Raw genomic sequence first — 72,089 nt, 5'->3', positions numbered from 1 at the left:
CAGCTCATTGCAACCTCCGCCTCCCAGGTTTAAGCGATTCTCCTGCCTCAGCCTCCCGAGTAGCTGGGATTACAGGTGCACACCACCACACTTAGCTAATTTTTGTAATTTTAGTAGAGACAGGGTTTCACCATGTTTCCTAGGCTAGTCTCAAACTCCTGACCTCAGAGTGATCCACACACCTCAGCCTCCCAAAGTGCTGAGATTACAGGCATGAGCTACCCTGCCCGACCGAGAATTGTTAACAAAAGGATTTGCTTCAAAGAGCCTTTATGTTAAAAGTAATTTAAAGTAAATTACACGCATCATTACATCTCAATAATAAATACTTCACTATAAATCTCTAAAGAATAAAAACTCTTTTTATAATCATTATCTATCATACTCGCAAAAGGGTCAATAATTCCCTAATTGTTTTTAATACCCAATCTATATTTATATTTCTCCATTTTCTCAGTATCATTTACAGCTGGTTGAATGGATAATCATCCTTTTGAAAGAAAGCATATACCTTGCTTTTGGCTGCCACAGCTCTTAAGCCTCTTTAAGCCTAGAAGAGTCTTCCCTTTGACAAGGCAATGCTTTGTTGAAAAGGGATGACATTTGTTCTGTGGATTTTTCCTACCCTCTGCACTGAACTATTTTCTCAAGGTGGCATTTGACTTTTCAATCATCTTTTGTTACCTGCAAAAATGGACTTTACAAAAAAGGCTCAATTAGATTCGTGCTAAAATAATTTTGTCAGGATTACTTCAGATATGATGCTGTATACTTAGATTACATCACATCAGGAGATTTGCCATGCTTTGTTGTACCACTATTAGTGATGCTGAGATTTATCTGTGACTTAAAGTAGCGACAGTCATAACTCCCAACACAAACAGGAAGTAAGCTGATGATGAGACTGTACTTAGACACTAAGAGTTTGACATCAACATTTGACCTAATGGTTTTAACATGTATTAAAGATCCTTCCCAAATCAATATTTTAGATGTTGAAAAATAGAAAATTTGAAATTTTTTTCTCTCACTCTATTTACATTTATTCACTGCTATTCTTTAGTAAAGAAGAGCTTTTTCTAATCAACTACATGATTTGTAACTTTGAAAATAATTCCTACAGGAAAGGCAGTATTAGTGTGTAATTCTTTCCCTTTACCAACTTTCAGAGAGGAAGACTCATTTCTAATGATGGCAAAAAGGTATTTCTTGTCATTGTTGGTTTGTTTTTATTTTCTCTTTTGGAATATTATTATAAACTCATGGATTTGTAAATATTTATTGTGTTTCAAGGAACTCCAGGATTTATCTCTTTGATGCTTAAGTAATTCTACAATTGGCCAATAAAGAGGGGTTCAAGCTGGCTTCTGTATTTTTAGCATCCTCACATTTATGCTTGCTGGCTTTTTGCTTTTCTCACAGTGAGGTATTCCATGCCTTTCTCATATATTCCCTATCTAGAACTAGAGTGTGCCAAATCTCCAAGAAATTCAGGTTCCTCTTAATAAAGAATGGGATTTAATGGTACTTAGAGATTATAGTGTTCATTGTCAATGGGTATTATTGCTTCAAGATGCTTTTGGCAGTCAGACTGAAAAATACAATAACTTACTTTCAGTTCAAATTTAACATTACATGGTTTGAATTATTTTAATGTGTAGCTATCTTATTTCACCTAGAGATTTAATTTCCAAAAACATCAATATAATTATTTGCTTTTCATACCACATAATTAAAATAGTTTCAAAATGACCATAAAATATTACCATTAACAGCAAGATTACGGAAAGGAACAGGATATTTTCACATTTCTTTTTGTCCTTAGGCACCATGTTGACTTATATTATCTTCTGTTCATTGAAAAAAGTTAGATCTCGACATGTATTTTCAAGCCTATATCATTCACAAGTGTGCTTATATAAAAGAGAAATTATACATAAAATAATTTAGTTAAGCTACTTTTAAATCCTTCTATATTCCTGGTCTTGTTATTCTGAATCATTTTTAAACTTAGTCATCAAAGGCTGTGTTGTTCCTGTTCTGTTCTATGTTGCCCTTTCTGCCATGTGGGGAAAGCAACGTTTCTTTCTTTTCTCTTCTCTTCCTTTCCTTTCCTTTCTCCTTTTCTTTTCTTTTCTTTTCTTTTGAAATGGAGTCTCACTCCATCGCCAGGCTGAAGTGCAGTGGTACAATCTCAGCTTACTGCAACCTTCACCTCCCAGGTTCAAGCAATTCTCCTGCCTCAGCCTCCTGAGTAGCTGGAATTACAGGCGTATACCACCACGACTGGCTAATTTTTGTATTTTTAGTAGAGATGGCCCACAGGGTTTCACCATCTGGGTCAGGCTGGTCTCAAACTCCTGACTTCACATGATCCACCTGCCTCAGCATCCCCAAACTACTGGGATTACAGGCATGAGCCACCGTGCCGGGCTGCAACTTTTCTTTAAATGATGTGAGTATCTCTGGGTTTTTATTCCAAGCTGTTGGCACCTGTTCAAGTGCATTATTGATTATTCTTAAAATTTCTACATCAGGAAGCTTTTGACAAATTGATGTGCACAGTTTTAAAGATAGTTCTCACGTACGTGTGAATAAATTAGTCAGCCACTGCAGCCAATCATTGCTTTAAAAGTCTTCAACTGTACTGATAAATTTGGCAAATGTTTTGGTTTCAGTAGCATTGGATGGTATGCAACACCAACATGTACAATACCAACTATGCAAGCAACTTCATTTAGGTGAAGAAAAACAAACCTATTAATAGATTGACATATATAGGCAGTGATAATTAGAACATGACCAACCCATTACCCAAGGAAAAGATGACATCATACGCAACATACAATCTGATTTTAGAGCTATGAAAAAACATGCTTGATCAGAAATAATAAAATAAGATTTTGCCAAATCCCCTCCATTTGGGATAAATAAAAGGATCTCTTTCATTTTAAGTTTGTTGTCAAATTTTCTGATCTTTATCAACTTGAGAGATGAGAAAACATATTCAGTATTGTTTTAATTTGATTTTCTATTATCCAGGGTAAATCTGAACATTGTTTTCACAGTTTTAAATGTTATTAATATTTCTTTGTGATTTTTTTTTCACGTCATTTGTCATCTTTGTATCTGGAGTTTGGGCTTTTAAAACACTGATTTCAAAGAGGCTGTAATGAGTCTGTGAAATTAGCCTTTGCGTATGATGTAAGTAGAAATTATTTTCCTGTATTCTTGTTTTTAACTTTGCTTATGATATTTCTTCTTTTCTATAAAAACTAGCTAATTTTATAATCAAAATAGTTTCCTGTATTTCTTCTGGAATTTGAATCATAATTAATGTTTTTCCACTCAAGTTTATAAAAAATTAAACAAATTTTTTTCCTAAAAATTGTATGGTTTACAATTATATTTAATCTGTGACCCATGTAGAAATGATCCTATTATGGATACAATGTGAGGTGACATTTTACAAATATTTATTGAGTTGCTTCAACATCATTTATTTAAAAGTCCACTATGCTCCCATTGATTTGAAATGCCACTTCCATTGCATAAAATTTTTTCCCACATACTGAGTTCTCTATATGGATTTAATATTCCATTCCATTCATCTGTCCCTATACCTGTGCCATATACAGTGATTGTATTATTGAGGCTTCACCTTTTGTTTCAATATCTAGTAGTTTTTTCAGAGGTGTTACCCAGTTATTCCAGCATTGCTAGAGCCTACTGTTTTTCTCAGGACCTACTTACCACATTCTTCATGTAAGTTTAACATGTTCCCTATTGTTGTATTTCATTTTTTTTTAATATAGAAAATCAGGTCTTCTTTTCCACTATGTCTTCTAATTGATAGTGTTTGTATACATAAAGACAGAATATAAAGAGATATTTAATAGATTTCTTTAAGTTAATTTTATATCTTTCTCCCTTACTAATTTTACTATTTTTTTTATGATTATAGTATATTTTCAATGGATTCTTTCAGTTTTACAGCTGTATACTTTTACCTCTTCCTTTATAGTATTTATGCATCTATTTGCTTTCTTTTTTCTAATTTCATTGAACAATATCTTCAGTACATGTTTAATTTTTTATATTTTAAGTATAACATGTGCTCAGAAATCCACATTAAGCAAGCAAACAGATCAATACATTATTATCAAGTGGCTACCTTTGTGGCTCCACCATGTAAAAGAATATTGTCAGACCTTGCCTTTAAAAAATTACCCTGACCTCTGCAACAATTATTGCTATTTCTTATTTTATGGAATCACTTCTTTTCTTGACAGTTTCATAAACTAAGGTGTACATTAAAACTAGAATTTAATTTTCTCTGTTTATAAGTTTCTCACAATTTGTTTTTCTCCCTACTATTTATTATTGAAGAAACTGAATTTTGCTGACTACATTCCTGTACTTGGCATGTTCTTCTGTACTCTGAATTTTGATATATGAATTTTTAATTGGATCTAAAGGCCTAATTGAATTCAGTTTAAATTTTTTTCAGGATGTATTTGTTTCTTAGGGCTTCCATAACAAATTATAATAAACTGGATGGCAAAAAATAGAAGAAATGATTATCTCACAGTTCAGGAGGCCAGAGATCAAAATCCAGTTGTTGGCAGTGTTGATTCCCCGTAAGCACTCTAGAGAAAACCTTTTCTTGCTTTTTTTTTTTTTTTTTTTTTTTTTTTGAGACAAAGTCTTGCACTGTTGCCTAGACTGTAGTGCAGTGGTGCGATCTCGGCTCACTGCAACCTCCACCTCCCAGGTTCAAGAGATACTCCTGCCTCAGCCTCCCAAGTAGCTGGGATTACAGGCACCTGCCACCATGCCCAGCTAATTTTTTGTATTTTTAGTAGAGATGGGTTTCACTATGTTGGCCAGGCTAGTCTCGAACACCTGACCTCATGATCCACCTGCCTCAGTCTCCCAAAGTGATGGGATTACAGGCATAAGCCATCGCACCCAGCCTTCTTGCTCTTTTTAACTTCTGGTGGTTGCTGGCAAGCATCATTGTTCCTTGGCTTATCACTCCAACCTCTGTCTCTATCATTCCATGGCCTTCTCTCATGCACATCACCTCTGATCTCTGTGTGTCTGTTTCCTTATATAAGAACAGTGATTGGATTCAGAGCCCATGAGGTCATATTGATGTTACGCTCAATAGCCCATCATAATCCTAATCCAATATAACCTCATGTGCCTCTGCAAAAACAACCTATTTCAAAAAAAAAAAAGTCACAGTCACAGATAGGAGGGGTTAGGACTTGAACACATCTTTTCCAGAGACAGAATTCAACTCATTACAAAAGACTACTTCATAGGTGCTCATATTCATCAGCACTAAGTACATTATATCTCATTGCCTCTCTTTGTAATAGTAGCAGTAATTGATGATCGATATCTGGATTCTTAATTTAATATAAGTTGCAAAATTGTGATATGCCAATTTTATCATTTTGTACATATATGTATGTGTGTGTTTCAAATATTTCTTCTAATAACGCTTTATAGTATTCATTGCCTGGTAGAAGATATTTGTGATGAAGTAAATGAATGCTTGAATCTTTCTATTTATTTACCAGTGTCATTTACATTGGAATCATGGATTTTTGTTGGTGCTTTATATGTGCTTGGAAAGGGTGTCTATTTTCCATCTTTGGCATAATATTCTATACATATCTATTAGATTAATTTGGCTTAATAGTATTTTTCAAATCTTGTATGCCCTAATGAAATTTTGTCTATTTGTTCTATAAGTTACTCAGATAGCATTGTGAAAATCTCCAACGTTGTGAATTTATTTCTTTGATTCTATCAGGTTTTGCTTAAATAAGTTAAAGATTTATAATTATTTGCAAAAACTTTAAGGATTGCATGCTTCGTTGATATACTCATGCTTTTTTTCACGTTAAATGCCTTCCTTTATTTTTGGTCATATAATTTGATTTAAAGACAAACGCTAGTTGATATCGATATAGCCACACACGCTTTCTGACTAATGTTTGCATGGTATTTCCCATCCTGATATTTTAACATCTGTTTATTTAAACACAGGGTTTTAAGTATACATCTTTGTCTTATCACAGTATGTCTCTAAATCAAACTTAAATATTATGTAAAAAATCATAACTATATTTTCATTTTCTCCTCATTCTATTATGTACATTTTATTTTTACATATGTCAAAAATTATACAAAAATATACAAAAACTGTGCAGTAAAATCACTTATACTCATTTTAAACAATCATTATTTAAATGGTTTTATAAATAAAAGAATATATATGTTGAATAATAGAAATATTGAATAATTCCAGGTATGGCAAATATTTGGGAGCTCCCACATCTCCCCGATTAGACCCTCAGGGACTTGTACAATAATAACTAGCTCTCTAGCATGTATGTCAGTGGAGACTCAAAATGGAGAGTGAAAACAGGGGAAAGAATATCTGAAGGAATACTGGTTGAATGTTTTCCATATTTGATGAAAAATATAAACCCAGAGATTAAAGACAAACTCACCCCAAAGTGTCTCCAACATTCCATGGCCTTCTTTCATGCGCGCCACCTCTGTATCTCTGTGTGTCTGTCTCCTTATATAAGAACAATGATTGGATTCAGAGTCCATGTAGATGTAAGTCCTCTAAGGAATAATTTTGTTTCTACTTAAAAGAACATTCTTTAAACTGCTTTTCAATTTCAGGTCTGTTGACAATAAATTCTCTTTACTTTGATCTGTTGAAAATATTTTTTATTGACATTGAAAGACATTTTTGCTGGAATAAAATATGGTTTGGTAGTTGCTCTTTCCACTTTAAACATGTAATTTCATTTTCTTCTTGCTTTTACAATTTGAGATGGATAGTCTATTAATTCTTATCTGTGTTCCTCTGTTTAATGTGGTTTGTTTTTCCCCTCTATGGATGTGGTAAATATTTTTTCTTGTCATTCATATTAAAATATTTTACTAATATTAGGCTTGGTGTATTTATGTCGTCTTATTTGGAATTTTTTGATTGTCTTTAATTTCTAGTTTATATTTTTCATCAAATATGGAAAACATCCAGCCAGTATTTCTTCAGATATTCTTTTCCCTGTTCTCACTCTCCATTTTGAGTCTCCAATGACATACATGGTAGAGAGCTAGTTATTATTGTACAGGTCCCCAAGGGTCTAATCGTTTTTTTTGTTGTTGTTGTTGTTGTTGTTATGTTTTTAAAGTCTGCTTTTCCTCTGTGTTTTAGTTTGCATAGTTTCTATACTTATATCCTTAAATTCACTGACATTCTCTTCTACCACACTTACCTGCTGTTATTGTCATCTACTAAAATATTCATTTTGAATGTTGGATATTTCCTGTCTAGAGTTTGTATTTGATTATTTTATTTATATTTCCTACTTCTTACCTCATTATATTCATGTCTTTCTTTTGATATTTGTGCATTTGAAACATACATAAAATTACTATATTAGTTCATGTGTGCAAATTCTAACATCTCTGTCATTGCTACTTGTTTTTGATTGACTTGACTTTTATGGGTCAAATTTCCTTATGTCTTCATAGTCTAGTAACTTTTTATTGACTGCTGGACTCAGTAATATTCCATTGTTTGGTGCCTGGATTTTCTAACTTTAAATGTCGGATTTTGTGTGGCAGAAGTTACTTACAAATTAGCTTGATACTTCCAAGATTCATTTTCAGGCTTTTTTGAAGGAAGAATCCAGAACAGCCTTACTCAGTATTTTAGTTTGCCCTCATTACTAAGTTGTGATCCTTCTGGGGTCACAACTGAATGCGCTGTGTTCAACAAGGTCACCCAGACAGGTGGAAACTCAAAAAATTGCAATCCTTGTGAGAACTCTGGTAATTATTTGACTTTAAGTTCACCCAATTTTTTCATTTATCTGGAAGTTATTCTTTGCCTGGACTTCCGGAGTTTTACCATATGATTTTGCATATTGGTATTCAGACAGAGACTGAAGTTAACTTTTATACAGATTTCTGGAACTCTTTTTCTGCATAACTCTTCTCACTCAAACCTGACCTACAATTTCGAGCCACCTTAGGCTCATCAAACTCAAATCTGTTGGTCTTTGTTTTGGTTCGCTCTCCTGTCTACAGCTCAGAAACTGCTCTAAGCAAAAAACAACTGTAGTGCTGACCTCACCTTTTCCCACTTCCACAGGATAACAGTTTTGTGCTGTCTCATGTCCAATACTTCAAAAAGATTATTTTATATATTTTTGTGCACTTTTAATTCATTTATGGTTGAATGGTAATTCTAGATGTGTTTTCATTTCTTAGCAGCACCTATCTTTTTATTGTCTATTGCGCTGTACTGTTTAAAATCCAGTAAGTAATACAACCTAGGATGAAAACCTGATTGATAGAAAAGCTAATTGACTGCTCCAAGATTTTGTTTTCCTCTGAATCTTGCTCCCTTTTTGGGTCTGTGTCTGTATCTATATATATAAAATATGAACTATATTTATAATATATATTATAGATTATTTAATATTTAAAAAGCATAATACAGTATATTATATTATATAACATTTAGTATTATATAACATTTATATATTATAAATATTAATGAAATATAGAATATATATATATTTCATTTGCATTGTTAATATTGAAATATATTTTTTCCAAACAACCCATTAGGAAGAGTGTTGTAGAGGATGGGGCATTTTACATGGCTCTCCATGTTTCTTTAAATAACTGCCATGTATCTTCCTTTCATTTCATCCATATTGCAACATTTCTAAGCTCTGCTTTCCCAGAGACAGGCTCAGTAGTTTCCTTTCTGAATGAGGACTTCTTCTGGGAATGAACATTTGCTGTACCTATCTGGGTTCTTCCATAACTAACGTGTCATGCACTCAATGTCTGTGTCACCCCACAATTTATATGTTGAAATCCTAATCCCCCAGGAGCTGATATTAGACTGTTGTCGATGAAGCCAGAAGCAGTTCTCACCAAAGGCCGAATCTGTTGGCATCTTGATTTTGAACTTCTCTGTCTCCAGAACTGTTAGAAATAAATTTATGTGGCTGAGCGTGGTGACTGACGCCTGTAATCCCAGCACTTTGGGAGGCCAAGGCTGGTGGATCACAAGGTCAAGAGATCGAGACCATCCTGGCTAACATGGCGAAACCCTGTCTCTACTAAAAATACAAAAATTAGCTGGGTGTGGTGGTGCGCACCTGTAGTCCTCGCTACTCGGGAGGCTGAGGCAAGAGAATCGCTTGAACCTGGGAAGTAGTGGTTGCAGTGAACTGAGATTGTGCCACTGTGCTCCAGTCCAGTGACACAGCAAAATTCTGTCTCAAAATAATTAGTTAATTAATTAATGTTATTTATCAGATATCCATTCTATGATATTTTTTCTATCACAGCCTCACAGGACTGACATAAAGCTTTGCTGCACTCTCTATTTTTCTGTGCATATATGATCAGACTCACAGCTCTTCCATGTAAATTGACCCTGATTCTGATGGTCCCTAAACCATGTTAAGCTTTATAGCTTTCTCTGTCATCTAGTTTCTCTTTAGAAGTAGGTTATGTTTATCTTTGCTTCATAGTATACATTTTGGAAGAGGTATGGGGATAATTGGATCTTAGACAAATGTCATTATTCCAGAGCAAACCATACGACCCATCTTGTAAAATCTAATGTGGTCACAGAGACCACCTATTGTAATGCAATAATGTAGAATATTTTATATAGCTCCATTATATGCTTGAGCCACATGTGTCTTTAAAATCGGTATCTAAACGGTGCTTACAAATTTGAGAAGCTAACATAGCCCTTTGGAAAGGGAACTGACAGTGGACAGGTTGAGTGTCAATACTTATTCACTGGGATCTGGTATTAGGTATAAGACAGAAGTCTTAGAAGGAAATTGCACTGAGTTCCTTGGAAGAACAGGGCGTAATTATCAATGAAGAAGCTAATTCTGTGCAATAAATCATTGCAGAAAATTAAATAAATGGAATATACAAGAAATAAATACTTATTAAATATTTTCTGCATGTTTGGTAATATACCAAAAAAAAAAAAAAAAAAGAAAAATGTGATCGAACATACTTCTAAACTGTTTCACGATACTCTGGATCGTAGTTTTGCTTAACAAAGCATCTTAATTCTGACAACATTAGGCAATGGTGCTGAAGATCCATACATTTCCTGCCGATACCTCTAAAAGTTGGGCATTCCTAATCTGCAGAAAAGAAATACTACTATTGCTATTAATGTGGAGCTATTAATCATTAGGTGTTTACATCTTTGTGATGTTCTAGTCGTACTATTATATACTCATTTATATATGAAAACATATTAGAAACGTAAAGTAATTTACTCAATATTAAACCACTGGTAAATGCCCAAGTCTGCGACACTCCAAATCTAATGCACTTAATTTCTACATTTGACTGCCTTCAGGCAGACCACAGCAATTGGAATATAGTTCCAATAATCAGAATTATCAGTATAGAATTATCAAGATAAAATAACTTCTCTAATAGTGGCAAGGCATCTTCTTTTCAAAGAGGTTTTTCTTAAATTTAATGGCAGCATTGTACATTTCTTTCTGCCAGTATAGAAATAATTATGGAGAATGGTTAGTAAAAGTCTAAAGAAAGATATGCTGACCCAGTTAAAAACAGAGTTCGGGGAGATAAGATGATAAAGATAGAGAAAAAAGAAAGAAATCTAAATTGGATAGTTAATCTGTAAGTGTGTCCTTCCTTTAAAATATGGATAAATGCAATAGCAATATATCCTAGTGTTGTAAATCGGTATGTCCTTACAACCTCCATCTTTATAACCAAATAGTTTATATCTTTCAAGGTGCTAAAAAATTAAACACAGCCTTTCTGCTTCCAACTATTTTTGAAGTTCACTATGTGGTTTCATAGATAATAGTCTCATTGCAGTGCACATAACCTTTTCATAAGGTGTATTATTTGCTACCAAAAATTAAATGATCTCATTTTAGTCTAAAGATAGGTATTGATAGCTGATATAGAATTTTAAAATATTCACATCTTCCCTTCAATTCTAATTCAGCTAAGCTAAGGGAAGTTAGAACAGTGACCACATTAAATTTAAGCATGAAAACTGAATAAATTATAGATACAACTGTATATACTGCTATCAATAAAGAGCTACTAATTTCTGAATGTTTACAGGTGCTTTTCTTTATAGAAACTTTGTAGTACTCTATAACAAAATTTAGTACTTGTGATTAATATGCTTTATAAAAACTAAGGAAAGATAGTTATGGATAATATGACAAAAATAAATACATGTAAATAAGGCAATTTTATCTTTTCTGAACTGATAATTTCAAACATCTATTGTATGACATAATAGGGTCTCTTAGTTAATAGCAGTATAATGCAGGTTTAATGGATGCCATTTTTCAGACATTTGGATTTTTAATTGCTTCCTTTTCAGCTTCATTAACACAATGGCAACTCTTCAGTCATTCCAATTTTAAGCCAAAAAAAAAAGAAAAACACTCCCATAATTTTGTTGTTGTTTTAAGAAAATGTGCTATTAATAGAAGGCATCACAAAAATCTAAAGCTTTATACTTAGTACATTTCGGAGTGGCTAAAATAGGCACCTATTGCCATGCACTCCCAGTGATTCCCTGTAATATAATAAAACATACTTCCCACCCACCCCACCGGAAATCACCTTTTCATAGATCCATCTCTTTTAGATGGAATGTCTATCATGGTACTTTGCCCAGCCCCCTACCTCTACTACCGGTATGGTTCAGAAGAATCCTGAGATCCAGAAAAAAATAAAATAAAATAAAAAATTTAAAAAAAAAATCAAAGAAGCCCACTTTGTTGGCCATGAGCTATAAGAATCATGTATGTATAAACTGGTTGATAACCTTTTTCTCCAGCCATATATAAGAAGCTGTCTCTACACAGAAGAATGCAGAGGCAAGAGGAATTTTTTTAAATAGACAAATCACTATATTGTTTGGTTCATTAACTCTTTCACTCATTAAGCCAGGTTAACCTCTGGCCTTCCCAGTTACGTGAGTCATTATATTCCTGATTTCAATTAAATTAGCCCAAATTAGTTTTCAGACATAGTGATACAAAAGCATCTTCACTAAAACAATAATTTCAGCAAAGTGTCTCGGCTTCAAAAGTCATAGTGAACAGCAATAGCATCACCAGCTAATAGCCTCAAAATGCCAAGGTTGGATAGAATGGCTCCTGCAACTGAGTACACACCACAAATTCTTCGGAAAGTGACAAAATGATAGCAATTTGGTGAACCATATGTTTTAATTTCTCTGCAATTCCCTGGTTATAAGGCATTGACAGATTGATACTACTAAATCAAATTTATTAATTCACTGACCAATACTTCATTTAAAAGATTATATTCAACAAAAATACAAAACAATTATTTAACTATATTTTCTATTGCACTTGTCTCTAATCAGTAAATAATTTTAGGGTCCCAGAGGCCATGACAAATGTTTAAAAAAAAAACTCTATGGGGGCCATAAAAAAATTGCCTTATAAGTTGCTGCTATACTTTTCAATTTAGAAAAATGTAGTCCTAAAAAGGAGAAAATGACATTTCAGAATAACTGTTTCATTACACAGGGTAGGAATGAACAAAATTGGCATAAGTCTATGGAAGAAAACCAGAGAGAAAAGGAAGAACGAATCCTAAAAACAGAAGTTATAACTTTACTTGAGTGTTATACAAAATAGAAAATAAGTCAATACAAGAGCCACTAAAAATATTTGAGACAATGTGGCTATGGTAAATATGACATAAATAAAAATAAAGCTATTTTATCTTTACCAATCTGATATTCCTACATCTATTTTACTAAATAAAAGAATGTTATTTATAGTAGATAGAAAGGAAATGTTAAGAAATGTTTAACATTTACGTGTATGAATTAACTCAAGTTAACTTATTGTAATGATTATTAACAATTAAACTCTTTTGAAGTGGTCTAAATAGAAGTATAGGCCGGGCACGATGGCTCACGCTTGTAATCCCAGCACTTTGGGAGGCCGAGGCGGGCGGATCACAAGGTCAGGAGATCGAAACCATCCTGGCTAACATGGTGAAACCCCATCTCTAATAAAAATACAAAAAAATAGCCGGGTGTAGTGGTGGGCACCTATAGTCCCAGCTACTCAGGAGGCTGAGGCAGGAGAATGGCATGAATCCGGGGGGCAGAGCTTGCAGTGAGCCAAGATCATGGCACTGCACTCCAGCCTGGGCAGCAGAGGAGACTCTGTCTCAAAAAAATATTAATAATAATAATAAATATAAATAAATAAATAAAGGTATAATAAATGTAGCAAATTTTTAGAAAGTGAACTATTATATAGGTATGTTGTCCTGTATTTATTCTGTCCTTTACAATTGTTTTCTAACTTTTTAATTTTTCCATATGACAGTTTATTTTTACAATAATGAATTTAATTGTGTAATTAAAATATAAATAGAAACATGGAAAAGTTCTAATAATGTATGGCAGCATATCTACAGTTTTCCTTACATTTTCCAAGTATAATAGAGCCTACATCTTTTGTTCTACTGGGGGTCCCTTTTGAGGCTCTGTGTTAGTCTGCTTGAGCTCTTGTAACAAATACCAGAGAATGGATGTCTTAAACACAGATTTTTTTTTTTTCTTTTTTTCACAGCTCTGGAAGCTGGAAAGTCCAAGATGAATGTGCCAGTTAATTCAGCTTCTGGTAAAGGCTCTCTTCCTAGCTTGCAGATGGTGGCCTTCTTGCTGTGTTCTTACATGGCAGGGAAAGAGAAAGAACATGAGCTCTCTTGTCATCTGTTTTTATAAGGTCACTATACTATTATATCAGGAGACCACATGTGCGACCTCATTTAACATTCATTGCTTTCTTGTAGAACCTATCTATAAATACAGTCACATTGGGAATTAGGATTCCAACATATTAATTTCAGAGGGATAAAAATCTGTACATTGCAGCCAAGTATTTAGGCAGCAATCAACAGGAAATAAAAAGCTTTTTCAAGAGCCTCAATATATTTTACTTTTCTCTTTGTTAGTCTCTATACAGCTTTCTCTCAGTCTCACTCCCTGCCCTTCTGTTTCTCTCTTTCTTAGTCTTTCTCCTGTCTGTTGTCCTTTCCTCCCTTCCTCCTCTTGTGTAATCTCAGGTACATTAGCTACCTGTCATAGGAGGTGATAAAGTGTCGCATAAGCAGGAGGAGCTAAGAGAGGAATTTTGAGGGCCTTGCTCAAGATTATAAAACCTACAAATGGCAAGGACCAGAGCAACTTCAGGTGCCTTTCAAACCAAATTAAATGCAAATTTAGGATGAAAAGTGCTCTAAAACTTGAACAAAATATATAGAGAACTCTTCAGAGGCTATAATGCCATTAAGTTGCCATCTTATAAATGACTTAGACTCCTTTGAAAACAGGTTTTCTAACAGCACTTCATTTCCTGAGACACAGTCTTATAGTCTTATAACACATTCAAAGAGAATTACTAACACTAATAAAACTTAAATAAGCAACAGTTTTTCACCAGCAATGAGCTTCTCTTCTTCAGTAATATTTTTGATAACTCCATTTCTACCAAAGTGTCTCATGAAGTGGAATGAAATGGAATGATACTGTCTAAATTCTATAAGAAGACTAATCTCAGCAATGGGAAAAAGTCACATATAAGAAAGTGATTTGTGTAATTCAGGGCACTATACAAATTCAAGATACAGACAACTTTATGCTTCCTTGCCATTCTCCACAGGTGAATGCATTTAGCTATATATAGTCAGTTATTCCCATAACTATAAATAGTAAGTTCATACCTATCTTTATTGATGTATTAAATTTAGTCTGAATCAAGTAATCTATCATTGAAATATGAGAAACACAGTTCCCATGAATTACCTACCCATATTTATATCCTGACTCATGTTAATACTATTTTTTAGATATTCTAGGAAGCATCAGATTGTTTTCTTCCAGACAAAATTCTTTATCTTTTATATACCTAAGTGCTATAAAGACAAATAAAAATTAAAAAGAAAAGACTTAATTCTGCTTGTTCAAAATAAGGAAGGAAACTTCTCCCCTTTCATCCAGAGGAATTACTTTGGAAAATAGACCTTTTGTCAACTTTATGATCCAGGAATGTCTTTTCCAGAGCCTGGCAGCCATCTCTTTGAAATGTAAACATCAAGAAATAGCACCTTTTACCCAGTTTTTCTGGAGAGCAGGAATCTGACTTCAGTGGGCAACATGTTTAAAGTTCCAAAATTACCTTCTGCTATAAACGTATGACAAGCTTATTTCTCCACTAACAAAGCCGATAAGCTAATACAGATGGTCACTCCAATTGCCATGTAAGGTTAGGATGAACTATGTGTAGTAAATTGAACTTTCAAGTCCTCCTACTTAAGGACTAGTTACTGTTTAGCTTAAAAACTTGTATGTAATTAGTTGTTTCTGCCTAGATAAAAGATTCAGATTTCTTTCTGTCTTTGCATCTCTGGGCAGATGACCAGAGATCTCTGGGCAGATGTCTCTGTCTTTGCATTTCTGGGCAGATGTCTCTAATCCCTTTATGGAGAGATTTTCTGGGTTGTGAGATGAGTTTGTTTTTTAATTACATTTCCTTTACGTTGTGCACACATGCACATGCACTTATATACACACACATTTTGCATTCAATATGTTTCCAAATTTGTCTTACATTTCTCTTTATTATTTACAGCCTTAATATTGGCAACTCTGTTCAGTTCTTCCATTTGCTCTGATACAATGTGGGGAGATTCTTCTTGACACCTTCCCATTTAAGATCCTTATGTCATCTCCATTCTGGCTGTACACAGGAGCCAGGCATTATGCAGCCTTCCAAGAGCACGTTGTTTGTGTCATGGACTGGCTCAATATGCCGTCAGCCTTTCTATCAGTGGATGGGTTTAGTAAGTCTTTCATATTCTTCTCATTTCATTTCTTTTCTTCACTCTATATTTCTTTGCCAACGCATGACAGAATTATCTGTTACTTCACAACCCTCCTTGGATGTTTACTTTTTAAGGTTGTATACTTAATTTTTTTGTCTTGTAACTAGTAAGCTCATTGACTACTTTTAATATTTTCACTAATTCAGTAAGGTGATGAGAGAGATATTTCAGTAAAATTACCTTAGTCTCCTGTCATTATTCTAGCATCTTTATATAACTTACTATGTTTTGTAAATTTTCTGTACAAAGGTTGAGGGAAGACACTTTCCTGTCCTGGATAGCACTACTTTTTTTCTTATAGCTTTTATACCTTTGGCATATCTAAGTCAGATCAACAGAACAACAACACTCTCTAGCTGATAAAATATATTATGCAAACACCCCTTCCCTAACTTCTGGTTATTTCTCCTTTTAAATGAGAAATTTCTCCAGCAAATAAATGTCCACTAGAAATCCAGAATGCCTTCCTAATTCTCCCATAAATATATATAATAATGCCATATCATACTGGAGCACTTCCTATAGACTCCAGTCTTACCTAGATCAACAAATCTGTGCAACACAGAGATCTGGGGAAAATGTGTGCACTAATTGTAAGCAGGCACTTCACATGACAAAGACAAACCACTTTTATTAAAAAACAAAAACATTATACACTGAAAAAAACCTCACTAGATTGCAGTTAGCCAAGATCGCACCAATGCACTCTAGCCTGGGCAACAGAGCAAGACTCTGTCTCAAAAACAAAACAAAACAAACAAAAATTCTACCCTCACTATGTTTAAGGGATTATCCTAAAAATAATTGTAAAGCTTCATAGGGTATCGTTAAAACAGAAAATAGCTACAATCAAATGGATAATAGATAATAAAATAGATAATAGCTGTCACTGAATTTCTATAAGTCAGAAATAATAGACAGAATTTTAGGAACAAAATACATGGATGCAGCTGGAAACCATCATTCTCAGCAAACTATCACAAGAACAGAAAACCAAACACCGCATGTTCTCACTCATAGGCGGGAACTGAACAATGAGATCACTTGGACTCGGGAAGGGGAACATCACACACCGGGGCCTATCATGGGGAGCGGGGAGGGGGGAGGGATTGCATTGGGAGTTATACCTGATGTAAATGACGAGTTGATGGGTGCAGCACACCAACATGGCACAAGTATACATATGTAGCAAACCTGCACGTTGTGCACATGTACCCTACAACTTGAAGTTTAATAATAATAAATAAATTAAAAAAATAAAAAATAAATAAATAAAAAAAAACAGGAGCAAGCTATGGGGTGAGCTATAGCATTGTTGAGGCAAAGCCATACTTCTTAATCCAAAAGTTTCTAGGTGCGCTTAGAAAACTAATAAATACTAATAAGAAAACAAATATTAATTGATCATAAGCTTATGTTCCAAAATTAGTACAAGATGCAAGAGTTTGAGATCTGTGACAGGGATGCAAACTTAACCCACTCTACAACAAAGGTGTACATGAAAAACATAGTTTCTCTGAGGCAGAAGTAGTGCTTAAGGCCAAGAGTTCGGGGTCACAGTGAGCTGTTGTCATGCCACTGCACTCTCAACTTCCGAGTAGCTGGGATTACAGGTATGCACCACCATGCCCAGCTAATTTGTGTATTTTTAGTAGAGACAGGGTTTCATCATGTTGACCAGGCTAGTCTCAAACTCCTGACCTCAGGTGATCCACCTGCCTCGGACTCTCAGAGTGCTAGGATTGCTGGCATGAGCCACCACATCCAGCCTAAGGTTTCTATATTTTCTTGAAAATCTATCTAGTTTTCCTAACGAGCTCTCACCTCCTAGGATGTCTAATCCAATTTAGACATCTGTCTGAACTAATAATTTAAACAACTCCTTTAGATAATGCTCAATCTTCTGAGATAACTGCATAATGTTTCTTCCACCCCTCTTCCTGCTTTCTCTGCTTCCCCGTAGAGGCATCTGGGCTCAGAGGTTAAATTCTTATGAGGGGGGTCTGGAAGCCTAGAGCGATGATTAGCAGACATGGGGCCGACTCATCTCGCCTTCTATCCACAAGGATTTAGGATGGCCTGCCAGAGTCCCTAGTGTGGAACTCTCACTAAACTGATGGTGTATTTGAATTTGATATGGAGAAATTAAAAGATTGTCAGGAGCCACTCATCTACTAAACATAGAACATGATCGTGATCTGCAGAGCCCCCAGTTCTTCTCCACTACCTTCTTTCCCACCATCATAGACATATGACTATTTTATTCCAATGTGTACTATATATGTCCACCTTCGCTTTTATAGCCAGCATCTACTTCTGATGCAGTTAGTATTCATTATTTTATTTTGAGAAGTTTTTCTTCTTTTTCATGAACCTTCGATTACAGGTGGTGACATTATCCAGCAAAGTAATGAATCAACATAACAGCTGGGATGTTTGACTTTCACACACTGGCTTTCATTAGGCAAAACATTATTGATCAAGTGACTCTCATGTATATAATATATATGTGCTGTCTGGAGTATACATATAAAACATACCTGAGCTTCTTTATTTACAGGGAGTCAAAAAGGGGATCAAGGAAGTGCAATTAAAAAGAGTATTTCTTTTCATAAAAAAAAAAAAAATACTATGTAAGGTTAGCAGAATCATCTCAAAATTTTTGAGCTTTGCTTTCCTCCAAGATATTCTGTATTGTCAATCCCTTATTCTGGCTTGGTTTGTGTTTTTCAGCCAAAGAACAAATTTAAAAGAATTTGTCCTCTGGAGAAAGTGAAGAGGAAGTCATCTATAAAGAGGTACAGTTGTCCCTCAGTATCTGTGGAGGATTGGTTCCAGGATCCTTACAGATACAAAAATCTGCAGATGCTCAAGTCCCTTATATAAAATGGGATAGGACTTGCATATATCCTATGCATATTCTTTTTTATACTTTAAATCATCCCTAGATTGCTTATGAATCCTTAATACAATATAAATGCTGGTAAATACTTGTTATAGGCCAGGCGCTGTGACTCATTCCTTTAATCCCAGTGTTTTAGGAGGCTGAGGCAGGAGGATTGCTGGAGGCCAGGAGTTTGAGACCAACTTGGACAACATAAAAAGACCCCTGTCTCTACAAAAAATTTAAAAGAAAATACGTAGGCATGGTGGTTCATACCTGTGGTCCCAGCTACTTGGGAGACTGAGGAGGGAGGAGTTTGAGGTTGTAGTAAGTTATCATTGAACCACTGCACTGCAGCCTTGGCAACAGAGTAAGAGCCTGACTCTAAAAACAAAAATAAACAAAGTAGTAGTTGTATTTTTTTTATTTTTATGTTATTATATTGTTATTTTATTTTCTGAATATTTTTTATTAGCCGTTGGTTGAATCTGTGCATGTAGAGTGCATAAATATGGTAGACCAACTGTATTTTTCTTCATATTTGACAGATGTATATGCCTCAGGCAATTCATGATAAGGCAGAATGATCAAGCGCTGGTTAAGAAGTTATATCTGTATGTTTGGAAGTAGATATTTATTTAGACCTACAATTACATGTCACTAGTTTTTGTAATGAACGTAAAATATCATCAAATAATTACCTTGGAAAAATATAAATGCAAATAACTTATTGCCATTTAAATTTAGGTTCGATTCATCAATTTCATAAGCAGAGATAGATATGAGATGAAAATCTGGCCTTGTCAGAGTCAGGCCACCCTTTCCCCACACCTATCACTCAGAATCTCCTCGGATTTATCACAGGGTTGAAGTGGTGATATTGGGTTTATGTATCTCTAATTCCTATGAAATAGTTTTACATAAGAGTTCCCATTAAATATATTACCTCATTCACTCATTCAACAAATACTGATTAACTGCTTATTTAATCAGGTCACCACTGACTATATAAAGGTGAACTCAGTAAACACAGCTTACAGTTTAATAGGATAGACAAATCTTAGATATAATAAAACAAATACAATATATATTTGTAAATTTTTAAAATACTTTAAAATAAAATTTTTAAAAAGTATAGTCTGAGACAAGTGTGGGGGACACAAATTTAGATTGTGGGCCAGAAACAGTCTTTCTTCAGAAGACGTTATGAGACTCAAAGAAAGAGTAGGAAGGGCCCCATATAAAGCATGATAGGGATACCAACACGTCTGAAGCAATAGATTACAAAGGTTTTGGAACGTCAGAGGAACAGAACCAAAAATCACCAGTTTAGACAAAGTAAGGAAAAGAGAGAGGACTAAGAGATTCAGCTGGAAAAGTAGGCCAGAGTCAGACAATGCAAGGCCGTATATGCCATATATTGATTTAGAATGTTTAATATGACTTAGCTTCTAGAAGAAGTTAAATATTTGTGAGTAGAAAAATTATTCTCCTGTCCCTCCTGTTTTCATGTAAATGCTCTGCACTGACCTCATTATCTTTGGAAGCTTAAGATTCCTGAGCATCTTTCCTAAAAGCCTATTTGCCCAGGCCCTTCTGGTTCCCTCATTCAGTCTCTCTCAAATTAGACCTGTTCTATTTCTCCCTTAAATTCTTATGAAGAGTTAATTTAATGAAGTCATAAGTGCTAATACGTCATTATGCTGTTTAATATAATAAATCATTATGTTGTTCCATCAATTAATATGTCTATTTCCTGATGCTTTTTAAAGTACTAAGATAAAAATAGAAAAATATGAGATCTTCAACAAATTGCCATGGGGAATAAAGGTGATATTGTGGCTGAGAAAAGTTGGCCTTATCAGATTACATCTCTGGCCATCTTTTATCCCTGAATGTAAGTGTGTGATCAGTGACATTTCCAGCAAAGCACATTTTAAGCAAAATATACTGCCTAAATAACACTTCTTCCAGAAGCAGGAATCAAATAAATGTTTTAGGTCTAGGGATTAGGAATAAAAGCCTTTTAGTTTTATTTCCTCTCCAAGGCAATCATTTTAAAGAGTGGAAAAAGTAAAAAAGTAAAGTATTTAAAGTATTTTAAATTGTTCAGAGCATAAAATGAAGGTCAAAAAACAAACAAACAAAAAACTAACAGCAGTACAGGCAATATTATTATTCCCAATTTAGTGGTGAGAAAACTGAGAACATAGAAGTCAAAGAGTTGGTTAGATCAAACTTGAGTTTCATATTTACAAGTCCAAATTCCAAACCCTGTGTGTTTTCCATTTTGCAACTTGAAAAAACAATTTTCTTAAAATTTGGCTAATATATATATTATGATACAGGACCTACAGATAGTTTAGATAGATGCATTTAAATTGGATCACTTTTCCTAATCCTTCTTTCTCTTTCTGTAAGTTATTAAACACTTGCCCTATAACTTTGCAGTGCTTCCCCACTGGGAGTGGAGCATTTTTCTCACAACGCTGATATTGACAACGCTGATACTGGGTAGGGCTTTCTGATTTGGATTGGTCAATGAAATATCAGTGGATGTGACATTAGCACAGGCTTTCAGATTTTACATAGTTCAGTTTGCCCTCTTGCATTGCTGAGATCTGCCATAAGTAGAGTCTGGCCTGGGTAGACATGTTCCACTGTTCTATACATATTTAAAAGAAACCGTCTTTACCCAAAAATATTCTAACAGAGGTACTAAAATTAAGAGTTATCATTTATTGTGTGCTACTATTATGTACCAGGCTTTTTAAAAAGTGTTTTATAATCTAAGCCATGCATCCTACTTGCCATTTTAGAGTTTAAAACTGGCATTCAGAGAATTGATATAATTTTCTAATAAATAATAGAATTTAGAATTGACCCATGACTGGTTTGACTTTAATTCTGTGATCTTTCCCAGTAATGTTACCTACTGGTATCTAAAATTTACCAAATTTTTCGCTAATATATGAATACAATACTTAGTTTTCAACCCCCATAAGATTCCCAGATACATTAATAGGGATTATTAGCAATATCAATATTTCACTAAAAAATAGAAATTGAATGACTTGCCTTGTGATTTATTGAGGTAATAAAGCTATCAGTGAAGAATTCCCTCATTATTCCAAAATTATATTTAGTTCTTGCCAAAAATATTTTGCCCTCTTGGACATGAATTCTAGTTTTCTTACCTTTTCAAATATTTTTTCTCCTTTAGTTATCCCTTTGCACTTTCATATTATTAATTTCTCACTTTATATGGCCAACTCAGTCCTACATATCTCTCTCCAGTAGATTTGTCCAATTCCTCCTCTCATAAAATCTACAATCCAATTTAACTAGTCTTCACCATTCACCTGAAACATGCCATCATTCAGCAGCATAAACTTATGTCTGCCTGTATGCTAACTCCAGAGTCACATATCCAACTGCTTTCCTGGCATCTACAAGTCAGTGATAAATAAGTACCTCCAGGTTAAGATGTTTAAAAGAATCCTTTTGAAATGAAACACTTTCAATTTATTGTGTGCTTAAGCGGGGGATAAAAGGAAACAGAGGCAGAACTGAAATTTCAAGAATCTCTGTAGGTAATAACAATGGACAACAGAATTTACAAGCACTGAATTATATTTTGATGCATAATTTCATTACCATTGTAATATTAGCATTCTCAACTAAATCATATATTTAAAATTAATTATAAAATGACAACTAAAATACATCAAAAGCTCTAATTTATGTTTTCATAATTTTGAAAGATTTAAGATTCTTTATTTAAAAGTGAGATGAAGCTATTTCTGCATCTCTGTGTATGCATGTGTATATACATGAATGTTTTGCAGGACATATTTGAGCTTATATTAGCTACATAGGTAACTATTCTGTTGTTGTTTTGGCAGAAAATATAGGACACTTTCTATTTGATCATGACCCATATATTCTTCCAGCTGTAATAATGTCTATTTGTGCTATTTACTCCCTCAGATGGTATTATTGATATATATATACACAATTATATTTTGCATTTGATCTATATTGATAACATTTAAATTTTGTTCCATATACAGGACATGAAGATAATTGACATTGAAAGACAATATGCTCTTCATATATTTGATGGCATTTAAATTTAGTTCTCTACACAGAAGATAAAAATAATTAGCATTATAAAATAACATACCCTTTTTGAAGAACAGAATATATGATACTAGTGTATTTACCATGATGATTAGTTGAACAGGTGCATTAATATTGGTCATGAAAATGTTGGTTATAAATCAGAGTAAGAAATCATTTTAAATACATAAAATATTTGATGAATTAAATTGATACTCATGCTCAGAATTATTTCTATATGAACAATTACATACATATACAGAGGCAAACAGTCATATTTACAAAAGTCAATACCACACTATAGGTGGGAAGCATAATTTTAACATAACCCCCAAGGAGTCACGTTGTTGTACAGTTCTCTCCCTTATCACTTGCTTCTCGCCAATAAAATAAGGCCAAGGTGACGGGATAGTAACTCCCGTAATCAGTTATGTTATATGGCAAAGGTGAAGGAAAGTCATTCCCATGACTTTTGTTATATGAGACTCTGTCTTGACAGACTGCATGAGAGATTCTCTGGCTGACTTTGAAGTAAGCTGTCATATTGTAACAAGGCCTGTGAGTGGGTCATATGACAAGCTACAGGGGTTACTAGATGCTGAGTGGGTTCTGGCTGACCATTAGCATGAAATGAGGACCTCAGTCCTACAACTAAATGAAACTAAATTCTGAAACAACCACCTGAGCTTGAAAGAGGACCCTGAGCTCTAAAGAACACAGTTGAGCTAACACTGTGATTGCAGCCTTGTGAAACTCAGAGAAGAGAACCCAGTTTAGCTGGACCCAAACAGAGATAAGAAATGTAAATTCCTTGGCTCTTAATAAAATGTCAAAAAAATGACAGATACTGGCAAGGTTGCAAAGAAAAAGCAATGCTTATACACTGTTAGTGTGAATGCAAATTAGTTCAACCATTGTGGAAAACAGTGTAGTAATTCCTCAATGACCTAAAAAAAAAAATACTGTTCAACCCACTAATCCCATTACTGATATAGCTATATACCCAAAGGAATATATAACCAAAAGAATGTACATCTTTCTAATATAAAGACATATGCATGTGTACATTTATTGCAGCACTATTTGCAATAGCAAAGACATGGAATCAACCTAAATGTCCATCAATGATATACTGCATAATAAAAATATGGCACATATATACCATAGAATACTATGCAGCCATGAAAAAGAATGAGTTCATGTCCTTTGCAGGAACATGGATGGAGTTGGAAGCTATTATCCTTATCAAACTAATGCTGGAACACAAAACTAAATACCACATGTTCTCACTCATAAGTGAGAGCTAAATGATGAGAACACATGGACACATAGAGGGGAACAACACACACTGGGGCTTCAGAGAGTAGGGAGTGGGAGGAGGGAGAGGATCAGGAAAATTAACTAATGGGTGCTATGTTTAGTACCTGTGTGATGAAACAATTTCTATACCAAACCTCCATGACACAAATGTACCTATATATTAAACCTGTGCATGTATCCCTGAACCTAAAATAAAAGTGAAATTTAAAAAAAAAAGAAATGTAAATTTTTTTAAGCTGCTAAGTTTTGGTAATTTATAACCAGCTATAGTAAATGAATATACTACATGTAAATTTATTTTCTAGTCATTCAATACATTGTTTCCTTTGTAAAATTTCTACGCTAGTTATTAAATACATTGTTTCCTTCTCTATGTCACTATGTTTTTAAATAAGTTCTTACATTGTTATAAAATATTTAAACATATAGAGATGTCATGCATTATTTTACCACCTTGTCATTAAACATACATGTTGTTTTAATTTTAATTTTTTTTTGCAAATAATGCCCCAGTGAACATCTGCAGGTATAAATTGTTTTCTATGCCATGTTAGGTTTGTGAGAGTCCAAGCAGTGGAAATACTGCGTTCAATGGCAGGACGGTAGAAACATGTTACGGATATTGACTCATGGTCTCAAATTGCAATCCAGAAGAGTTTCACAAACTTATATGCCTTCTAATAGTATACCAAAGTTTACACAGTACAACCACACTCCCTTTAGAAAAATACACATATGCATATATGTGCATATATATATGGTATATAATTACATTAATGTCATTAGTAATTTTATGGACATGCATGACAGGATAACTTTGAGATGCATTTATCTGATTGCTAGTGCTTTTGAACAAATATTTGGTATGTTGTCTGGATGATATTTTTTCTTTTACATTGTATTTATTTTTAGATAATGTTTTGATTATTATAGATTATATATTTAGGACATTAATCTTTGATCATCTTGTATTTTGGGAGTTTTTGTTTTGTTTCATTTGTTTTTCTTTTTTTTTCTTTTTATAAAAGCTGTTTGACTTTAATGTGTAATGTGTAACAAATATTTCAACCTTTTTTATGGTTTCATGCTTTTGTATTCAGAACATCACTGTTCAACTTTAAGCACCAAATATATTTTAAAATTTAATAACATTTATATGAACATTAAGTTTTAGTGTTCTCATTTTTTTCCATCAAAGGTTTCTGGACTTTTCTGGAATGTTGTAGAAGTATTTTGCCTTTGAAATTTTTTGAATTGAATTTTTTATTATTTTGATTTCTTTTTTACATATTAAATATACATATATATGTTCTGTACAGAAGTTTTAATAATTTGTCAGTTAATTGTAGCATTAGGGTCACTCTCTTTTCATTGTATTTTCTTATATGTTTTAAGATCTAATTGGCAAGTCCCCACAACTTTTATAACAAAATATTATTCTTCATTGCTTTATCCCTTCTGAAAAAGTTCAGAATTATTTCATCAAAATCAAATGAAAATGAAATTGAGATTATGTTTGAGGTTATATTATTTAGACAGTATGTATCATACTTGATTTTATCTAAACTAGACATGTTTTACTACGTGAAGGAATATGATTTGATTTCAAGTTGTCTAAAATATGTTTTATGGAACATTGTTTAAATGACATTTTCAACATCTGCTGAGCTTATGTCATAGAATTCTTAACAGAACTTTCAAAGTACGTTGTTTGTAAAATAAACCAAATTGATCTTTTTTATTTATCTTTAATAGTATTTTTCAAACTAGGACCTGGCCAACCTTTGAGAATACTGGAGGGGCTTCAGGGGTTCCTGTGTGAGCAAAGAGAAGGCAAAGAGAGAGATTTAGCTGATGTTAGTTCCAGACTCCTGCTTAAAACAAAACATTTCTTCTTTAATCTTAATTAGGTCTCTGAGATTTTTTAATGTTGCAAAGATTTGCATGTTTTATTTTTGGTTTGTGGCAAGTACTGAATTAAAGTTACAGTTCATTTGGTTATTTGAGCCTTGCAAACTTCTAAAATGAATTTTGTAACTTTTAATGTTATTATCAATGTTGGAACAGTATATATGAAATGAGAACTTCCAATTGTCCTAAAGTTTGTAGGTAAAAATTTATTATTTGAGCTCTGCCAAGAAAAAAAAAAAAAGTTTGTTAAAAAATTCAAGGTATTATTCCAGTGTAATGAATCTGCTCACACATTTGTTAATATTATTATAATTTTGATAGTTCATATTGTCCTTCAAATTACCCATTTGGAGACTGTCAACTTATTAATATAAAGTTAATAATTTAGCCACTATATCTGCTCATTAAAATCTTGCTTTTAATTCTAATTATAATAATGTTATTAATTTTTCCTAGGACATATTTACTAAAGACTTTACCATTTTACTGAGGACTTATTTTTGAAGAATTTAGTACTAAGATTCCAAATTTTTCCAAATCATCCATTATGTTTACTGTTAGGTTTAATATATATGTCCCTAATTTTATATCTAAGTGGTTTCATTTTTTTGTTTCACAAATATAGCTCTTAAAGTCATGTACAATTTGTATCATAGTTTATCATTTTGTATATATCATGTCACTTTACTATCTTTTAAATATTCTATTATTATAGTTTTGATTTATATAATTCAATAATTTATTCAGTAGACACTTTCTATTTTCAGATTTGGTGGATTTTCTGGTATCAATTATTATAATTTCTAGTTTTTTGTATTGTGATCAGCAAATTAGGTTTATACTATGTGTGTTTTAAGAACTTATTTATGATTTTCTCTGTAGCATGCTTTAACCATTTTTTAGGTACTGTATATATATTTAAATATTGTATATATATTTAAAAGATGTCCATGCTCTGTAGATTAAAATATTTAATCTATAATTGAGACTACATTATCCATATTTTCTATAATTTTTGTATAATGATTTGACAAATTTAGTATTGATAATATTTCTGTAACTTTCAACTATTTTTAAATTTACATATGCACAAAATCATTATAGGCTGAAAGTTTTATTATTACAATATCTTCTCTGGATTTTAATTACTACTATTTTAATTAGTGTCATAATTAAACTTTTTTATGTTATATTGCTATATTTCTTAATTTTGCCCTGGATTATTCTTTGTTTAGAATACCTAAGGCTACATCTGTTTAAACTTTTAGTTTCCTGATACATCTTTCTTCATTTTCATATTTTTCACATCCTTCTTTTTTAGTGAGTGTACTACTAACATAATATAACTGGATTTTCTTGGATAAAGTTGGAGAGTGTATTAATAAAAAAGATTAACATGTTTACACAAAACAGATACATTTTGCCTCATATTTCTCACCAGCTTCCATGCAATTTTTAAACATGACTCCTGGATCTTATTTTGTGCTATTTTATTCTTCCTTGTATTTAAAAATAAATGGGTACATTTTTATTGATTCATTTGTGTTGGTGTTTAAGTATGTATTATTTGAGTAGTTCTAGAAATACAAATATTATTCACACTGTACTTCTGATCCATTAGAATATCCTGCTGGCTCTATGTTCAAAATATATCCACTGCCCCCTCTGCCACTACCCTGTTCTGAGCAGCCTCCAACCTAGATTATACTACTAGCCTCCTAAACAATCATCCTGATTTTACCTTTATCCAGCAGCCAGAATTAGGCTTTTAAAACGAAAGTCTGGTCAAGCCACTTCTCTTTAAAAGATTCTCCAACACTTATCTTTTCTTTCAAAGTCAGTGTCAAAGATCTTATAGTGTGAAAACTGAAGTCTTACACACTACAGTTGCACAGTTATCTCTCTGATTCATCTCTCATGCTTGCCACATCACTTCCTCCATGCTAACCTCCTTGACATTCTTGCTGTACCTTGGATATTCCAGTCAAATCTCTACCTCAGATCCTCCAATTGCTGCTCCTGCTGTCTAGAACACCCTTTTTTTCCAGGGAGATAACCCCTTCACTTCCTTCATCTTAAGCTGCAAACATTTAGAGGGACCTCCACTAGAGGAAGGGCAGATAGGGGAGAAAGCCCTAACCTTGAGACCTGGGCAAATAAGAATCTGTCTGTGCTCCCCATCCCCGTGTCTCCCTCCTCCCACCAGGCCAGTAAGCACCTAAGAAACAAGCAAGACCACTGGTGAGAGAAGCGAGTGTGAAGGGAGAATTCTGAGGCGAAGGTGGACAGGGAAACCCTAACACATCAAGGATGGAGCACAGACACTAAGAAAACATTTCTGGTAAAACAACTCCCACTAAAATCACAAGAAAACTCTAGAGGAACTGTCTCAAGGATAGACTTCTTTTCGTTTCCCCTGTCACTAGTAGGTTTTCACCTGTGCCCTGAGAAAGACAAGGGTTACCTTAAGGCTTTTGCCTGTAGGGAAAAGGGTCCAAGCATGGTTTCATCATTTCCTCCACCGGCAGCTGACATGCCCCTGTAGGTCTGCCCACCAAGGAAAACTTTCTCCAGTGTCCAGCCCTGCCCTCAATCTCAGGAAGGACCTTCTTCAACACCCAAGAAAGTCCATAGCCTGTAACTGAGTGCAAATGCCCCTTAATCTGCTCTATTTTGTCTTGAGTAAGCCCACATTTGGACATTTGGCCTTCAGTAATTAAACATTTTATCTGAATTGCTTTGTATCTACTTGCATTACAGCCACAATTTCCCCTTGGCTCTGCCAAGGGTAAGCCCGTGTGTGTGTCCTGGTTCTTTTTGAAGACTTCTGTCATTTCTCCAGTTTCAGATTAGTTGTGTGCTCTGGAGCCTAATCTCTCTGAAGGATTTGAAAAAAAATATGACCTTCCAGATTACCTGGATCTTTCTTATTGCCTAGGTGAGAACATTGCTCTTTCCAGCTCTCCATAAACTGTGTGGAAACCGGAATTTCCCGACTTCTTTATGAAGGCAAATTATGTTCCATGGGACAATTCTGGATGGCTTTCTGTAAGATGAAAATACCACATTCCTTCAAAGTTAAGTGGGTCTGATTTTATTCATTTTTATGCAAAATTTATGAAAAAAAGCTAATATATATTCAGCTTGAGGGGTCAACTTTTCCATTTTAACCAATATCACTTCTTATTTGTGTGTGTGATAGTGCCCTTCTGCATGGATTTTTCTGGGTTTTCTTTCTAATTTTCTGGTTAGGCACTGAAATAAATTATCAAGAAATTATTCATGTGGGCCTATCAAGTCTTAATTTTTATTCTATTTTATTCTATTTATTTTTCTTCTTTTTGGGGAAGCATTTTTGTTCTCTAGCTTTGTTTCCAAGCAGTCTGAGTTCTCTTTAAGCTAAAAACAGAGGCTGATCTTGATCTTGAAGCATATTAACATTACTGCAGAGAATAACAAAACTCAGGCTCCTATCTTCTTTTTTAAAAATAAAAACACTTTATGGAGGTATAATTGACAAACAAAAAGCTGCAGCTATTTGATGTATATAAGCTGATGTGTTTAGAGATCATTATACATCCATAAAACCCTGAAACTCTCATCACTATTAATGCCATAAATTTATCCATTACTGCCAAAAGTTTTCTCCCACGCCTTTAGCTCAGTTTCGTTTTCCTTGTGTGGTAAGAACACTTAATATAAGATCAACCCTATTGGCAAATTTGTAAGTATACAACTGTTAATAATAGGTCCCTGTGCATGGTAGATGTCCAAATGTTATTATTGTATATAATTGAAACTCTGCCATGTTTCTTCCTCCCTTATAATTCCTGGCAAACTCACCTTTCACTTTCTATAGCTGGCTTATTTCACTCAGTATAATGTCCTCTAGACCCATCTATGTTGTCACAAATGGCAAGAGTCCCTTCTTTTAAGGTTGAATAATATTCTATTGTATGTATGTATGTATGTGTCACTTTTTCTTTATCTGTTCTTCTGTCAATGGACATTTAGGTTGTTTTCATATCTTGGTTATTGTGAATAATGCTGCAATTACCAGGGAAGTACAGACATTTTTTCAAGATCCAGATTTCAATTTACTTGGATATACAGTAGGCTCTCCTTATTTGTGGTTTCATTTTCTGCAGTTTTAGTTTTCTGTGCTAACTGCTGTCTGAAAATATTAAATGAAAATTTTCAGAAATAAGTTACAAGTTTTAAATTGTGCATCACCATTCTGAGTAATGCGATGAAATCTTGCACCATCCTGCTCTGTCCCACCCAAGATGTGAATCCTTCCTTTGTCCACCATATCCATACTGTCTATACTACCCACTCACAAGTCACTAAGTAGCTGTCTAGGGTATCAGATCAACTATCTTGGTATTGGGGTTGTGTTCAATAATCCTTATCTGACATATTAATGCCCCCAACGTCCCTGAGTAGTGATGCGGGCAATTTGGAACCAAAGAGAAGCAATAAAGTTCTTCCTTTAAGTGAAAAGGTGACCTTCATTAGTTATAGTTGGGCACATCTGTAATTTCACGCATTCACTAGGGCCCTTGGAACGCATCCCCTGTGGATAAATGGGAACTACTATATACCCAAAAGTGGGATTGCTGGATCAAATGGAAATTCTATTTTTAATATTTTGAAAAACCACCAAAGCTGTTAAATGGCTGTTAAAGCCATTAATTTTTTTCAATTCCATTATTTTATTATTCAGTTTCAAAATGTCTACTACAATTTTTTTTTTTTTTCTTTTTTGGAGATGGAGTTTTGCTCTTATTGCCTGGGCTGGAGTGCAATGGTGTGATCTTGGCTGACTGCATCCTCCACTTCCTTGGTTCAAGCCATTCTCCTGCCTCAGCCTCCCGAGTAGCTGGGATTATAGGCATGCACCACCATGCCCAACTAATTTTTGTATTATTAGTAGAGATGGAGTGTCACCATGTTGGCCAAGCTGGTCTCGAGCTCCTGACCTCAGGTGATCCACCCACCTCGGCCTCCCAAAGTGCCAAGATTACAGGCATGAGCCACTGCACCTGGACTTCTCTTCCAGTTTTTAAAGACTGCTCTCTGCAGGCCAAGACTTTCTCCTGCTGTAATCCTGGATGAATGGGATTTCCTCTAGGATTGTGTCAGGCTTCTATATTTCTTCAATTGTAAACTAGAGAAGCAACTATATAGTTTTAAAATTGTTTTAATCTTTATCACTCATGGTTAGTTATTCTTCAGTAAACCATTTCCACATCTCAAAGGTTACATGAGATGTAATAGTTATCATTCATCATAATCTTATGATTTTAAAATATCAAATAAGAAAGAAAAAAGAAAAATAGATCACTGTTTTAACAAAAACCAGCATCCATTTACCCAAGTTAAAGTTTGAAAATAGCCTGTTTGAGGAAGTCATGTTTTTCTTTCAGTGTACATACTCTTCTTATGCGTAGTTTTTGTTTTTTGGTTGGTGTGTTTCAGTTCGAATGGTACTTAAAGGTTTATAAGAGTAAGTATTACCTACATACTATTATTTTTAGCATCATATAACTATCACTCTAGTGAGTTAGTGAGACTCACAGGAGGTTGTCAATATACATTTATGCATTCACTTTAACTTCGCTGAGGTTTAAAAGGTAATTTCTGCATATTTTACATGATAAGATGCAATTCAAATCAATGTCTTATTCTCTGAACTGTTAGACGTATACTAAATTCACACATATTTCTGGAAACAAATGAATGCATACACATTAAGACCTGGGGGCACTTCTAGCTCCCACGTTATATAAAGAAAGCATTTCTATGTTAATTCTAATTTTTCCTATGCTATCCTAGGCCATCTAACCCAGAAAGGATCAGATTATCCCATTCCACAAAGTTTCCTAAATCAATATACATGAGCCCCTGAAACAGCTGGTTATTTAACCCTATTTTGCAAATACTATGGAAGATTACTTATAAAGCACATTTATCTTGGAAATAAAAGCCTAGGTAGATCTGGCAATATTTTCGTAGGCAATGGATGTGTGAGTACAATGCTTTTTACCCCTATTTTTGAAAAAGGAAATAAGATGTACAGAGTTGTTATGGCTTATTTTCCTGAAGACTGTGTTTTGCATTCTTGAAATTTTGCTCAATATCTTAATACAAGAAAGAACTATACTGTACTTTACTGGTATCTAACTTTATGCCCCTACTTTCTATAAAAACATAAACTGTTAAAATGACTTTTTATTCTGAGCCTTCTAATAATCTCCTCTTTCTGTTCTTTTTATAACGTTCACAGTGATCAAAAGAGTGGAATCTGTCAGATTTTCAAATCTGATCTGGGCAAATTCCAAGTTGCAAGGTACTAGTATAGTCCTATATGTTTTTCTTCTTTAAGTATTTTTCTAAAAACAACTGTCCTTATCTATACATTTCACATAAGTGGCACAAATAATTTTTGTCCTAAAATAAGAAGAAAAAATATATAGTTCACAATATGAGTTATACATATTTAATGAAAAAATCATTTAAGCAAATGTCCACTTTGGTGAAAAGCTATGAAAAGCTGTGTTAGAATACTGTTCTTTGCAGTGATGCCTGAAGACTGTTAATGCATTAATGTCCAAGGAAATAATGCTTTATAAAAATATACAACGTTGTACCATGTTTATATGTCTAGTGTGCCATTTTAAGCTTGCTTGTATTAAGCTACAGGTGCAGAGCTGCTGTACAATGGAAAGGGGGCAGCTGCTTTACTGCCAAGGCATCACAATATGAGGCAGTGTCTCTACCACAGAAAACAGTGCTGCAATGAAATAAGCTCACATTGGCAAAACCTGAACATCTGGCAAACTCATCTTCATCAGTTATTTTCACATGCCCAATCTTACTTTATTTTCTCACTTATGAATCTCTGACCAGATTTTCAATTTTATTTATTTATTTCTTCACTTTTAACATTCTGGATATCCACCTTGAGGTATCTCACCTATCTAAATGATATTGTTAATTACTGCATAGCAACATTTGAAGACAACATAGAAAGAATCTAATGTAATATTATACCAGGACTTGAAATAAATTAATTTTGTTTCAAGTAGCATAAGTGAGTGTATATATAAGTATATGCACACATATGTATATTGCAACATATGTACAAAATATATATATCACATTATATATAATAAACATATTATGTATTTCACCATATATAATATGAGGTATAGTATATATAAATAGTTTAATCTATGTATACATTATATAGTACTATTGACTATCTATCTAGGATGTTCTATCAAACCAATTTTGTAAACCATTTTGTACTAAACATCTCTCTGAATACATGATATTGTCTTCATATGGTACCATTAGAGATGACTTTTATTACCTTTTCAATTAGTTTTATTCAAAACCGTCTTGCTATGTTAATATATTTTAAATAATGTAGGGGATAGCAAGTGATCTAACCAAAATAACGACTGACTTCTAGAAGAAGGACAATTTTCCCATTACCACATGATAGAAAATGTCTAACCTTAGAATACCTCTAAAATAACAGAATCACTACACACACACACACACACACACACAGCAAGAGAGAGAGAGAGAGAGAGAGAGAGAGAGAGAGAGAGAGAGAGAGAGAATATGCCATATAATTTTAGAGAGAAACAGTATCAAGATTGTGAGGAGAATAAAAGCAAGGCTCTAAATGCATGTAAACATTTATTACTTATTGTTTTAAAAGCCTATATTTATGTTCTACATTTCAGAAATCACTGTGTTCGCTTCAATAAATACAATGAATCACATTTTGTTCTTGCACTCAAATAACACTTATTCTGGTGGGAAAAAGTTAACATTAAAAATACAATTCAATTTAAAAAGCAATGTAGAAAAGGATCAGAGAGAATGAGTTTACTAACTCTAAGGGAGTTGAGGAAAATTTTACAGAAGGGTTAAACTTGTGCTGAGAGGGTGAAAGAGGATTTGAAGGTCACCAGTATGAAAAAAAAAACAGAAAAGATAATCCCAGATAAGCACATGAAGGTCTGAAAGAGCAAGACTTGAATAGTTCAATCCTGGTAGCTTACACGACTAATCCAGATAATAGATGGGGGAAGTTAAAGAAACCTATTAAAGCCTCCAGTAGCTATGAATCACAGTAGTGCTACCGGGCATCTTTGTTAATAACTCTAAAGTTTATATATGAAAACTGTGGCTTTGTATTGTTTTATTCTGTATTATTTAACATGACTTTCATTTAGATACCCTTTAGTAAGTAAAGAAATACTTCTTTATTATTATATTTCCTACTTTTATTTAGAAATTGTATCTAATCCTTCTTGGGCATCTATCAAGATGATGATACTAATTTTCTCCTCTCTACTCGTATTGAAAATTACATTAATAGAGATCTAAAGATTGTTTAGATAAGTATTACTTTATTGAAATAAACATATTAATTCACAATTTATTATTTCAAAATATGTATTATACATGCAACTATTTATTATTTATGACTTTTCATGAATGTTCATGAAGTAAACTTGACATAACTTTTTATTTTTCTACCTAATTTTGTCTAATCTTGGAAAACAAGGGGAGAAGCCAACTTGGAAGTGGATCCTCCATCCCTAAGTTATCCAGCAGGTACCATGTTGATCAGAAAAGAAGCTCCCATACAAATCCTTTCCAACTTCCTGACTCACAAAAACATAGATAAAATAAAATGGTCATTTAAATCCATTAAGGCTTGGGGTGACTTGTTATATAACAATAGGTAACTGAACACCAATTCACCTATATAAAGCTTTATGTCCCTAACAAATAAAACAGAGACTTACCTAAGCTATGCATGGTCCGTTAGTACCGGTCTGTAGCCCATACTGCAATGCTGCTGCCATGTAAAATCATCTGGTTCTATTGTTGTTTGGGAGTAAGAGATTTTTACAAGCTTTTAAATTTGTTCTATTATTAGTAGTATATTCTCTTTCCAACTATATTCAAAGGCAACATTACTGAAATATAAACTCATCATTTTCAGTTGAATTTTCAAATTAATTGATGGCAAATGTTATATTGAGAAAACAAATTAAAGTACAAAGTACTTACAACTTCTTCTGTCTTTTCCTTAACTTTTATCCCCAAATAAGAATTTTCTTTGTTTTTGCTTCTGGGTCACAAGACATTTGTTGGTTTCATTTTTGTTGCATGAGGTAAAGGGAACATATGTAGTTTTCAGGAAGCAAAAATAAATGAATAGATAAGAAAATATATAGCATACTATCTGTCTATCGTCTGTCTCTCTCTAGATGTGTACAGATACACATTTGTTGTAAATGGCTAGGTATCTCACAAAGTAACTCAATGACTGATATAAAATTATAAAACCTTAAAAATGAATATTTCACTGTAAGTACACATGTAAATATATGTAAAATAAAAGAGGAATATCATTAAAGATAAAAAGAGTAACATATGCCCAAACAAAACATTCATCAAGACAGAGCAATCACAACCATATATTTCCAATAATATCTCAAAATTGTAAAGTAACAACAGACCAAAATAGAGGAAAAAATAAGTGTCAGACTTCAACCTATCTTTCTAAGAAATGGGTATAGAAAGTGGGAATTCTGGATATTAGCCCTTTTTCAGATGGACAGATTGCAAAAAATTTTCTTCCATTCTGGAGGTTGCCTGTTCACTCTGATGATAGTTTCTTTTGCTGTGCAGACCATCATTCTCAGCAAACTATCACAAGATCAAAAAACCAAATACTGCATGTTATCACTCATAAGTGGGAGTTGAACAATGACAACACATGGACACAGGGAGGGAAACATCACACACCGGGGGCAAGAGGAAGGATATCATTAGTAGAAATACCTAATGTAGGTGACAGGTTGATGGGTGCAGCAAACCACCATGTCACGTGTATACCTATGTGACAACACTGCACATTCTGCACATGTAACCCAGAACTTAAACTATAATTTTAAAAGAAGAAAGAGGAAATTGTATGGGTATAAAATATTTGATAAAAAAGTAATGGATATTTATTGAATCATAGCTCTGATAAATAATACACACACACACACTCACACACACACACACATATTTCTCAACTTGGGAGATTTGTCTCCAGGGATATTTGGCTGGAGATGGACATTTGGACATTTGGCAATGCTGCTAACATCCAACAATGCATAGGACAACAAAGAATTATCTAGATCAAAATGTTCATAGTGCCTCTCTAGAGAACGTTTGATATGTATTATATGTAAATGTATACGCACACATAAATGTATATTTCTATAGTTCTATATACATATTAGATATCTATATAGACTATTAATACATCAATTAAGGAGACAATGTGATATTTGTTGCAGGTCTAGTATTAAAAGAGATTTAACAAATTAAATTTCCTTGTTCCTTGCTCTGCTAGGTAAACAGGTCACAATATATTTTTAGAAAACCCTCTAAGTTGCTATTATATATACATGAATCGAATACAATATTTGAGAGGGAAATTTCACATTTCGCTGCATGGTTTTTTTTTTATTATTATGTAAGTTACTGTATTCCTTCAATAATTGTGTTTCTAGATTAAGTAGATATTTTGTATATTGTGACTATGGTGAATACATAATATTTTCTGCCCCAGAATACACAACTTTGAATAATTTGGTTTCTAACTGAACCCAAGATAGGTAGGTTTCTCTTTGGAGATAAAATTAAAAGATTCCAGAGCATTTGGAAGTAGTGTGTCCTAGGTCATAAAGGTGTCAGGTGCCATCTTGGGCCCTGTCCTCTTTTGCAATGCCAGTGTGAGAGATTATTACTAAATATAATACATCCTTCCAGTACTTTGAAAAAGAGAAAAGGTTAATACCCACAGGATTATATAGTTTAAATGCTTATTAATGGATATTGGACACTATATATTAACTTACTCAAAACAAGTAAGCCAAAAAAACCCAAAATTCATTAGTTCTTAGAATCAAAACACACACACAAAAGCAGGGTGGAGTTTCCCCAGGGACTGGAAGGCTGTCAGGACTCTAGGCCTCTTACCCTTACTCACATGTGCATGTATGTTGTTTTTCTTTTCTTTCACTGCAGATGCCTTTCTTTCCCTGGCAGAGAACAGCTTCTGTGGAAACTCCGCATTTGCATTTGTAAAGTGTCATCATCACTAGGGGAAGGAAAATTCGCAAACTCCCCTACTCAGTGCCAACTAAAAATGCAGGAGGAATGATTCTCCAGATCAGGGAGAAAATACATCACAATTGATGGAGTATGAATCACAGTCAATGGAACACAAGATTTGTGATTCTGGTCAGAAGCACACAACTGGAGTGTGGAAGCCACCTCTGAAAAAGACTCCGTATCATCATTATGGGCTCCTCATATGTTGAAATCTTAACTCCAAGTACCTCAGAATGTGACTGTATTTGGAGATAAGGTATTTAAAGAGGTAAGTATGTTAAAATGAGGGTCTTAGGGTGGGCGTTAATCAAACATGAGTGGTGTTTTTATAGGAGGAGGAAATTAGGACACAGTTGTGTGCACATACAAAGGGACAATCACATGAAGACACAGGGAGAAGATGGCCATCTACAAGCCAAGGAGCGAGGTCTCAGAAGGAACCAACCAGCCAACTCCCTGATCTCAGACTTTCCTCCAAAACCATGAGAAATAATTTCTGTTGTGTAAGCCACACAGTCTGTAGTATTTTGTTATGGAAGCTATCGCTACTAACAGTTACTCAAAGAAGGGAATTAGTTCCTACTGAAACCAACCCATCTTCTTTTCCCACTAAAAATAAAATCAGTAGTAACCCCAACAGATACCCATCATGAGATTATGCAACCAATACACACCTGGATGAAAGAAGAGATGAGTATAAGGGCTTTTTCTTTGCTCTTATCTCTCCCTGTCAGGAATCATAGCACTGATCCCACTAAACGTTGCATGATTCAGTCCACTTTCTCCATTGCTCTTACATTTCCAAATTATTTATATTTCTTTCATTTTTACTATTAAAATTCTTAATGGGTTCAATAAGGTAGCTTAATAGTAATAATTTAGTACAGAAAATGGCATGTTACAGTTATCGTAACTCAGAATATGTTTAATGACTCAGTCTGGCTCTAAGGCATGTTCCCAGTACTTTCTTCTTACAGCGTTTCACCATTCTAACCTGCTTTGCTCATGAAAACAGTCTGCTCTCACATTCAATGTCTGTTTTTTCTTATTCTAATAAAAACATTTATATGCATAAATTACATACTAATTGAGAATAAATACAAAAGTGTATTTTAAAGTTAAGACTCCTCTTTATTTAGCCAAGGCCAAAGTACTATATAATTGGGGTAGAAAACCTTTAAATTGCATTACAGTAAAAGAAAATTGCAATATACATTTTACTTAGTGTTTCTAGAAAGATGTAGCATGCAATAAAAAATCATTTCTAAGCTATACAAATGCAAAGCATTTTCTCTTTCTCTAGTTTTTATTGTCAATCAACTTACATTATTATTAAAAATACTCCAGGAAATGTTTGCAACATCATTTTTTTCCTTGATGAAGATTCAGATGGGTTGAAAACAATCATCTTTGCATGGAAAATAATGCCAAATTCTATATATAAGTATAGAAATAAGGTTTTTCCCACATAAACCTTAAAAATTTCCAAAACCCCTATATACTGAAACTGTAAAAAACAACAAATTTCAAATTTCACCTAGACGAACAAATGTTTCTTTCAAAATATTTTTAAGAATTTCAATGAAAATAATTTCTACTCAACATACTCCTACTCTTGAAAAAGTTATGCTGAATCTAACTTTGCTCTGTTACATTGAGAAATTGTAATTTGGGGGAAATTGAGTATAATAAAGATGTCCTATAGAGTATGGAAACATAAAAATTACCTAAATGTTGAAAGTTTTCATATATGTCAATAGATCTGTATATACTTGCTGCTACCTTTATATGCAAATAGGTTTCCAGAAGCAATAATTGATAGTTAAAATCATGTTTTTCTGCATTAAGGCACACATAGCATGCATAAAATTATTTACCACACATAGTTGACAAACAAAACTCAATTCATGAGGTCAAACTCAATTATCATTTTTAATAATTATTTTCCTTTAAAAGGCAATATAAATTTAGTGAAATAATCTGAAATGTTCTGTCCAATTTGATTATAATATTGACGCTGCTGCGATTTTAAATGAAGATGCTTGCATTGCTTGTCAGATGGGTTGATAGGATATTCAGTGGGGAAAAAAAACTTTTTTCAGATATACTAAGCATCAGGGCAATAAGTGGTAGTAGCATTTTATCTGAGCAAAGTTTTTTTCTCCTTTTTTATGTAAAAAAAAAGAAGAGAAAAAAAAAAATTAAGCATACACATGGCACCAAAACAGACTGAAGAATTTTTGAAAGTCAGAAAGTACCTAAAGGAAATTATTGATCATACCTTGGAGAGAAAGTAGAAAAGAGAAGCTTTACACTATCCTTTTTATAGGCCAATGAATACCCGAGTCTCCACATCAGTCTGTCTCTAGACAGGGAAGGCAGGACAAATTAAATCAGACTTTTTGCTCCAATTTGATCGAATCTGTTTGTGTAGATAAAAACCTCAAAGTTCCATCATGTGAAATATATCATCTTAAGCAATTGGTTTCCTTATCATCTTTCCTTTGACATTTTACTCTGTGACAGACCAATAAACAACACCGATTTCCTTTGGAGAGTTTAATTCACATCTGGAATCCTTTTGAAAGCTTTCTTGATAGGAATAGCAATCTTAATATGAAAGCATTCACTTTTAATTACATCTTTAAATATCACATGATTTACTTGCACACAAATTGAAGTTCTGGAAAGAATATCAAAGCGGCTTCAACATTGATATAGTTGAATTCTTTCCCAAGGCCTGAAGACAAATCTAGCAACCTGAGACACATTCTGAACTTTATTGATGGCACATGGACAAGTATCTGACTACCCCTGGGAAATGTACATACTACAATAGTTTATTCAAAATTTTTCACAAGGGACTATTTAAGCAATAAGGACTTACTGGAGCAAGCTCCCCTGAGGATATTTAAGAAGATTGGACCCAAGGAGGAAAAGCTAGCTTATTTCCTGAATTTCCCTATTTCTTCTACAAAATATCTCATGGTAGCAGAAAATGTAATCCTTTTATCTTATTTTTGTAGTCATGGCAAATGTTTAAGTTTATTGGGCAGGTAGTAGGATCTAGTTATCTCTGTTCACATATTCCGCTATACTCCAGGATACCTGTATTTTAGGCATTCCTGAGAACTCCTTTACCACGAGTCACTCTGTGCTCACCCCACTAGGGTATGCAGATCTGAAACTTGGCCAGCTGCCAACAGAGTTTAAAGGGCCAGACTTGTCAGGATTTATAGGAGACTTTATTCAAAGTTTATTTCACTTGGCTTGGGTTGAAGAGCAAACGCCCACTACCTTTCCTTATTTGAGTGAACAGCAAAACCACAATACTCAACATGTGGCTGAAGACTCAGGGCATAATTTCCTTTAGAAAGTGGAATCCTCTGACTTATTTAATTTCTGGTTAATTTATTGTTAATAGCATGCACTGCTCTTTTCAAACTATTTTTCTAAGAATTATATAAAAATGACAGATACCTCTTTTGCTTTTGTACATAGTGTGTTTTCGCACTAAAGAGTGAAATAGTAGTCAGATTTTTTAGTCATGAATGAACACATTCTATGGGACCATAAATTTCCTAATTGTTTTTGTATCTTAGTATAGAATTTACATTATGTAATGTAATCTGCACACTGAAGTACAGAAAAATTAAGAATTATAAATTAATTCATTGAATTTAAATTAATTGAATTAATTACATTTAATTCACTGAATTTAAATTAATTGAATTAATTACATTTAATTCATTGAATTTAAATTAACTGAATTACATTTAATTCATTGAATTGCATTAATTAACAAATTAATCTCTGTACCTCAGTATACAGATTACATTGTGCTGTATGACATTTGCTTTGGAATCATAATTTTCTTTCAGCTGAGAGAAAGGGAACAGATTGATGAGCAACTAACCAGTTTCTGCCACACTCGCCATCATTTAAACAAACATAAATATATATTTAAATATATATTTAATTATATATCTTCTTGAATAAAACAAGCTCCTATTTTGTTCATTATCAACTTTATTGAGGAATAATTTGTATATATCTTTAAACTGTACAATTTAATGAGTTTTGACAGTTAGAGATACCACTCATGCACAATCAAAATAAAGAATATTTTCATCACCTCACAAGATATTCAGAGCCCCTTTGCATTCTATTTCTCTTCAACCCTGACTGCAAGCAAACATTGATTTGCTTTTCGTCATTGTAGTTTATTTTGCATTAACATAATTGAAATTATACAAGTTATACTTAATGTACTCTCATATCTCTGGGTTTTTTCCCACAGCATAATGATTTTAAGATTAATCCATACTGCTGCATATATCAGTAGTTTATTCCTTTCATTGCTGAGTATTAGAGCTCCATTAGACAAAATATTAAATACTGTTTATTCACTGAAGACGGAAACAGTTTTTCTCGTTTTGAACTTTCGTAAATAAAATTGCTATAAATATTTATGCACAAGTCTTTGGGCAGATATATGATATTAATTATCTTGGGTAAATACATAGGCATAGAAAAATGGGGTTATGTGTTGAATATGCAGTATTTTATGAAACTGCCAAATGGTTTTCCAAAATGTTTATAGATTTGTAGCCCCATAATCAGTGAATGACACTTCCAGTTGGTTCCCATTCTGGCCCATACTTGGTATTACCAATGTTTTTCATTTTAGCCATTCTAATGGTGTGTACTAGTATCTCATTGTAATTTTGATTTGTATTTCTCAGATGAGTAATGATTGTGAATGTTATCTTCTATATGCATTAAGCATTCATTTGTATGTCTTCTACAGGGAAGTCTCTATTCAAACTTTTGTCCATCTTTTATTTTGATAAGATATGTTTTATTATTTTACTTCTTTTTATGATTTTTAAGGTTCTAACCAAAAATAAATGTTGCTAGCACCAATGAGAAAACAATTTTTCTATGTTTTTCATTTAGGACTTTTATTATTTTAGCTTTTATTTTTTAGTCTATGACAAATTTAAAGTTAACTTTATGTGCAGAGTAAGGTAGGGACTGATTTCTTCCCATGCAGTTACCCACTTGTTTGAGTACAAATTATTAAAAACCACTATGGAAAACCGCATGGAGATTCCTTAAAGAACAAAAAGTAGATCTACTATTTAATCCAGCAATTTCACTACTGGATACCTACCCAGAGGAAAATAAATCATTATATGAAAAAGAGACTCACACACAAATGTTTAGAGCAGAACAGTCTGTAATTGCAAAAATATGGAACCAGCCTAGAAGCCCATCAATCAACAAGTGGATAAAGAAAATGTGATATATATACACATATATATTTTACATATGCATATATGTATATATATATAAACATGGAATACTACTTAGCCATAAAAAGGAACAAAATAATGGCACTGACAGTAACCCAGATGAAGTTGGAGACCATTATTCTAAATGAAGTAGCTCAGGTATGGAAAACTAAACATGGTATGTTCTCATTTATAAGCAGGAGCTAAGCTATGAGGATACAAAGGTATAAGAGTGATACAATGGATTTTAGGACCTTGGGGGAAAATGTGGAAGGGGTGGTGAGGGATAAAAGACTACACATTGGATACAGTGTACACTGTTCAAGTGGTGGGTGCACCAAAATCTCAGAAATCACCACTAAAGAACTTATTCATGTAACCAAACATCACCCGTTCCCTAAAATCTATTAAAATTAAAAAATTTACTTTCCCAATTGAATTGCCTTGGTAAGTCGGTTAACAATTAATTGGACACACACACACACACACACAGGCAGACACAGAAACACACACATATATATAGTACAATAAAGTGAGATATATAAAAATATCTATATTGATATAGTATAGATATTGATAGACCATAGATCTATGATAAATTTAGTCTATGATAAATTTAAAGTTAACTTTATGTGCAGAGTAAGGTAAGGATTGATTTCTTCCCCTGCAGTTACCCATCATAGATCTATGATCTATCAATATCTATACCATATTGATCGATATCAATCTATAGATGTTTCTATATATAATGTGACATATAAATCCATATATCAATAGATATGGATATGCTGATGATAGATATCTATAGATATTCTACTATATAGATAGATAGATACAGATACAGAGAGATATATATATAGATCTAGATATAGATATAGATTCCACTTATATATTTGTTTCTGGACTTTATCCCACTATGTTTATCTACATATCTATCCTGTTACCAAAACCTCATGTCCTTGATTAATGTCACTTTAAATAAGTCTTGAAATCAGGTAGTGTAGGTCTTCTCATTTGGTTCTTCTTTTTAATATTACTTTGACTATAGTAGTTTGTTTTTATTCCCATATGTTTTAAAATCAACTTATGAAAATTTCAGAAAAAGACTGAGTATATGTATTTGAATTGCAATGAAAATGTATCAATTTTTGAAGATCTGGAATATTAAGTTTTCTAATCCATGATCACAATAACTCTCTAATTATATAGGTTATCAATATTTAACAATATGCTACAGCCTTTATCTTAGAGGTTTGCATATTTTTGTTCAAAGTATTCCTAGATACTTTATAATTTTTACACATTAAAGAAATTTTTTATATTAAATACTGAATTTTAGAATTTAGAAAAACACAATTCATCTTTATATTATTAACATTGTATCCTAAAAGCCTCTAAACTGAATTTTTATCTGGTAGATTTTTTTTGTTGCTGTTGATTCCTTTAGATTTTCTAGGTAAACAATCAACAATCATGTCAACTGCAAGTAGTGTCATTCCTAAACCTTATAACTTTTTTTGCCATATTGCAAAAGCTAGAACCTTCGTACAGTATTGAATAAAAGTGACAAAAGAAGATCTCTCTCGTTCACTATTTTAGGAGTAATGCATTCAACAGTTCAACAGCACAATGAGATAAATTGTGGATTATAATTTTTTGATTGACTAGTGACAAACTATATATATATATTATAAAACTGATGTTTTGTATATGTATACATTATAGAATGATTAAATACACTAACATATAGATCACATAATATACTTAATATTTTTTTGTGATGAGAACATTTAAAGTCTACTTTCTGAGCAATTTTAAAATATGTTACACATTATTATTTTGTTGTTGTTGTTTTCAAGACAGGGTCTCGCTTTGTCACTGAGTCTGGAGTGCAGTGGTGTAACCTCTGCCACTGGGGTTCAAACGACTCTCCTGCCTCAGCCTCCCGAATAGCTGGGACTACAGGCACACATCACCACTCACGGCTGATTTTTGGATTTTTAGTAGAGATGGGGTTTCACCCTGCTGGCTAGGCTGGTCTGGAACTTGTGACCTCAAGTGACCCACCCACCTAAGCCTCCTGAAGTGCTGGGATTACAGGTGTGAGTCACCCTGCCCAGCCCATTATTATGAATTGTAGTCACCGTGCTGACAATAGATCTCCAGAACTATTCCCTATGTCTAATTGAAATGTTTAACCGTTTAACCAACATCTTTGCCCTCCCACGCAGCCCCTGTTAATCAACATTACACTTTATGTTTCTATGAGCTAGACTATTTAAAATTCCACATATAAAGGAGATCATGAAGAATTTGGCTTTCTGTGCCTGAGTTATTTCACTAGATATAATGTCTTTCAGATTTATTCATATTTTTGCAAATGACAAAATTTATTTTTCTTTTTTAGGCTGAATAATACCATTGTGCATATGTACCACAATTACTTTATCCATTCATCTGTTGATGAAACCTTTAATTCCATATCTTGACTATTGTGAATAGTGCTGCAATGAACATCAGAGTGAAGATACCTTTTTGACATACTACTTTTATTTCCTTTAAATACATATTCAAAAGAAGAATTGGTGGGTTATATGGTAGCTCTATTTTTACATTTTTTGAGGAACTGCCATACATTTTTCAATATAACTGTAATATTTTATATTTCTACCAACAGTGCATCAGGGTTCCCTTTTCTCTAAGTCCTCACCACATATAATATACATAATTCATTCTTACAGGTGTGTAGTGATATCATATTGTTTAAATTTTCATTTCCCTGATGATTAGTGATGTTGAACACCTTTCATATAGCTGTTGGTCTTTGTGTATCTTCTTTTGAGAACACTCTAGTCAGGTTTTTACCTAGATAATCTTTATCAGTTTATAATGGTTCTCTTCTATTCCTAGTTTATTTTTTAAATAAATGAGGATTGACTTCTTAGAAATGACTTTTCTAATTCTATTAAAAGGATCACATGATTTTCTCCTTCATTCTGTGATGTATATTGACTGATTTCCAAGTGTTAAACTTTGCATTCTAGGATAAAAACACACTTAGACATAATGTGTATCCTTTTTACACATTGCTGAATTTAATTTCCCAGTTGCATCCATGTATATCATTTTTATCGTAATGCTTTTACCTGATTTCACCAGAGTAATGCACATCTCATAATGTTAGCTGGAAATGTTTCCTCCTATATTAATTTCTCTGAAAAGTTTGTGCAGAATTGGCAATATTTCTTCCTTCAATATTTTTTGTAATTTACTAATTAAGCCACCAGGCAATTTAGTTGCCTTTGTAGGAAGTATTTTGTATTAGTTTACCAAGGCTGCCATAACAAAATACCACAGACTGGGTGACTGCAATAACAGTAATTTCTCTTTCTCTCAGTTCTGAAGGCTAAAAGTCCAGTATAAATGTATCTGCAGATTTGATTTCTCTTGATGCCTCTTTCCTTGGCTTGCAGGAACTGCCCTCTGGCAGTATCGCACATGGTTTTTTTTTTTTTTTTTTTCCTTTTTTTTCTTTTTTTCCTCTATGTTTGTGTGCATATCCCTGGTATCTATCTGTGTATCCAAATTTCTTTTTTTTATCAGATGATTAGGGCCCATCCTAATGGCTTAATTTTGAATTAGTTATTTTTTTAAAGATCTTATGCACAAATACAGTTACATTTTAAGGTACTAGGGGTTAGCACTTCAACATAAGAATTTGAGAGGCATGCAATTAAGCCAATAAGTGCTAAAATAGAAATTCAGTTTCTTTAATAGATACAGAGCTGTTCAGGTTGTTTCTCCCTGAGTGTGTTTTATGCTCTCTTTTTTTGTGTGTATGAACAGTTTAGCTAAGTGTTTATCAACTTTATTGATCTTTTTTTAGAACCAGCTTTTAGCTTTGTTAATTTACTCTATTTTCTGCTTTTTCTTTCATTGTTTCTACTCCTTATTATATTAGTTTTTATATATGTGGGCTTTACGGTAATATTCCTAGCTTCTTGAAAGAATGTTTGATTTTAAATCTTTATTCCTTACTAACATAATCATTTAGTGCTTTAAATGTCTCCACTAAACAATGCTCTAGCTACAGTTCATGTGTTGGTATCGTGTATTTTTATTATCATTCAATTTAATTTTTTTCTGATTGTTTCTTTGTTGCTGGGTTATATGAAGAAGCATTTCGTTTAACTTTTTAATATTTGATGTTTTCCTAAATATCTTGTTATAAATAGTTACTAATTTAATTCTGCTTTTGTCAGAGAACATCCATGATGTGGTTTCATCTGATATATATTTATCGAGATTTGTTTTATAGTTAGCCCAGCATATGCTCCAATTTTACTATTTTCTATTTGGTTTGTTGTATTGTTTTAATAAGTACAGTTTTTGTGAACTAGGCCTTTTGGTACATATGCATGTTTTCCATTAAAAAGTGAATGAGCTTAATATGCAGCTTCAAGATTTGGACCAAAAGATATGTAATACATGCATTAAGACAAGAGTTTCATATACCCAAAAAGTACTGTTCAAAATCTTTTAAAATTAGTAATATTTCAATTTTTCCAATCATTTCTGAGCATTTTGAGCTAAATAAGTTGCGCGTAAGTGGATTAAGTATTAAGTATCCTAAATAATTATTTGATAAATCCTAATTTACTTCCTATCAGTATGGTACTAATTACATCAATAAAATAGTTGATTAATTTAATTAAATAAAATTAAAGAAGAACTACTTAAATTGGCACTGATAAGTCATTCAACAAACAATTCTGTTGATAGACCTCTAGGTGTATTGTTGTACTGATAAGTCATTCAACAAACAATTCTGTTGATAGACCTCTAGGTGTATTGTTGTATTTTTGTTTTTGTTTGTTTGTTTGTTTGTTTTTTGGTTGAGACATGGTTTTGCCATGTTGAAAGGCTGATACTAAACTCTCGGGCTCAAATGAGTCACCTGTCTTGGCCTCCCAACGTGTTAGGATAACAGTCATGAGCCACTATACCCAGCCAACATAAGATTCTTGATGTGACAATATTCCTAGCATATACATAGGAATGAATTTAAATAAATATCATTTTAATAATACATTTTTATCAACACATACTAACATTAAAAATAAGTGGCAGTGGAGGTTGGAAAGATATGTTTTAATTCTCTATTACTATTTCCTGATGTGCTGGTTATTGTTTTACTAGTTTTAAAGATTATAAAACACTAACTATACTGTTGGTATGACCCGTTTCTGGACTAGATTTGCAAAGTTGGCTAGTGCTTACATGTCCAGCTGTGCTAGAATACACTAGGTAGAGAAAAATAGGACAGCTGGCAATGAACTCTAGATACTAGAGTCACATCTCAGCAGAGAAGAGAAAGGTGTAACAGAAAGTACTAGCTCTGCTCTCCCTGCAAGAATACCCATCATTTGAAACCTATAAAATTCAAAACCAGAGTAAAGGCAAAATTTTATAAAAGAGTATTGAGCAGGTATAAAGGTCTGACTGAGCCCCATGGCAACAGAGGCTATAAAAATTTCATTAGTGACAACTTTTGTCTACTAATCTGCTGAGGGTGTTTCACCATCTTATCACATAAATTAATGATAACAATATCTAAATGCTACTCTATAAAAGAGATTATTTACCTTTTGTAATTTTAGTTCTATTGATATTCAAGGTAAAGTGTTCCATCCCCAGATCATATAGTACCATAAAGCCATTTATTTAGCTAAATTTTGTACCTCACCACTTACACATTCAAATTAATTGGATTAGTGATGACTTTCAAATCATTGGACAATAAAGTTTTTGTTATTTTTAATAAAAATGTCTCATATACTCCACACACAGATTCCCTCTTGACAATTTTTTCACTTTGCTCTCATCACAGTTTCATGACTTTTTGTTTTATTATTTTTCCTTTAATTTTTGTTTTAAATTCCAGGGTACACATGCAGGATGTGCAGGCTTGTTATATAGGTAAACATGTGCCATCGTGGGTTGCTACACCCATCAACCCATCACCTAGATATTAAGCTCAGCATGCATTAACTATTTTTCCTAATGCTCTCTCTCTCTTCATGACTTTTTAATTAGTCTTGAAATACTAAAATACTTTTATAGCACTTCCTATGACCTAGTCCAGTTTATTTTAAAATTTAAATCTAAAGTGTATATAAAGCTTTCCTTATATCTACCTCTTGCCACACAGGATTGTTTTCTTTTTTTGACATGGTAGAAAGGCATTTTTTGAAGATAAAGAGGAAAATATAGATATCTCCTTATGTGACTAATAGTGATCACATTCTGCTCTCATCCCTTAATACCAATCTCAGTTTGGTTGTGCTGTTTAAATTATCCTTGTTCATGGGCTATGGGATTCATGGAGATGTCATGACATACATCTCCAGTGAATAGACGATTGACAAGTGTAGCCACCATTTACGGTTGTTCTTCATTGAGAGACATTACACAATATTCTGCTGATACACATTCTTGCATCCCATTTTATGGCCAGATCCTCAAGATTGTTGTCTCAATCCTGAGGCCGCCATGCATGTCTCTATGTTTTGGATATATCTTCTTTAATTTGGGGAAACTGGTTCCTCTTTCCCTGTTTTCCAGCAGCACAGGCACTTAATTAGTATATGAAAGACCAATACTCTCACCTTTTATAGGGCCCAGGTCTTTAAACGTTATTCTTTTAGAGCTCAACTCCCTCAGATATAGAGAGAAGAAATACCTCCTCTTCTCTCTTATGTGAAAAACTATTTGCTTTCTTTTTCCATGGTAACATTTTTCACATGGCCCACTGTTCTTTACGTTATCATTTAGATAACTACGGATAAATGAGTGTTGGTAGAGCTGGGCTCACATATTTCTCACTGAATTTTGTGGAGTAGAAGCTGGCTACAATTGCTGGCAGGTTTCTGAACTTAGGCTGAAGGTTCCTGGTACCTTTTAAACACAGGGAGAACACATGTCTTGTTATATGACCGCACACAACTTCCCAACACACACATGCACAAACACACACACACTTGAGTCTTTCAGCAGGTCTGCCATATTCCCGAGTACTTCACCAGATACAATTAAAGATGCAACAGCAACAATGTCAGAGTGCTCTGGTTTCCATCCAAGAAGATAAGACGGTGCTTACCTACTATATCTGAGGATACAGGATAGATCTAACCATCAGAAAAAATTAGATTTGTCACAGTTATTATAGGAGTGATAGGATACGTTAAAGGCAAACACTGAAAACCTAATGATTTAACCTGCAATCTCATTTCTTTTCTACATAAATAGAATCCATTTCTGAGAAAAACTTTATGTCTTACGGGGCTCTGCAGGCAAGGATTGTGACTATGATCCTGCCAAAGCTTTAAAACACATTGTTTCCTTTACCCATTATCAAGAGGTTTGCCTGAAATTTGTTTCCAAGGAAGAATTAAAAAATACAAATCTAAGCAGAATAAAACTAAATATGAGATTTTTGTTTCTCATATTTTTAGGTGCATATGAAACATTCCTACCCAATTTCTTTTCTGATGTTTTTTCTTACCAGCCATGCCTCTCTACACTTCAAACACTTTTTTATCTCCAAAAAACAATGCTGATTCTAAACTACTTTCATTTCACCTCACATGTGACTCTATCCTTTGCTTCATCTTGCCCTAGCTCCACTCTGCCAAAGATCCATAGAACAGGAAATATTCTTTTCAGTGACTTTCTACTTCTCTGATGAGAACAAAGCACATTCCATAAACAGACCCTAGAAATATATCAGAAATTAATGTTACATCAAGAATCTTATCTTGCCTGGGTATAGTGGCTCATGCCTGTAATCCTAATATGTCGGGAGGCCAAGACAGTGGATCATTGAAGCCCGAGAGTTCAGTATCAGCCTTTCAACATGGCAAAATCTTGTCTCAATAAAAAAAAAAAAAAAAAAAAATACAAAAATTAGCCAGGCACGGTGGTGCATGCCTATGGTCCCAGCTACTTGGGATGCTGAGATGGGAGGATCGCTTGAGTCCAGGAAGTCGTTGAGGCTACAATGAGTCATTTTTGTGCCACTACACTTCACCCTGGGCAACAGAGCAAGACACTGTCTCAAAAAAAAAAAAAAATCTTTTGCTTTTTTCTTCTTTTGTATCTAATAGTATAGAATATTAGTCTATTTCATGCTGAGCCTATTTACTCAGAGCAGCAGCCTAGGTCATACTATTTACAAACATATTTTTCTTACTTCTAGAGTAACAAAAGGTATATTAGTTAGCATGTATTTTTCTTCCTCTGAAAGGCTTTCATTACTAGAAGGTACATGGGTCCCAATAATAAATGCTCCCACTTAGACCAAGTCAGGAATGTATGCCTACTGGGTTATACATAGTCCTAAGGATCATGGACTATATAGTAGCCTCATGTATCATAATACACTATCTCATAATTCTTCTGGTTGTTTCTCCTATGTATAATGCTTTCCCATCTTGGAAATTTATGTGAAATTGACTAAATAAATAATGGAATCTGGTTCATTATAGATTCTTGCATAATTCTAATTATTCTAGTATCTATAAAAATATCTTGGAAAGGGTATCAAAATCAATATTAAGTTTGCTCATTTTGTATTTTTAATTATCCTTTCTTTATTAATTTTTCAGGAATAAGTATTAGCACCAAATTCAATGGTCCTTCTTCTAATAAAACCTGTAATGCAAGCATTAGGAGACATATCATGTGAAATGATTAGATAACAAAAATATACTGTATCTTCCCATTAGTTTGGTCTATACCTTCCTATAAGTCTACCTATATTGGGGCAACTTTTCTGACTTTGTCTTAATGTCATGACATAAAACTTCTATCCTGCTCTAGTCCTCAAAATGGCTATATCAAGCTAGAAGTGGTAAAACAAGAAATGGGATAAGCCATGGTGAACTCCCAGAATTTTAAGGATGTTCCATAATCAGACCCTAAGAGAATAATGTAAATTAGTGTTAAGGCACAATAACCAGCATTTAAGGATAAATTAAAAAATCAGAGTTCAGAGAGGGCAATGAGGGATTGACTAAAATTTTAAGAACATTTGTAACCAGTATCTCAGGTTATTTTAAATGTGTAAAATATAGAAAGTGCAGTTTTCTCTTCCCTAAAGGTAGATTAACAATGTCTACACTAGGACAGTTTTTCTAGAAATTTTTAAATCTATTTTTAATTGAAAAATAATCATGTATATTTATAAGGTATAATGTGATGTTTTCATCTAAGTATACGTTATAGAAAGATTCAGTCAAGCTCATTAATATAACCATCACCTCACCAACTTGCCTTTTTGTCTGGTGAGTATGTTAAAAATCTATTCTTTTGACAATATTGAAACATGCAATACATTATTAACTGTGGTCACATAAAGTACAATTGATTGCTAAAACTTAATCCTCCAGTCTGAGACTTTTTACCCTTTGATCAACATCTTCCCCTTTCCTATGGTTTCTCCTCCTCTCCAGCCTCAAGTATTTACCTTTCTACTCTCCATTTCTATCAGATCAACTTTTTAAGATTCCACATCTAAGTGAGATCATACAGAATTTGTATTTCTGTGCCTGGCTTATTTCACTTAGCATAACACTGTCCAATTTCATTGATGTTGTTATAAATGATAGAATTTCCTTCTCTTTAAAGACTGAATACTATTCCATTGCGTATATATGTCACATTTTCTTGATCCATTCATCTGCTGATGGACAGTTATGGTGATTTCATATCTTAGCTATCATGAATAATATTAAAATGAACATGGGAGTATAGGTATCTCTTTAGCAAATCAATTTCAATAACTTTGGATATATCTTTAGAAATTTTCTAAACTTGAAGAGGAGAGAACACTTCCAAATGAATTTGCAAGACCAGAATTACCCTCACACCAAAAACTGACAAGGATATTACAAAAAAACAAAATTAGAAGCCAATGTCCCTGATGAAAATAGATGTAAAAATCCTCTAACGAAATGCTAGCAAACTGAATTCAAAAGCATATTAAAAGTATCATTGACCATTCCACCCTCATCTGATAAGATTTATCCCAGAGATGCAAGAACGATCCAATAATGCAAATCTATAAATATAATACACCACTTTAACAGAATGAAGACCAAAAATTATATGACCATCTCAGCAGATGCAGAAAAAGCATCTGACATAATTCTACATCCTTTCATAACAAAAACTCTAAAAAAATAAGGTATAGAAGGAATGTACCTCAACACAATAAAGGCCACATATAAAAAATCCACAGCGAACATCATACTCTAAGGTGAAAGTTGAAAGCTTTTCTTCTAAATTCCAGAAGAGAAGGATGCTCACCTTCACTGCTTCTATTTAACATGGTACTGGAAGCCTAGCTAGGGCAACTGGCAAGAGGGAGAAATAAAAACATCCAAAATAGAAAGAAGGAAATTACATTGCTCTTATTTATAAACATAATACTATATAAGGAAAACTCGACTCCAATAAAACCTGTTAGAATTGATAAACAAATTCAGTAAAGTTTCAAGATATAAAAATCAACATACAAAAACCAGTAGTGTTTCTGTATATACCAACAAACCACTATCTGTAAAAAAAAATATAATAATAAAATATCATTTACATCGCTACCAAAAAATTACTTGGGAATAACTTTAACCACACATGTGAAAGACCTGTACACTGAAATCTATAAAATATTGAGAAGGAAATATAAGTAAGCACAAATGAATGGAAAGAAAACTTTTTCTCATAGATTGGAAGAATTAATACTAATAAAATCTCCAAACTACCCAAAGTGATCTACAGATTTAATATAATCCTTATATCAAAATTCCAGAGACATTTTCACAGAAATAAAGAAATCCTAAAATATGTGTTGAATCATGAAAGGCCCTAAATAGCAAAAGCAATCTTGGGCAAAAAGAACAAAACTGGGGGCTCCACAAATTCTAAACTCAAAATATATTATAAAGGTATAGCAAATAAAACAGCATTATACTGGCATAAAAACAGACACATAGACTAAAGAAACAGAATTGAGAGCCAAGAAATAAATCCACACATTTATGACCAATTTATCTTCAACAAAGATACAAAAAACACACATTTTGGAAAAGACAGTCTCTTCAATAATTCGTGTAGGGACTATTCAATATCCACATGCAGAAGAATGAAATTAGACTCATGTCTCATATTATATATAAAAATCAATGAAAATATATTAAAGACTTTAACGCAAGCCTGAAACTATAAAACTACTTGAAGAAACCATAGTGGAAATGTTCCATGACACTGGTTTGGGCAATTATATTTTTGGATATAAACTCAAAAGCACAGAAACTAAAAGCAAATATGGATAAATGGAATTACATCAAACCAAAATTTCTGCTTAGTCAAGAAAAGAATCAACAGACAGTCTACAGCATGGGACAAAATATTTCATAACCATAAATTTGATAAGGAGTTAATATCTAAAATATATAAGGAACTCAAATAACCCAATAGTAAGAAAACAAATAACTGATTTAAAAATAGACACAAAATTTGGATATTTCTCAAAAGAAGATATACAAATGGTCAATTAAATATAAACAATGCTGAGCAGCATTAATCATCAGAGAAATACAAACTAAAACCACTATGAGACAGCATCTCATACCAATTAAAATGGACATTATAAAAAAGATGAAAGATAAATGTTGGTGAGGATGTGGGGAAATAGAACATTGCACACTGGTGATGTCATTATAAACTAGTACAACTGTCCTGGAAAATGGTATAAAAAATCCTAAAAAAAAAAATTACATTGTCATATGATTCAGCAATTCTACTACTGGGCATATATCCAAAGAAAATAAAATTAATGTAATCCAGCACTTTGGGAGGCCAACGCAGGCATATCACTTGAGATTAGGAGTTCAAGACTACCCTGGGCAACAAGAAAAAACCCATTTATACAAAAAAATAAAATAAAACACAGTATAAAATTTAGCTGGGCGTAGTGTTACTTGCCTATACTCCCAGTAAATCAGGAGACTGAGACAGGAGGATTGACTGAGCCTAAGAGGTCAAGGCTGCCATGAGCAGTGGTTGTGCCACTGCACTCCAGCCTGGGAGAAAGAGAGAGACCCTGACTCAAAAATAAAAAAAAAAAAATAAATAAAAATAAAATAAAATAAAATCGTTGAAGAGATATCTTTACTCCCCTGTTCATTGCAGCATTACTCATAATAGCCAAGATATGGAATCTACCTAAGTGTATATCAGTGGATGAATAGATAAAGGAAATATGGCATATATTCAAAATGGCATATATTCCCAAATCAGCTCTAAAAAGGAAGGAAATATTGTCATTTGCAACAAAATGGATAAGCCTGGAAGACATTATATTAAGTGAAATAAAGCAAGCACAAGAAAACAAATATCACACGGGAGGCTGAGGCAGGAGAATTGCTTGAACCCGTGAGGCAGATGTTGCAGTGAACCGGGATTGTGCCATTGCACTCCAGCCTGGTCAAAAAGAGTGAAACTCAGTCTCAAAACAAACAACAACAAAAACAAAAAACAAATATCACATGATTGCACTTACATTTTACACCTAAAAAAATTTAACCTGAAGGAGTAGGATAATGGTTACCTAAGGATAGGAGTTGCATGGAGTTGGGATGATATTGGTCAAAGTATTCAAAAATTCAGTCAGATAGGAGGAATAAGGTCCAGAGATGTAATTCACAACATAATGACTATTGTCAATAACAATATATTATATTATTGAAAATTGCTAAAGGCAGACTTTGAGTGTTTTCACCAAAAAAGGATGTAATATCATGCATATGTTAATTAGCTTGATGTAGCCATTCTTCAATGAATACATATTTCAAAAGAATATGTTGTACATCATAAATAATTTTTATTTGGCAATTTAAAATAAATTAGTATAAAATAAATAAATATAAAGTAAGCTGAATTGAAATATGGTCCTTTATTTTTGCTACATTGACAATAATGGATGACCTTCTTAGACACACAAAAAATTGGAGAGCAGAAAGAGGTGGAGTATTTTGAAAGTGGTAAATGAAAATGTCTATCAACTCAGAATTCTGCATTCATTGAAAATTTTCCTAAGGAATAAAAGTAAATTAACAACTTTCTCAGATGAAAGAAAAAGAAAAAATATGGCCAATAGACCTGATCTAAAAGAATTTATAAAGAATATCCTTAATATAGAAGAAATGATACCAGAAAGAAACATGGAAAACTAAGAATGAAGGGAAATGAGACAAATAGTAAACAAACTGTGTAAATAAAATAGACTATTCTTCTCCTCTTGAAATCTTCAACACATGTTTCACATTTGAAACAAAAGTTGAAACATTGTCTGATGGTGTTTTTAAAATATGTGCATGCAATATATAAGACACTTATATGTGTCTACGATGGTAACATTTTTATATTCCAACTTAAGTACAAAAAGATTGATTTATAATAGGCTATGGAGAGTTTTTGCATATTTTAAAAACCCTAGAGTAACAATTGAAAACTACACAAATATATTCAAAATCACAATATATAAAGTAGAAGAAAAAAGAATGAACAAACAAAAACACCTATATATTATGTGTACTATGATGGTAACATTTTTATATTCCAACTTAAGCACAAAAAGATTGATTTATAGTAGGCTATGGAGAGTTTTTGCATATTTTAAAAACCCTAGAGTAACAATTGAAAACTACACAAATATATTCAAAATCACAATATATAAAGTAGAAGATAAAATGATGAACAAACAAAAATGAACAATAAAATTATAATCTATATCCACACCATAATTATTTCACATGCAAATAATCTAAAAATATCAATTAAAAGTCAGAACTTATCAAAATGGATTAAAAAAATACATGGTACAACTCTATACTACCAACAAGAAACTCATTATAACCATAGTAACATAGGTAAGGCCGGGCGCGGTGGCTCAAGCCTGTAATCCCAGCACTTTGGGAGGCCGAGACGGGCGGATCACGAGGTCAGGAGATCGAGACCATCCTGGCTAACATGGTGAAACCCCGTCTCTACTAAAAAATAAAAAAAACTAGCCGGGCGAGGTGGCAGGCGCCTGTAGTCCCAGCTACTCGGGAGGCTGAGGCAGGAGAATGGCGTGAACCCGGGAGGCGGAGCTTGCAGTGAGCTGAGATCCGGCCACTGCACTCCAGCCTGGGCGACAGAGCGAGACTCCGCCTCAAAAAAAAAAAAAAAAAAAAAAAAAAAAACATAGGTAGGCAAAAAGCAGAAGATATACCATAGTAACACTATTCAGTAGTAAGCAGGAGTGTGTATATTAATATAAGACAAAGTAAACTTCAGAGCAAAAAAAAAAAATTACCAGACAAAAAAGGAATATTTTTATTTCTTAATTCACTAAGAGTAATGACAATATGTCATAGAAGCTACTATTTAATTTATATCTTAGCAAATATTTTAGTGGTTATTGTTAAATATTTATTTTTTGTATTTCTTTTTTCTTTCTTTTATTTATTTGTTAACTAGTTATCTCTAAGACCTTTAGACAAGAATACCAATTAACTATCAAAAATTAATGTCTCAGTCCTCAACACAGATTATTACCAAAAAAAGCTGAATTACTCTTCTATCATAGAGTAGCATAGAATGATAGAAGTCTAATTAGACAAACACAAAACATTAATAAAACCATTAATCAGTTCCAGTAGACTTTTGGTGGAGTTTTCTAAAATCATATTTTCAGTGAAGAGAGTTTGATTTATTTTCCTATGCAGATACATGTATTTCTTTTTCTTTACTGATTGCTCTGGCTATCATGTTCAGTATTATGTTGAGTAGGAATGGTTAAGAGTGGGCGGCATCCTTGCATTGTTCCAGTTCTTCAGGTGAATGATTCCAGCTTTTGCCCATTCATTATGATGTTGACTATGAGTTTTACATAGATGGCTTTTATTATTTTGAGGTATGTACCTTTGATGCCTAGTCTGTTGAGGGATTTTATAATGAAGGGATGTTGAATTTTGTTGGAAGCTTTTTCTGAGTCTAGTGAGATGATCATTGTTTTGTGTGTTTTTAATTTTATGTAGGGAATCACATGTGTTGATTTGCATATGTTGAATCAACCTTGCATCCCAGAAATAAAACCTACTTGACCAAGGTGAATTAACTTTTAGATGTGCTGCTGGATGTGATTAGCTAGAATTTTGTTGAGAATTTTTGTATGTATATTCATCAAGGATACTAGCCTGAAGTATTTTTTTGTATCATAGTTCAGCCAGATTTTGGTATTAGGCTGATGCTGGCTTCATAGAATTTATGAGGAAGGAGTTCCTCCTCTTTGAATATCTGAAATAGTCTCAGTAGGTTCAGAACCAGTTCTTTTTATGTATAGTAGAATTAGACTGTGAATCCATCTGGTCCAGGGCTTTTATAGGTTGGTAGGTTTCTTATTACTAATTCAATTTCAGATTTTAAAATTGGCCTATTAAAGGGTTTTAATATCTTTCTGATTCTATCATGAGTGATTGTGTATTTCCAAGAATTTATTCATTTTAGATTTTCTTTTTGAGACAGAGTCTCACTCTGTTGCACAGGCTTGTTGCAGGAAGTCAGGGACCCCAAACGGAGGGAACAACTGAAGCCATGGCAGAAGAATATAAATTCTGAAGATTCCATGGACATTTATTAGTTCCCGAAATTAATACTTTTATAATTTCTTACACCTGTCTTTACTGCAGTCTCTGAACATAAATTGTGAAGATTTCATGGACACTTATCACTTCCCCAATCAATACCCTTGTGATTTCCTATGCCTGTCTTTAATTTCTTAATCCCGTCATCTTAATAAGCTAACGAGGATGTATGTCGCCTCAGGACCCTGTGATGATGTGTTAACTGCACAAATTGTTTGTAGACCATGTGTGTTTGAACAATATGAAATCTGGGCACCTTGAAAAAAGAACAGGATAACAGCAATGTTCAGGGAACAAGGGAGATAACCTTAAACTCTGACTCCCAGTGAGCTGGGCAGAATAGAGCCATATTTTTCTTCTTTCAAAACCAAAGAGGAGAAATATCACTGAATTCTTTTTCTCAGCAAGGAACATCCCTGAGAAAGAGAATGCACCCCTGAGGATAGGCCTCTAAAATGGCCACTTTTGGGGTGGCTGTCTTTTACGGTCATAGACAAAGGGATGAAATAAGCCCCGGTCTCCTGTAGCGCTCCCAGGCTTATTAGGACAAGGAAATTCCTGCCTAATAAATTTTGGTCAAACCAGTTGTCTGCTCTCAAACCCTGTCTCCTGAGAAGATATTATCAATGACAATGCATGCCTGAAACTTCATTAGCAATTTTAATTTTGCCCCATCCTGTGGTCCTGTGATCTCGCCCTGCCTCCATTTGCTTTGTGATATTTTATTACCTTGTGAAGCATGTGATCACTGTGACCCATATGTTACTCATACACTTCCTCCCCTTTTGAAAATCGCTAATAAAAAGTTGCTGGTTTTACGGCTCAGGGACATCACGGAAACTGCCGACATGTGATGTCTCCCCCAGACACCCAGCTTTAAAATCTCTCTCTTTTGTACTCTTTCTCTTTATTTCTCAGACCAGCCAATGCTTAGGGAAATAGAAAAGAACCCATGTTGAATATTGGGGGTGGGGTTCACCCAATAAAGGAGTGCAGTGGCACAATCTTGGCTCACTGCAACCTCCACTTCCCAGATTCGAATGATTCTTCTGCTTCAGCATCCTGAGTAGCTGGGAATACAGGCACCCACCACCATGCTCAGCTAATTTTTGTATATTTATTAGAGATGGGGTTTCGCCATGTTGGCCAGGCTGGTCTTGAACTCCTGACCTCAGGTGATCTGCTCACCTTGCCCTCCCAAAGTGCTTGAATTACAGGCATGAGACAATGTGCATGGCCCTCTCTAGATTTTCTAACTTGTGTGCACAAAGTTGTTCATAGTATTCTCTGAGGTCTTTTGTATTTCTCTGGATCAGTTGTAATATCATCTTTGTCATTTCTGATTGTGTTTATTTGGTTCTTTCCTATTTTACTTTGTTAATCTAGCTAGTGGTCTATTACACTTATTTATTATTTTGAAAGACAAACACTTGGTTTCCTTAAAAGTTTTTATTGATTTTTGCATCTCAATTTCATGATACAAACTCAATGTATAAAAATCTGTAGCATTTTTTATATACTAATAACATCCAGGCTGAGAGTCAAACTAAAAACCCAAGCCCATTTACAATAGTCTCAAAGAAAATGAAATACCTAAGAATACAGCTAAGCATAGAGGTAAAAAATCTCTACAAGAAGAACTACAAAACACTTCAGAAAGAGGCCGGGCGCAGTAGCTCACACCTGTAATCCCAGCACTTTGGGAGGCCAAGGTGGGTGGATTACCTGAGGTCAGTAGTTCGAGACCATCCTGGCCGACATGGTGAAACTCCATCTCTACTAAACATAAAAAAATTAGCCAGGCAAGGTGGCATATGCCTGTAATCCCAGTTACCCTGGAGGCTGAGGCAGGAGAATTGCTTGAGCCTGGGAGACAGAGGTTGCAGTGAGCCAAGATCGTGCCACTGCACTCTAGCCTGGCTGACAGAGTGAGACAATTTCTCAAAAAAAAAAAAAAAAAAAAATCAAAATATGCATGCTATCACATAATAGTTGAATATTCAAGGATATACAACAGGCAAGACATACTCCCATATTGCTTTAATATAAGATGAAAAAATGACGCATTTTAAGTTTTGTAACTTTTAAAAGCTTTCATAGATTTTAAAAGCTTTAATTAATAAAACAAAAAATATTATTTTATTCTTCAGTAAGACTCAGTAAGAAAGTAATTTAATATGCAAAAGAGATAACCTTATTCAAGGTTGGCCTTATCTTTTGATCCACAAACATTGCCAGTGTCTTCAACTGGCATACTTTTGCATAAATAAACTAAAATTTAGAACTGATTAGTATTGCAATTAGGAAGGCAAATTACTGTAAATTGTTATTCGAATATAATATAAACAGATGGCATATGTGTTACACACAGTGTTTTTGTAAAAAGAGATACCTAATTAGTCTCTTCATAATAAATATTCTTTCGTTAGGCATCTAATGAGTAAAATTAATGTAAATGTACATAATGCTGCAAAGATTCTCATAATATAGAGAAGGTGGGTGTTCAAGCTATACATAATCAAATATAAACCATACAAAATGTATATGGTTTGTCATAAAAGCCAGGATAAAGAACAAGTGCTTGAAATGCAGACATTAATAAAAATAGACCTATTAATATTTCAGAACTAGAAAGAATAGTATCACCTTGGATATTGAACTGTTCAAGACAGCAAATATTCATTCGGTTTATTTAATTCCATGTGTTTCTGAAAATCATACAAATTTCTTAAAAACTATTTCTAGTCAAAAACTTCCATTTTATTTAAAAACACATACTTGTGGCTGAGCACAGTGGCTCACGCCTGTAATCCTAGCACTTTTGGAGACCAAGGTGGATCATGAGGTCAGGAGTTCAAGAACAGCCTAACCAAGATGGTGAAACTCTGTCTCTACTAAAAATACAAAAATTAGATGGGTGTGGTGATGGGCGCCTGTAATCCCAGCTATTCAGGAGGTTGATAAAGAGAACTGCTTGAACCCAGGAGGCAGAGGTTGCAGTGAGCCAAGATCGCGCCACTGCACTCCAGCCTAGGCGACAGAGGGAGAGACTCCATCTCAAAAAAAAAAAAAAAAAAAAAGAATAAAAAGAGAGAGATACTTGTATTTCTTTTCATAAAGTAAACCTATGATGAAGACAGAAGACTTTTAAAAACTAGAATTTTTCATCTAAAAAAGAACATAGGGCCAGGTACTGTGGCTCACACCTGTAATCCCAGCACTTTGGGAGGCCGAGGCAGGCAGATCACAAGGTCAGGAGTTCAAGACCAGCCTGACCAACATGGAGAAACCCCATCTCTACTAAAAATACAAAAAAAATTAGCCAGGTGTGGTGGTGCACACCTGTAATCCCAGCTACTGAGGAAGCTGAGGCAGGAGAATTGCTTAACCCAGGAGGTGGAAGTTGCAGTGAGCTGAGATTGAACCAGCCTAGGTGATGAGAGTGAAACTCCATCTCAAAAAAAAAAAAAAAGAACATAAAATTGTATGATTCAATTATTTCTTTCTTATAAATATTAGTTATTATATTTCATCAGATTCAAGCATTGAATATATTTTTCCTGTATATCTAACTGAGTCAGTATGTGATATAGATTGTTTTTGGTTTTCTAATCCACCAAACCTGGGTATTTTTATAATAAAATATAGAAAAGAACTTTTTGACCAACTAATTTGTAATGTGAGAAATATAAAAATGGGTGATAAAATGTCTTTTCAATATATGTCTAATACTAATTAAAATGCAACTGAATACAACTTTAAACAATGTTTTAATTGTGAGTTATGAAGTATTTTTAAAACAAAGGCAAAATAATAAAATCAAATATAAAAATAACACATTTGCATATTTACTTCAGAATTTTTTGAAGAAATAAAATATCACAAATGATTTAAAGTTTTCCTAATCATTTCATTGTTCCACCTCCCCTTCCTCTGCCACAGTTAATACATCTTCTTCCAGTGAATGGTTGTAAGAAATTTGCAGCATACATATAGATCTATACGCAAGGCAGGAGTGGTTTTTCACAATAAGTTGTGTCATAATTAAATTCTTGTAATTTTCTTTCTTTTTCATCAGCATACTGCTGTAAAGATTTATCTGTATTAAACACACCTGATTTATCCATTTTGACTGCATTATAGAAATAAATTATGGTAAAATGGTAGTGTTTCTTTATACATTTCATTATATTTGGATATTTGTTTCAAAGTGGGTCCCATTAAACATATATTGAAATAAAAATGCATTTATATATGCATTTGTATACAAATTCAGGGTTATCCCTTTGGGGTATACACCTTTGACTGCTGCTTTATAGAATATGTTCATCTTTACCATCACAAAGTCTTGCCAAAAAATTTTCCAGAGACATACAATTATTTTATACATGTGTTAAATAATGTGGTAAGATTTTCTTTCAATAGACTTGTTAACAATTGGTACTACATGATTATCTAATTTGTGCAAAATGGAAGTGTGTGAAATAGTATCTCACTGAGAATAGGCCCAATTTTATTTTTATTTTTTTTGAGACAGAGTCTCACTCTGCCAACCAGGCTGGAATGCAGTGGCGCGATCTCCACTCACTACAACCACAGTCTCCCAGGATCAAGTGATTCTCCAGTCTCGGCCTCCTGAGTAGCTGGGATTACAGGCATGTGCCATCATGCCTGGCTAACTTTTGTATTTTAGTAGAGGCGGGGTTTCACCATGCTGGCCAGACTGGTCTTAAACTCCTGACCTCAAGTGATACTCCCACCTCAGTTTCCCAAAGTGTTGGAATTACAGGTGTGAGCCACCACGCCCGGGAGAATAGGCCAATTTTTATATTTGTATTTTATATATTGCTTTGTCTTTTTAAATATTTATATTTTTAGATTGTTACGTATATGAGATATGCAACTTATTTATTTATTTTTGTTTTTTGGAGACGGAGCCTTGCTCTGTCGCCCAGGCTGGAGCGCAGTGACGTGATTTTGGCTCACTGCAAGCTCTGCCTCCCAAGTCACACCATTCTCCGGCCTCAACCTCCCAAGTAGCTGGGACTACAGGCGCCCACCACCATGCCTGGCTAATTTTTTTTATTTTTAGTAGAGATGGGTTTTCACCGTGTTAGCCAGGATGGTCTCATTCTCCTGACCTGGTGATCCGCCTGCCTCGGCCTCCCAAAGTGCTGGGATTACAGGCGTGAGCCACCGCGTCCAACCAATATGCAGCTTATTTATTTCTTGTTCTCATAGACTCTGATGCTATAGAATTTGAAATTTCTAATTTAATCTTTCAACAGATAAAGACAATTGTTTTTTATAATAATGGTTTTCAAACTGGCATAAGCCTGTAGGAAAATAATGAAATAAGGTACTTTTAATCAAAGTGCCCTATCAGTCAGAATTTTATATAATTTTATTCTGCAAAATACATAGATATCTCACGTTTAAGTGCTTAATTTGATCATATTATTAAAACAAAGGTAAAGCAAAATATTTAATCTAAATCTAAATACTTAGGTCTAGTTTGTCCCAAGGACAACTTTTTAATTCATGTCTCATCTGCAGCCACTTCCCTTCTATCATGCAAGGGAACGAATCACATATTGCAGCTTAATTCCTAGCTTACTTCATCTCTTCTCCAATTTTCCTGCCTAAAAATAGAGCCCAAAGAAGCACAAGTTCCATGTGGCAGAAAATGATTAAAGAACCATGTGAGGCCCTGCTGACACTGGTATTAGAATCAGTGTACTTCCCCTTCAAGTGAATGACTTTGATATTTGTGCATTGCAATATTACTTAATATTCAAAGAAGAAACCTCAAAATTTCCATAGCACTGATTCCCTTTGAAATACAGTGATAAGAGCTTAAAATACAAAGTACAAATTATTCCAGAATGATTCTATCAGAGAGGTATAAAATGATCCTCTTATTGCTACTACAACCTGCTAGATTAATTTTATACATATATGAATTGGTCAGAGTTCTCCAGAGAAACAGGACTAATAGGATACACATACACAAACACATATGAACACAACTCACACACAGAGAGAAGGGGAGAGAGAGAGGGAATATTTTAATTAATTGGCTCATGTGATTATAGGGATGGCAAGTCTAAAAACTACCAGGTAGGTCAGCAGGCTGGAGACACAGAGAAGAGCTGATATTGCAGTCTCTAGTACAAGTGGTGACTGGATTTTGAGGAGGGAGCCAAGATGGCCAACAACACACAGCCAGGAAGAGTTTCTCCTACTAAGAGAGACCATACTATCAAGTAGACCGGCACACTCCAAACAGGTCTTTGGAAAGAAGGCACTGAGAATTAGTGGAGGGAAAATGCAGACACTAGGCTGAAAGGAGAGGAACCCAGGAATCCTGCATGGGGTTAGTGAGCACCAGGACTCATTCCTGCCTTGAACAGCTCTTGAGAAAGGGGTGAGTGAAATAGGTATGGAGTGGCCCAGTCTTGTCACTGACCTCTGGAATCCTTGCTGCAGGAAAACACATGACTCCCACAGATATTTGAACTGTCAGGGAGATCTGCTCAGAGAGTTGCCAGAGACAGAACTCTGGCTGCCTGGAGTCCAGACGGTTTGGCCCAGGAGTGGTTATAGTGGAGAACAGCCACAGATGCTGATTCCTCAATTCTCACTATGTTCCCCTAGGGACGCTTAGCCCTTCGTTGCCTGTCAGATCTGGGCAGGGCAAGGTCATCTTGCCCATGGGAAGAGGCCAGTCTGATCTGAGTATCACCCTCTTTGCCAGCCTATCCCAGAGTCACTGCCTGGCCATGCCTGCTTGCAGTGTGGCCTCAGCTGCCCAGCAGAGGAGCTTGCCATGGTCACAGCTGTTTTGTCAACAGACTCCACCTAAGAGTCAGAGAGCTTCTGCAGGCAGTCCCCTGCAGGTGAAAAACCACCTGCAGCCCTCCCTTGTCAGCACACAATTGCCCAGAGTCTCACCCTGCTGCTTCACCAGTACACACTTACTTGCAGCCTGCCTCTGCGCCTTCACTGTATTTCCACATGGAGACTCCCACTACCCACTGGACCCCCACTGAAGTGTTTTTGCTGGCATCTCTCATTGGAGTGTTGTGGTCAGTGGACTGTGAACACCTTGGCCCCTTCAGTACTGTTGGTGCTTAACCTTGAGGGACCAGAGAAAAAAGTTGCAAGCCTGGTCCCAGCCACCAAGGGTGAGAGCATGACACACAGGAGGGCTGAGCTAAGCCTTGCCCTGCTGAAATCATACAGAAACAAAGCCAATTGACTAAACCCAACTTATATACAGTTAAGCCCCCAAAGGTGTCAAAGAATATAAATCAAAATGCCCCATTCAAACAAAGGACAGTGACTTCAAAGATTAAAGGAACATCAGCTCACATAGGGGAGGAAGAATCCATGCAAGAACTCTGGCAACTCTAAAAGCCAAAATGTCCTCTAACCTCCAAACAACTGTACTAGCTTTCCAGTAATGGTTATTAATCAGACAGAAATGGCTGAAATGACAGAAATAGAACTCATAATCTAGATGGAAATGAATCTAGAAATTCAACAGAAAGCTGAAACCCAATCCAAGAAATCTAAGGAATCTAATAAAGTGATACATTTTCAGAAAGAAACAGAAATAAAAAACATCAGAAATAGAAATGTCTATTTTCAGATATACATTTCCAGAAAGAACCAAAGTGATCTAAAGTTGAAAAAAAAACTCACAACCAGAATTTCATAATACAATCGTAAGTGATAACAGCAGAATTGACCAATCTGAGAAAAGAATCTCAGAGCTCAAAGACTAATTATCTGAATCAACTCAGATAAAAATTTTTTTAAATTAATGAAAAAAACCTCTGAGAACTATGAGATTATGTAAAGAGACAAACCTATGACTCACTGGCATGTCAGAAAGAGAGGGAGAGAGAACAAGCAACTTGGAAAACATATTTAAGGATATTTTCCACAAAAATTTCCCCAAACTCACCAGAAAGGTCAACATACAAATTCAGGAAATTCACAGAACTTCAGCAAGATAATATACAAGATAACCACCCCCAAGACAAACAGTTATCAGATTCTTCAATGTCAATATTAAAGAAAAAAATTTAAAGGCAGCTAGAGAAAAGGCACAGGTCCCGTATAACAGGAACCCAATCAGGCTAACAGGGGACAGTTCACCAGAAATCTTACAAGCCAGAAGAGACTGGGGGCCTATATTTAGCAACATTAAAGGAAAGAAATTTCAACCAAGAATATCATATTCAGCTAAACTAAGCCTTATAAGCGAAGAAAAATAAAATTCTATTTAGACAGGCAAATGCTAAGGGAATTTTTTTCTACCAGACCTGCCTTTTAAGAGGTCCTTAAGAGAGCATTAACCATGGAAACAAAAGACTCTTACCTGCCACTGCAAAAACATACTTAAGTACATAGCCCACTGACACTATAAAACAACTCTACAGTCTACATAACAACCAGCTAACAACATGATGACAGGATTACAAACTCACATAATGCTGACCTTGCACATAAACAAGATAAATGCCCCAAGTAAAAAGGCACAGAGTGTCAAGAGGACTAACGAACTAATACCCAACTGTATGCTTGTCTTCAAAAGATTCATCTCACATGCAGTGACAACTATAAGCTCAAAGTAAAGGAATAGAGAAAGATCTGTCAAGCAAATGGAAAATAAAAGAGAACAGAGGTTGTTATTCTTATTTCAGGAAAAAAAAACTTTGAATCAATAATGATCAAAAAGGACAAAGAAGAGCATTACAAGAGCATTATAAAATGATAAACTGTTCCATTCAACAAGATGACTTAACTATCCTAAATGCAAATGCACTAAATACTGGAGCACCCAAATTCATAAAATAGTTCTTAGAGATCTAAGAAACTACACAATTATAGTGGGAGACTTCAACACCCCTAGACAGATCATCAAGGCAGAATACTAACAAAGATATTAAGGACCTAAATTTGACACTTAACCAAATAAATCTAACATACAGCTATAGAACACTCCACCCTACAAAAACAGAAAATACGTTCACCTTATCTGCACATGGCACATACACTAAGATTGACCACATGCTCAGCCATAAAGGAATTCCTTATAAATTCAGAAAAAATGGAAATCACAAAAACTACACTCTCAGACCACAGTGCAATAAAAATAGAAATCAATACCAATAAGATCTCTCAAAACCATGTAATTACATGGAAATTAAACAACCCGCTCCTGAATGACTGCTGGGTAACAAATGAAATTAAGGCAGGAATCAAGAAATTCTTTGAAGCTAATGAAAACAAAGTTACAACATAACAGAACCTCTGGGATGCAGCTAAAGCAGTGTTAAGAGGAAAGTCTATAAGATTAAATGCCTACCTACATTTAAAAAAGGGTCAAAAATGTCTCAAAATTAACAACCTAATGTAAACCAACACCAAAGCTAGCTGAAAAAACAACCAAAATCAGAACTTAACTGAATGAAACTGAAATGTGAAGATCTATATAAAAGCTCAACAATATTAAAAGTTGTTTCTTCAAACGAGTAAAGAAGACTGATAGATGGCTAGCTAGACTAATTAGAGAAGATTCAAATAAACACTATTAGAAATGAGAAAGGTAACCTTACCATCTACCCCACAGAAATACAAAAACCCTTAGAGACTATTATGGGCAATTCTATGCAGACAAACTAGAAAATCCAGAAGAAATGGACAAATTTCTGGAAACACACATCCTCCCAAGATTAAACCAGAAAAAATTCAGTACTTCAGTTGACCAACATTAAGTTTCAAAATTGAATCTGTAATAAAAACCCTACCAACCAGAAAAAGCCCCGGACATAATGAATTCACAGCCAAATTCTAACAGATATATAAAGAAGAGCAAGTAGCAGTCCCATTGAAACGATTCCAAAAAAAATCAAGGAGGCAGGACATCTCCCTAACTCATTCTGTGAAGCCAGCATAATTTTGATAGCAAAACCTAGCAGAGACATAACAACCAAAAATAAAACTTCAGGCCAATATCCCTGATGAACACAGATGTAAACATCCTCAACCAAGTACTTGCAAGTCTAATCCAGCAACAAATCAAAAAGCTATTCCTCCATGATCAAGTAGGCTTTATTCCTGGATGCAAGGTTGGTTGTTTCATCATACATAAATCAATAAATATGATTCATCACATAAAGAGAAGTAAAAACAAAAACCACACTGTCATTGTAATAGGTGGTGAAAAAGCTTTCAATAAAATTCAACATTTCTTCATATTAAAAACCCTTAACAAACTAGGCATTAAAGGAAAATACCTCAAAATAATAAGAGTCATCTATCACACACCGCCAATATTATCTTAATCAGAGAAAGAAAGAAAAAGTATCCAACAGGAAAAGAGGCAGTAAAACTTTTTCTCTTCACATATGATATGATTCTCTACCTAAAAAACTCCAAGCCCCTGCCCAAAGGTTGTTATAACTGATCAACAACTTCCGTAAAATTTTAGGATACAAAAATCAGCATACAAAAGTCAGTAGCACTTCTATACACCAATAATGTCCAAGCTGAGAGCCAAATCAAAGGACGTAATTCTATTCCCAACAGCTGCAAAATGAATAAAATACTGAGCAATACTGCTGACCAAGGAAGTGAAAGATGTCTACAAGGAGAATTCTGAAACACTGCTGAAAGAATTCAGAGACAACACAAGCAAATAGAAAAACATTCCATGTTCTTGGTTAGGAAAAATCAATATTGTTAAAATGGCCATACTACCCAAAGCAACTTACAGATTCAATGATGTTCCTATAAAACTGCCAATGTCATTCTACACAGAATAAAAAAATATATATTCTAAAATTCATATGCAGCCATAAAAGTTCCTGAATAGCCACAATAGTCCTAAGCAACAAAGCTGGAGGCATCACACTGCCAGTCTTCAAACAATACAATATGGCTATAGTAACCAAAACAGCATGGTACTGGTACGAAAACAAATACATAGACCAATAAAACAGGTTAGAGAACCCAGAAATAAAACCACAAAACTACAGCCATTTGATCTTTGACAAAGTTGACAACAACAAGCAATAGAGAAAAGACTCCCTATTCAATAAAAGATACTGGTATAGCTGGCTAGCCATATGCAGAAGATTGAAACTGGACCCCTTTCTTAAATCATATACAAAAATCAACTCAAGACTGATTAAAGACTTAAACATAAAACCAAAAACTATATGAACCCTAGAATGAAACCTAGGAAATATCATTCTGCATATAGGCTTTAGCAAAAATTTCATGATGAAGACTCTAAAAGCAATCTATAACAGAAACAAAAATTGACAAGTGGAGCTTAATTAAACTAAAGAGCTTCTGTACAGCAGAATAAACTATTAATGGAGTAAATAGACAACACATAGAATGGGGAGAATATCTGCAAACTATGCTTCTGACAAAGATCTAATATCTGGAATCTATAAGAAATGTAAGCAAATGTACAGGTAAAAAAAAACAAAAACCCATTAAAAAGTGGGGCAAAGGACAAAAGCAGACACTTTTAGAAAGAAGACATACATGTGGTCAACATGTATACAAAAAAAAAAAAAATGCTCGACATCACTAATCATTAGAGAAATGCAGATCAAAACCACAATGAGATACCATCTTACACCAGTCAAAATGGCTATTTAAAAATCAAAAAAATAACAGATGCTAGTGAGGTTTCAGAGAAAAGAGAACACATACACTCCGGTGAGAATGTTTATTAGTTCAGTAACTGTGGAAAACAGCTTGGAGATTTCTTAAAGAACTTAAAACAGAATTACAATTCAACCCAGCAATCCCATTACTGGGTATATAACCAAAGGAATATAAATCATTCTATTATACCATAAAGACACATGGACATGTAAGTTCATCGCGGCACTCTTTACAATAGCAAAGACATGGAATCAACTTAAATGCCCATCAACAGTAGACTGAATTTTTTTTAATGTGGTACATATAAACCATGGAACACTATGCAGCTATAAAACAGAATGAGATCATGTTCTTTGCAGCAACAGAAATGGCGCTGCAGGCCATTATCCTAAGTGAATTAATGCAGAAACAGAAAACACATGTTCTTACCAACACAAAAACAAATTAGTAGGTGCTATACATTGAATACACATGGGCATAAAATGGGGAAAAATAGCATCTGGTACTCACTCATGGGTGGAGGTCAAGAGGTTGGTGAGACTTTAAAAACTACCTATTGGGTACTGTGCTGATTACCTAGGTGACATATACTATACCGTATATACATGTGACATGTAATTTACACATGTGAAAAACCTGCATGTATACTCCTTGAACCTAAAATAAAAGTTGGAAGAAAACAATGCTATTTGAAGGAAGAATTCTTCTTTGGGGAAAGTCAGTCTTTTAAGGCCTTCTACTGATTAGACAAGACCCACCAACATTAGGGAAGGTAATCTGCATTAGTCAAATCTACTCATTTAAATATTATGTAAAGTTAAAAAAAAAACTTGATAGATACATCAAGAATGATTTTTTACCAAAAATTTGATAATGTGGCCTACCCAAACTGACATAAAATTAATCATCACAGTGATTTCCAATAAAATTCCATAGAAGAAATAGTATATGATACTTTCACTCTAATATTTGTAAAACTTTATTTACAAAAACAATTGAAGAATCTGACAAATTTGAGTCCTCACAGACCTTGTTTGGGAGATTTCTTTGTACTAATCCTAGGTTGTTCAAGACTTTCTAATTTTGTGGAATGGGGTGACATGAGATGCTGGAGAGCCTCAGGAAGGTATCACAAAAGTACACCTAATGGAGTTAAATAACCAAGATTGTATTCAAGATTATTGCGATAGGAGAGAGATTAAACTCAATTCTGCTGAAACAAATGTCAGGAGAGTTTTAAGCACTGCAGTTAACTAACCAAGTACTGAAAAAGCACTGGACGACATTAAGGTTAGAGTGATGGTTGAGGGGGGAAGTTGATCAATGTGATTAAACCATCAGTGCTTGCTAACTGATGCTAATTGGCTAGCTGAGGTTAGACTGCTACCTTTACAAAGACGTTATTAGATACAGGCGCTTTTATTCTGTCTTTTATTTTATTTTATTTTTTCTTATTTCTTTCTTTCTCTTTGTCTTTTTCTTTCCTTCCTTCCTTCCATTTTTGGAAATCACTTTTTATTTTAAGTTCCGGGTGTGCAGGATGTGCAAGATTGTTACATAAGTAAATGTGTGAGGCACTCTCCTTCTTCTGATAACATTTCATAGAGATGACTCCAAATCCTTGAGAAAGACATTCCTGGGTTGTAAAACTTGCAGAAGATACCTCAAAGAGGCAGAAAAAAAAAATTATAATTCCAATTTTTCTAAAATAAATGCTTTAAAAAAAGGAAGATCGGGGGTATCGGAAGGTACCAGTCTAAAGTTTAATCAAGCTGACAAGAAGCTTAAGTCTGCCACAGTTAGGGGATATGACAGAGTGGCACAGGAGAGTGAGAAGACAGGAAAACTGCCAGTTTATTTCTATTGCATGCA

This window comes from Chlorocebus sabaeus, chromosome 23 (genome assembly GCF_047675955.1).
Source record: "Chlorocebus sabaeus isolate Y175 chromosome 23, mChlSab1.0.hap1, whole genome shotgun sequence".
NCBI lineage: Eukaryota > Metazoa > Chordata > Mammalia > Primates > Cercopithecidae > Chlorocebus > Chlorocebus sabaeus.
Note: the sequence above shows the minus strand (reverse complement) of the source record.